Here is a 54,293-nt window from a genome sequence, read left to right on the forward strand (position 1 = left end):
TGTCCCTCAGCTGCATCACTGCAGAGCCAGCCATGAGGAATTCCTGGAGGGTCAAGCAGACTTTGCACAATTCTTTGCAGTACATTGAAAATTAGACTTTCTGTGTTAACATTTTCGAAGTAGCAGTCTTCATAACTAGCTAGATAATCTCTCAGATATATGACATTTTTTTCTGTGATGTAGGTATTTTCTCATTTTCCTTCTGTTTGTGCAGGGCTGTTTCCATTAAGGGGCAGAAGAACATTTTCTCAATAGAAGAGATGAAAGAGTCTCTCAGCTTTTAGGGAGGGAGGCCAAAAAACCGTCACAGAACCCATGTGAAAAAGATGACAAAAGCCTCCAGTAGCTCTGAAACTGTCTGATCTGCTCTGCCAGAACATTTGAAGCCAACATGAAATGGGGACATTTTTAACTAATTCCCAAAATTATGAGTACTTGAGTGTGGCTTTTCCTGGGAGTCACACAACTCTCCAGAACATTCCTACCACCTCCAAAAGTCACAGGTCACCACCAAAGGAACTCAAAAGATTGGATGGCAAATCATTACTGTCTGCCTTCAAATAACACATTTGTGGCTCTTTTTTTTGCTTGTCTCCTCTTCACTGAACCTGACTGTTCATCCATGTCAGGTACATGAGATTCCCTCTAGAACTTTGAGAGCCAGAAACACTCACTGAGGAAAATTGAACTGAGATTTTCATGCAATAAGACAATCCAATTTCCTGAGGAAACAGTAAACATCATGGATTAATGGTGTGGTCAGGACAGAGGGCAGTGCTGAAGTAATGCAGAAAATGAAAGGGAAGTAGCTTAAGGGGGGAGGGAGTGCTTCATACAGAACTTGAATTCTGTTTTATTTTTTGATTACTTTTCACTCTGCTTTCTCCAGCCCCCATTTGATTGGACACAGCCCAGATTTTCACCCCAGTGCTGGGTTTCAGCCCATGCCTCCCCTTCCCTCCTGCACTCTCCTTTTCTTAGAGGTGGCCCCAGGCAAACCTTTTAGTGAGAAGCTTCTTCCAGAGGGGCTTTGTTAGAGGCTGGACCCTCTCCAGTCACAGCACAGCTGAAGCCATGACTCCTTTCTGGTCCTTCATCCTCCTTTTTCTCCTTTTCCATCATCTTGGAATGGATTTCACTGGATTCACACAAATTCATTTCCCCCCCTAAATCCTATCCTCTCACCTTCAGCTGCTCCCACACAAGCTGGACACTGGATGTGAAGGCTTTCCTCTGCTTGGACCTTAGCCCCTGCCTAAAAGATTCCAGTAGGCAGGAAGGAGGTTTTCCCACAAGAAACTGAGATCAGGGAACTGAGATCAAGGACATACAGAAATAAACACACAGAAATAAAATGAAAACCCAGGAGCCCTCTGCTAAAAAGGGCACAACATTGTACCCAGCTCTTTTCTCCAGCCCCACATCTTTTTTCCTGCACTTTTTACTCATTTGTTTTCCCCTGCTGCTGTTCCATCATCACCATCATCTCCTCTGGCCAGTGCTCTGCTCCCACTCCCTGCCTGGCTGAAGGGGCTCTTCCCCTGCCCCACTTCAGCCCAGGGGTTCAATCTCCCTTCAATCTGCCATCCAGCCCTTCTGCCAGCAGAACCAGCAGCTCTCTGCCCCCCTCTGCCCCAGGAATTGTGCCCAGGGGCAGCAGCAAAGCCCAGAATCACTCAGCAGCCAAGCAGGATTCCTGCAGAGGAACCCAAGCCCTGCTTCCCTTGGAGCGTGGCACTGGGGAGAAAGCCAAAGGCAACACCCCACTTTGTTTCTCTTGCTGCAATGGTGCTCTTGGTCTGTTTTATTTCTCCTCACTGCTGTCCCCTCCTCCCACCCGAGCACATCACATTCCCAGGGTGAGTGGCTGAGGCTGGGGCTGTGTTTAGGGAAGAGGAGCTGCTGCTCAGTGGAGTGCCTGGGTTGTGTGCAGGTTGTTGTTGCATTCACACTTTCTGGAAAAATCCCTTCATTCAGCATTTTTCTCCTGGGAAGGTGAGAAGCCTCAGAGAAAAGGAAAACAATTCTTATCTCATTTGCTTCTCCTGTGTTTTGCTCCTTTGGAATGTGTTTGGAGCTTGTTTACCCACAGGTGATTGTTTCACTGCATTCTACTGTGAGTTGTTTTGACTCTTTGGCTAATCAGGGCCAAGCTGTGTCAGGACTCTCTCCAGAGTCACCAGTTTTCATTACTATCTTTTTAGCATTCTGTAAGTATCTTTTCTGTATTCTTTAGTATAGTTTAGTATAGTATTCTTTAATATAATATCATAAAACAATAAATTAGCCTTCTGAAAACATGGAGTCAGATTCATCATTCCTGCCTTTGTTGGGGCACCCTGCAAATACAACAATCTGTGAGCACAGCCGTGTCTGGGAGAGTCTCTGCAGAGCTTGAAGGCATAACCTGCACCATGAACAGGCTTCCTTCCCCCTCACACACACACACACACACACACACAGAGATTGCTGGTGGCTCCAAGAATTAAATATTGCCAGGGTGTTACAGCATCACATTGCAACAAACATCACCATTAGCACTGCTGAATGTTAATTTTAGGAATTCCCACCGAGTCCTCTGCAAGGATACACAAACCTCCAAACCTCCAACAAGATTAAGTATCCCAGCACTACCCAAGAGGAGCCCCACACTCTCCTCATGTTCTGGGATCCAGTTTCTCCCCAGTGCTGTCTCTGCTGCTCCCTGGATGCATCCACTCCGTGATCCCTTGGGAGCCTGTTGGCTTCAGAAACCAGCTCTGCCTCTCACTCCAAAGCTGAGGAGGTTTAAACTCGATCAAGTCCTCCTGAGCCCATCACTCAGGATCACTTTGTGAAAGCATCCTGCCCTTGGCAGCCCAGCCCAGCCTCCAGCACAAGCAGGAGCTGCTGCAAGGCAGCTCAGATACAGGCAGAGCCCAGCAAAGGCTGCTCCAAAACAGCCCAGGATTTGACTCTGGGTGAATCAAACTGTAATTCACAAAGTAATTGCTTGGGCAAACTTGCTTGAAAACAGACTCATGCCACAGAATACTAAACTTGCATGGAAGGCACACAGCACTACATCTTTTTTTTTTCCCTTTTGTTTTTTTTTCCTCAAAAATAAGACCAACAAAGCAGTTTATCATGGGGGTGTTTATTTTGCTGTTGTTCCAAGCAGAACCCATTTAAGTGGACAATTCCAATTGTGCTTGAAAAACAGAGACAGCAAAAACAATGCAGAAGGCAGCTCCTGATGTTTACAGAGATGCATAAGGTGAATGTACCAGAGCTGCTAATCATACCTTCTGACTGCTTTTATGGGTCTGGGAGGCCTGAAAAAACCCTGTGTATGGGAACCAGTCTGCATTTTGGACTAACATTTCCCCTTTGATGACACAGAAGGATGACATTTAGATGCTGCTTTGACAGATGCATTATTTCATTAGAGGATTTCAAGCAGGCAAACAGGGGAGCTTTGTTTTCCCTGTTACTGTAAGGCTTACATCATCTGCAACCCTTCCACCAGGAGGTCTCATTTCAAATGACAGTGAATATTGTTCTGAGAAGTGCATGTGCTAGCTCTGCTTTAGATGTTCATGGAATCTCATCCATTCCAGCTCCATTTCCAGGTGCTTTGCTGGTGATGGATTTCACCCTGCTCAGAAGATTATTTGCTGACACCTGGGGTAAGTTTAGAGCTTCATGATATGCCTGGCAGGGATTTGTATGGGAATTTAATCTATCTAATTTAGCTGTAACACAGGTATCTGTCCTAAACCAAACATCCTTGGGCTTCTCTGCCTGCACCCCAGATTTGTCAGTCACCCTGGCTCTGCCTTTTTGGGCTGGGGACATCTATTTTGAGAACTGCCACTGTGAAAATCAGAGCAAGGAAACCCAAAGGTTTCTATTTTTCTCTGCTTTCAGCAACTGCACAGATTTACAGGCAGACACACAAAGCAGCTGTGATAGTGGATCTGCCTTGGTGCCAAGCAAGTGACCAAAATTTGGAAGAAAGAGTATGCTTTTGAGATTTTTTTTTACCTCTTTTGTTCTTTTTTTACCATATTGTCTTCCTTTCATGTAACTGAAAAGCTGCAGCCAGAGGGAGAGGGGGAGGAAGATTTCATAAAGACTTTTAACAGCAATAGCTAAATTGAATCCCATTGTTACCTCTCAGAACAAAACTAAACCTGCAGATTCTGCCACAGAAGGACACAACATTCAGCTGCTTCCAACCAGATGATCTGAGCAATTTAAGAATAAAATTCAGAACCTGCTGTACTTACTAAGCTGAAGCCTCATGTGGCCTGTGGTGAAATTGGGTGACTCAGACTGGAATATAATACCCTGTCCTTGCAGCAGAAATAACAGCAGCGTGTTTGGTGGAAGATTCAGAGGGAACTCACCCCTTCCAAAGGTTTTTCCTGTGTCATTCAGCTGTGAGGGGCTGCCCACACCAACCACCCTTCACATCACAGGGAGGAAATCTGAGAACTCAGACATTATTGATCACTTTGTTTCAACAAACATACCAACTCGGGCTGCTGCTTCCAGCTCTGGCCCCAAGGCTGGAAGCAGCTGCTGGTTTCTGAGTAACCCATGAAATTCAGACCACCTGTTCAGGGTTTAGGTACCAGATAAGCTGACAATAACTCCAGCCTTGTAACAGCATTCCAAAGTTCATTCCTACATGGCAGCACATGTGAAGTCGGTTTAGTGTCCTCCTCTGCTGAAACAAACAACTGGACCAAAAGGAATATTGTGGAAATGTGGGAATTTGTCAGCTGCTTTGTAGGAGAAGGAGGGAGAGAAACCTTACCCCAGTATGATCATGAGGTGAAGAAAACATCCTTAAGTACAGCACCAAGAGACTTGGCACACATTTTCATAGCTGATCTCCTGATGCAGGGGTTGAGCAGGATCCTGAAATATGCTGAAGAAAGTTTGGCTCTTGTATTCCCAGTTTACAGAGCAGTCAGTGTTTCACTGCAGCCAAAGGGGAACTGGTAGACAAAGGAATTACAGAAGAAAAAACCAAACAAAAAAAAAAAAGCAAAAAACCATCCCAAGCATCAACTAATTATCTCCTTATTCCAAACAGGAAATTAACCAAAAGAAGGGAGACAAAGGAGGAAACAACTAACACTTTGCAACAGCCCAGTTTATGAAACTCTTGGGCACTGAGACATAACCCAGCACTTCAGGTCACTGGACATGAGGCTGAATTCTACCAGCAGTTCAACCCTCCCCTTCCCTCTCCCCAGCCATGAGGATGACAGTCACAATTTTAACTCAGCATGGCAGCAAATGTAGTTCAAGGTCCCCAGAGCCCCAGAGCAGCAGACACAACCCCCAGGAGTGTCTGCAGTCCCTGCAGGCTGTGACAGCAGGGCAGGGCATGTCCCCAGCATCAGGACAGCAGGGCAGGAGTGTCCCCACCATCCCCTGCAGGCTGTGACAGCAGGGCAGGACATGTCCCCAGCATCAGGACAGCAGGGCAGGACGTGTCCCCAGCATCCCCTGGCTGGTTCAGCAGAGAGCAAAACAAAGCCAAACCAGCCTTGCTCCAAGGTGAAAAGGGCATAGGTCAGCAATGAGAACATCCTGTCAGAGGTTGGGACAAACCATGAAATAATCTAATCTAACATTTACATAATACACAGGCCCTAAATTTAGTTCAGAGCAGAGATTGCCACCATTACCCATCCTGGGCCTCGTCATTTGATGGAATTGTGATCAATCTTCCCCAAATAATTTCTGTATGAAATCCAGCAGCCTCCAACAGCCCTAAACACCCTCTGGTTTAATTGACACCCTCTTACACCTGCCTAATCCTGAGCAGCACAAACAACCCCAGGCATCAGTTGCTGCAGAAACCTTCCAGCAGCAACCAAAGAACTGAGCCTAAACACGAGTTCAGCCAGAGTCTGAGGCAGCACAGCCTTGGCACAGCACACGTGGAGGAGTCCCACTGTTATTCCAAGGATGCTATGCCAGAAGCACATGCAATAATCTCCTCAAAGGAATGGCAGAATCCCTTCTGGAATTTCCCTTACTAGCAAAACACACAGGATTAAGGCTTGATGCACCGAGGGGGTTTGTAGAACTTGGAGGTTAAAGGAGTCCCAAAGCAAATGATGGACACAACACTGCTGTCCCTGCTACTTATTTACCTTCTTCCCACCCTACAAACCCTTCCTACACACAGAGACAAACCCCCTCAGCCTGTGCAGCAACAGCCAGGGCTTCACAAAGATTATCACAAGGGAGGCTCCTGCTCCCCATCAGGCAGAACAGAAACTGGGATTTGAGTCTCCTTTCTTTTATAAGGCACCCCAGCTATTATTTGCTTATTCCTAGGAGGCACCTGATCAGAATTTTGACCAGAAATTCTGTAACCAGAAGATGTTTTCCTTTCCAATCAGTTTTTCCCCAGTGCATCTGTGGTTTGGACGTTGCACGTCAGGCAGAGGCACAAAAACCCCCTCAAACATTTTAACAGAATCAAGACAATAAATGTTGGAGATGATCCGTGCTAGAGAGAAAGGATGAAGCTTCTGCATGTCAATTCCATATACACTGAAGAGCAAGCAAAGCACACAACAAAAAAAGTCACCTTAAAAGTCACCATAGGAGCCACACTCAGCCCAAATTTGACTCAGGCAAATGTCAGGGATGTCTGTCCTTCCAACCAATAATGAAGCATTTCTTCATGGAGATGGTAAAAGATAAAGTACTCAACACTTCTCTGTTTAGAAGAGAATCTATTTTTATTCAGCACAGGATGGTGATTGGATAAAATTCACAATAATCAGCACCAGAAAAAAAAAAAAAAACCAACAAAACCAACCCTGCAGTCACATTAAATTTGGCTGTCCCTACTGGTCACTCACATTTTGACATACAAAATTTTGTCAGTCTTGCCCATTTTCAGATAGAAACACCTGATACTAACAAAACACACAGTTTATTCACTATTTGGGGGACCTTTAGGGTTTTTTAAATTAGAAACCCAAATCTTTTTGTCCAACAAATTTGTATCTTGGAGGAACTGAAATGTAATCTGCCACTACCCCATACCAGAGTCACTGCAGTGCAAAAACTATTCAAATAAATAAATAAATAACAGCAGCAGCCCCAAGAAATAAAACTCAAAACACACTTAAATATCTTCAGAAATAAAACCAAAAGCTTTTTAACATTGGACTTCAGCCCACAGGGAACAGTTTCTCAAAATCTGAGCACAGCAGAGCTTGAACTGTTTCAGTAAACTAGTGTAAAGCTCTACACACATATTTTTGGGGAAGGGGACTGGGATCCCCAGCTGAAGTGGTCCTCCATCCATCTCTCCCTCCTCACACAGGCACTGAAGTTGTGCAGTACAGCTGTTTTGGGGTTGCAATGTTATTTCTGCCCCATCAGAGGCTGTTTCAGCAGTGGCCCAGGTTCAGCCTGGTTGAGTGAGGAGCAGTTGGACATTCCAGGAGCAGTTTCCCATTCCAGGAGGATGGAAGCCCTTCCAAGTAACATTGCTGCACAATTCTGTCACATTTAACCACAGCCCAAGCACAGCACAGAGATTTGAGTTCAGTTGTTGAGACTCTCCCCTGGTTTACTCAAAATGTGCAAGGTCAACCTTCCATCCATTAAGTGCAGGGACAGGACCCTCCCCTAGAGCTCCCTGCAAGGACCTGGCACCTTCCCTAAGTCCCTGTGGGGTCATCCCTGCACCTCTGCTCAGCTAAACAGCTAAAAATGAGCCCATTCTGACACTGCCCAGGTCATGCATGAAGCACAAACCAGTAGAAGCAATTCAAAGACTGAGCAGGTACCAAACAGCCCTGGAAATTAAGGGTTAGCAGCAGCTGATGGGACATTCCTGAATATTTTGCAGGGCTTTTAAAGTGTTTTGCTAATCAAGTGTAAAGACTCTTGCACTGTCTCACAAAACTTAAGAGCATAGAGCAAGACAAAGGCCTAGAGCTCTAATAAATACAGTTAAGGATAACACACAGTTTAAATTACCTAATCTTTGTGATCTAAGTATAAACACCCCATACAAAAAAAAAGATTTCTTTTCACTTTGTACATCATAAAAAAAAGCAAAATAAAATCACAGAAACATTCTGTTTTCAAAGCAGACAGCTGTAGAAAGAAATGATATGTTCTGAAGACATTACACCATCTATTTTCTGGGTAGCACTAGGCACTCAAATGTTCTCTTACAAACTACCACCCACACAGGTAATTTTTCTTCTTTGATATTTTGGCTCCAAATCTAAAACCCAGAGCCACTTAATAGAGATTTCTGGATATTAGGGCCCAGATCTGATGATGACTTCCAGGTGCACACCCAGCACTGGAACCCAACAGGGGCCCCTGTGCCAGTGGGCACCAGAGCAGCTCCCCCTGCTCAGTCCAGTGCTGCTCACACAGGACAGCTCACAGCTCTCTATCACCCCAAAGAAACCCCTCTCATGTCAGCCCAGCCTGGCAGGGAAGTTAAAATGCACAACCATTTTATAATGCCCTGAAAAATCATTAGAGCCCCCACTGGAAATTCTGACTCATAAACTGCTTTTTGTTGCTCAGGACTCTTTTTCTTTTCTTTTTTTGCATAATCCTAATGGAGGACTAACATCCATCCAGAGGATCTGTGAAAACTGCTAAGTGCAGTACACAGCAAGAGTAAATTCTCTTTTATAACCTACCAAAAGGCTGGATGCTTTCCTTGGGATGTAGAACTGTAGCTAAAACCTAATAATACAGCCAGGTGATTATTGTGTGAGCAGCTTCAAACCCTAATAGCAGCACATCTTAATAACCAGCTGATATTGTCCTCTATGAAGTGATGCTCTCAGTGTACACAAGATGACATAAGAGACACACTGCTCACTGATCCTGGGACAGTCCCTCATAGACTGTTAAAATTTCAACTTCCTCCTGCTCCAGCTTTGCCTTGATTGTTGGCAATTACACAGTTCATAGTTTCAATTAAAAACATCCTAACAAAAGAAACAAAAAAGGCACTTGGTATTTCTCTTTGGCTCAGTTGAGGCGTGCTGCTGAAACCTTCCCCAAGTCCCCATCTCTTCTCTGATGGACAGTGGCCATCCTGAGGTACTTATTCATGTGCAAAAATCAGAGCTCCAGGGATTTACCATGTCTCACACTGCTCCCAGCAAACCTGCAAGGCTCCTCAGCACACAGAGACCCTTGAAATACAGAATCAGGTGTCCCATGGGGTTTGGTTTTCAAGGAGCAGCTCCATCCACGGGCACACTCCTCATCCCAGCTCTGGTAGCTCAGTGCTCTTTGAACCTGGGGAAGAAAAGCAGCCAGGAATGCTGAGGTATGAGGCAGAACAGACACCAAAAAGCAGGATCCAGCCCCTGCTGTGCATTTTTCTATTCTCTCCATTTTACTTCTCCAAAAGTTTACAATCAAGGGGCTCAATTTGTGTCTGGATTCAGTGGATTTTTTTTTTTTTCCTTAATTTGAAACACTGTAAATTCAGAGTCACCCTTTTCTTTAAGGAGAATTTTTCCAAACAGTTACATTTTAAATTATTATTAAACACAGGGCAGGCAATTCCCCACCTGCACAATGAAACCCATGGAGGATTAAATATTTGGGAGAAAAAGCCCCCATAAACAAGAGACTGTGACAGAAGTGTGTTTTCAGATATTTTTCGAGAGAAGATGTTCTAAAGGAAAATGTCCATGGCTTGAAAACATCAAACTGAGGTTACTCTTTTGAAGCAGAATTAAACCAGAAAGAAATGGATCTACACAAACCTTAACATGCCCAGTCTACATTTAGGTAATATAGGACAAAGGCTGGAATTGATCTTGGAGGTCTTTTCCACCCTTAATGATCATTTATGGCTATATATGGAAGGCTTAGAAATATATTTTCAAGACGTTATTAAAGAGCAGCAGCCATAAAAAACACTTACAGGGTGTGATCTGCATGACACTGAAGTTCCTTCTGGATAAGACGGAGTAAGAGCTGCAAAAACAATCACAAAATCATCTTTAGCATCATCCTTTAGATAAACAAGAAGCAGAATTATTCATTGCTATTTGGAGAGTTTCTCATTTGAAACATTACCCTGTAAATGCTGAAGTGGGTTTAAAAAAAAATGAAGATTTACAGATGCTCAGTAATGTTTGGCAAAGGAGCTTTCACAATAAGCAGGCAAGAGGAAAATAATTTCCTTTTTGCATCTGAGAGATCAATTTCTTTATAAAAGCCACAATGGTTTTCTGGTTTTCCTTTACCAGCAAATGTGTAAAGAAACCAGCAGAGGGACCCCGAGGCTTCAAGAAAACGTGTCTGAAAGAAATTGTAGCTGCTATTTGCAAAAACAGCAGTGTGTGAAAAGCTTTATTCCCACAATTAGTCAAGGTGAGTGCAGACAGTCACGTCTGCTTGTCTGTGCAGCATCAGGGATTTCAAGTGCACTTGAAAAGGATTATTCAGATAATAGCAGGAAAAGGATTTTACAAATACAACTTGATAGTTCTCATGTACATTAGAGACAGAATTGGAGCTTTCAGGGTTCCTCACTATTTCAGGTTATGTTATCATCAGAATTTCACTATTGTAAATGTAAGTTTGCTCACTGCTGTAAGTATGAATGTTTCAAGAAGTTAAATATTTTCAGAGGCACAGAAGTGGCCAGGAATGACAGAACTGAATGCCACCTAAGAGGATAAAGCCCCCTCCAGGTATCCTTGCAGAAATAACATTTGAACACAGGTATCCAAATGCTGCACTGCAAAAACCAGGAAAACAGAACAGTTATGCAGAAAACGATTTACTGCAACTGCAGAGTCAAACCTCTCAAAACCAGAGATTTGCAAAGATGTTTTAATTGATTCCTCAAAGAAATGTGACTTTTTTTTCATTTTAATCAATAACTGTAAAACAGTGAGAACTTTATCTAGGAAAAATATGACAGCCTCCCAAGCCTCACTCTGCAGCATGAAATACCAAATATTGAAACAAGCTGCTGACCACCAGTGGCAACACACTTCAGCTATTAACTTATCCAACTTATCTATTTAATTTCCACAGAATTACTCATAAACATGGAAAAATTACTTTGAAGTTGGGGTTTAATTTGAATTTAGAAAAAAAAAAGCCTCAGTTGTTACTCAAAAGGCTTCCTGATTTTCTAGGGTCAGGAAGGGAATGGTCTGACACTCTCAGCTCCTCTGCAGGAGCCCAGAGCTCAGTGCTTTGGACCAAGCCAGCACCTGTGTGCTCTTCTCTTCTTTCCCCAAACATCTGCTCCTGGTTACTGTCAAAAGCCAGGATTGCCAGTTCTTCATCTAATTTAGTACAGCTGTCTCAGGGCCCATCTGGAAAATGTGATGTATTAACTTTCAACAGCTTCATTATCAGGGTGATTTTGGTGATGGAGCAATGTAGGAAATGCTTTTTATGGCTTTGAAAAACTGGCTTTAAAGACAACAGAAGTGATTCTTCCGTGAGTGGAATCTGAAGCAACTTCTAGGTCTAAATGTGAAGGCTTACTTGCAATTATGCCTGCTCTAAGCTGCTCAGGCAGCAATTAACAGCTGCCTATTTGCTCAGGAATTGAAGTTCATCAGAACTGATCTGCACTTCTGATTAAAATTAGATGAGAATTTCAAAACAAGCAAATTTGCTGTTAGACTGAAAAATCTCCTAGACCACTGGAAGTCTAATACAGCACAGGATATTGAAATGGCAAAAGGACAATTTGTATTTTGGGATAGTTTAACACAGAGGAAATACACATCATCTGAAGTTTTATACTTACTAGCAAGGCACATGCATCTGCCACCATGAGCATGTAAAACACGTTGTTCCAGCCAGAAGGGGAAATAAGGCCAGCCAGGAGAGGCCCCAAAGCTGCACCTGAAATACAATACTGGCATTATATTTTGGGATTTTGTATTACATACTGTAGGGACTGTGCAATGTAAGATTCACTGTACTGAAATGTAGTTATCCTGAATTAGAGCATCCATTTTTCCACCTAATTAACTCAGTATTACCTAATGGATTAAAAAGTCCCAGGAGGTGCAAGAACATTACTGGTACAAATGAGAAGCTGGAAGACTTAGATGTGTGATAAACATCTGCCTTTGGTCAACAAAATGCTCATGCAGTCTGAGCTGAATTTTACTCAGTTTTCCCTTCTATATGGAGGGCATAAATAAAATATCCCTGATCCCAGGACAGCCCAGTGCCATCTCCTTTTGCTGTCTGTGCCCAGTATCAGCTGATGCCTTGAGAGGCTCCCTGGAACAGAGGCTGGACAGTGTGAAAGGAATAAAGTAGGGATTTGTTAAAAAGGCCTTCAAAGGATGCACCTTGGGCAGTACAAGAGCCTGGCCAAGGTTACACCCAAGATGGCCACGAGTTTTCACACTTTTATAAGTTTTGGTCCATTTCCATTTGGGGTTAATTGTCCAGTTACAGCTCCAGGTTGTGCAGTCCCATCCTCCCAGATTGCTCTCCTCAGTTTGCTGCTGTTTGCACTTTTTGGGCCTTTTTGTTGTTTGCACTTCTTGGGGCTGAAGCTGCAGTGGTGTCCCTGGTTCTGGGGCTGGAAAAGGATTGTTTTGTCTGACTGAACTGTGAGGAGAACTTGCTGACACTTTAGATGAAGTTCAGAGTTCTGTACTAATGCAGTACAGGATCTGGAAAATATGAAAGCTAAAACTTAAGGCATCACAGTGATCCCCCCCTGTGGTGGTGTCTGAGGGTCCCCAGGACAAGGGAAGAGATGAGAATCTTGACACCATGTTTCAGAAGGCTGATTTATTATTTTATGATATTGTACTATATGAAAAGAAAATGATATACTAAAACTACAGTAAAGAAAGAGAAAGGAGACATCAGAAGGCTAGCAAGGAATGATAATAAAATCTTGTGACTGATCAGAGAGTCTGACACAGCTGGACCATGATCGGTCATCAAATAAAAACAATCCACATGGGACCAATCAAAGATGCACCTGTTGGTAAGCAACCTCCAAACCACATTCCAAGCCATCAGATAATCATTGTTTACATTTCTTTTCTGAGGCCTCTCAGCTTCTCAGGAGAAAATTCCTGGCAAAGATATTTTTCAGAAAATATGTCAGTGACACCCCCCTTCCTCCCACCCTCAGCTGTGGGACCGCTGGAGGTTTCAGGGGAAGTTTGTGCTATTCCCCATTTCCAAAACTGTTCTGAATCCTGGCCAAATATGCCCTGAAGAGCCCAGATTTTGCAGATGCTTTGTTGTAACCTGTCAGAGCTGGGGCAGGTGGCCCTGGCTTACCCACAGATCCTGTCCCGTCGATGATCGCCGTCACCGTGGACAAGGCTCTTGCGTTCCCCTTCAGGCTTTTGTGGGTGCCCTGGAGGGACAGAGATGGCTCAGACCCACCCTGAGATGAGCTCTGGTAACAGCACCCATCTCCCACCCCTCCACATGGGCTCTGTGCTGGGGAGATGCCTCAAGGCCAAGGATGAAGTGGGCATTGCCTGGGGGTCACCTCGGTCTTGCCAACACCTCCAAGCCAAGGACAGGGCTCCAGAGGATGCCTGGAGACTTCTGCCCTGCTCCTTGTCCTGTATTTGAAACATTCCTGCATTTAAGACAATAAGAGGACTTTTGCCTCTTGCTTGGTGCCCTGAAGAACCAACACATTACAAAACAAACTTTCAAAGTCTCCCTGCTGAGCAATGTTGGTGTTTTCACATGGCATCTGTGACTTAGCTGACCTGATCCTGCTGGAAGTGCTGGCAACTTAAGTACCTGGACTTTTTATTTTCACACACCTTTACTTGTGTTAAGGTCTGTGCCTGATATAACTTTCTGATGGGAATTACATCAGCAGCTCATGTCTCACACAGCTACAGCTCCTTCAATCATTTAAAAATGCAAAATACAAAAGGGGACAAGGCACCTGCACAGAGGCCAGGCTTTGCATGCAGCCTTCAGATTCAATCTGGGCTGTCACCCACAGTCTTGTGATGGTCAGGAATGATTTAGAAGCCTCTCACAAGCACGGCACTCACTCATACTAAAACACAAACTCTGAAACCAATCTCAGTGGCTGAGTTCAGCACTGCCTTTTTCCAGCTCCTTACTCCTTTGCTTTGGGACAATGCAGCCCCTTCCCTGGTGACCCTGCAGAAGTCAAAGGGCTCTCTCTGGAGGACAAATGTCACAGGGAAAGCCAAACTCACCAAGTCAGCAGACACAGCAGTGGTGATCAGGGCATAAGGGCCATTCACCAGGGCACCACTGATAAGCAGCATCACTGTTCCAATTAAAAAAAAAAAAAAAAAAGAAGTGAGTTTTGTTTGCGGGGTGCCCTGACAAAGGGAGGAAATGATGAATCTGACTCCATGTTCCCAGAAGGCTAATTTATTATTTTATGGTACTATATTATATTAAAGACTACTATACTATACTGAAGAATACAGAAAGGACACTTACAGAATGCTAAAAAGACAATAATGAAAACTGGTGACTCTTTCCAGAGTCCTGACACAGCCTGGCCCTGATTGGCCAAAGAGTGAAAACAACTCCCAGCAGAATGCAATGGAACAATCACCTGTGGGTGAACAATCTCCAAATACATTCCACATGAGCACAGCACAGGAGAAACAAATGAGATAAGAATTGTTTTCCTTTTCTCTGAGGCTTCTCAGCTTCCCAGGAGAAAAATCCTGGGCAAAGGGATTTTTCAGAGAATGGGAATGCCACAGAGTTGTATGAGAAACTGTTCACCATAACAACAGGAGACATCACAGCCCATGGCTCCCAAATGGTTTCATCCTTCCCTGGCTCCCCTGACCCAATACAGAACTGGGAAAGGAAGAAAAGCAACCATCCCTCTCCCTTTTCAGTGCTCACTCCATGATGTGAATTCTCAAATGCACCAGAAGATGGGGCTGAGACAAAAGCACTTCCAGGGTCTTTACTGATCCTGAGAGGTCACAGAAAAGGGAATATTTGACCAAACTGGCCATGAGGCCAGGGGTTGCTCACAAGATACACCCACAAGTCCCTTCTCTCCTTGTAGAGCAGCAGAGGACCCTAAAAGGGAAGGAGGCCTGCAGGCAGGTGAGACAGCACTGCCTCACTCCTGTTTCTGGTTTGAGGTAACACAGAAAGCCACAGGTGAATTCTGCCTATTCAAGTTAATGCTGCTGTCAAAAGTACTACAGGCAATATTTAAACACCTCTGACATCTGGCACAAGGGATGTAAAAAAGCCTGTGCTGACACAACAAGCTCCAAGAAAACTAATGATATTAATTAGATGGGTTCTCTTGCCACTCCTTACTCATCTTCTACCTTCCTACTTCAACCTGTAAAAAGCCTTCAAGACCAAATTTAAAAAACTGATTCCATACTTCCTCCCCCAAGGAAAAGATAAAATAGAAAACACAAAGGAAAAAGCATCAAAGCTCATAAATGCAAAGTTCATAGAAAGTTAGGCAGAATAATTTACAAACTTACCTACAGTAGCCTCAAGGCCCATTTTACTGACTGCAGAGAACATGTATAGCTGGAAAGAGAATAAATAAGCACTCAGAATACCAACATATGTATTAATCCTGGGTTCCCCATTCGCCCCATGTTAACCACAAGATATCTCAACTGGTATTACACGAAAGTTCCAGGTTTTACTAAACCCTACAGGACACAGTAGAATGACTGTTTGATTGGACACAGCTGGGAGATAAGGGGTAGGATCCCATTCCTCTATGTCCTTTAAAAAGGAAGGGCTGTGTTATGAGACCACTCAATTTTAAACACTCCAACTGCAGCTTCAACACTGCACAGAATACAACTCATGAAAAAAATCAAATAAAAATGTCTCTCTCATGTCCATCTTCTGGTTTTTAAACAGTTACAGCTCAGAAATTTTAGCCTTTGAGCAGCTAAAATTCTGGCTAGCAACTGAACATCAAATTTTAAAAGAGTGAAACTTTCCATATATTCTGTAACAAAAAAATTACGTTAGACTTGTTTAGTAAACAAGCTTGTTAGCTTGTTTAGCCCCAATATCTACACTTGCTCAACTTTTCATGCCAGTTTTTAACCTGGCCTGGACTCTTTACATCCAGGCTGGGAGATGCTGCCTGCAGAACTGTCCAGGGAATGGTGTCACAGCTGTGGGACAGGGGCAGGCTCTTACTGTGGGTGCTGCAAGCAGCAACATCATTCCACAGGTTGATGCTCTCTTCTCCAGCCTGTCTGAAATCAGACCTGCCAAGATCCCACCTGAAAGAACACACAGGTGTGAGGAAAACATTCAGGGTGTGTTTTGCACAAAAGACATCAGTTTAATTTCATGAAATAGAAGCCAGTGGTTTTTGCTGCATAGTTACACAATTCACACAGCAACATCCTCATGAACCCAACCAGTTTTGACCTGAAGACAACAGAACCAGAACTTGTTCCTCCTCATTATTTATTCCAAATATCCAAGGCAAAAAGCCTTTTACCAGGTGCCATACAGCCCTTGTGCTGGAGTTCTGGTATCCACTCACTGGTCTCACACTCAATAGAAAACTTGGTTCTCTGCAACCTGGGAAACAAACTAAATTGTCTGCATTGGCATAAAAATTTATTCAGTGGTCACCTTGAAAATGATACAGGAATAGCCTAGTCCTTATTATTATTATGATCTCCCAATTTTATCACATACAGTTATATAAGGCATCAAGGAAAAAACAAACCAAAACACCTGTGGCCATTAACCACTAATCTTAAGTTAGATTGACAAAAAGAAGTATTTTGATGGGTGGTGACCAAGACTCATAGGCCAGAGCTCATGGAGATAAAAGATTCCATAATTTGTCTGTTCTGATCTGTACTGGACAGTAGCACTGGCTGTGAAGGGATTTTACTGGATTTTCACTTTTCAACACAACTCTCAGCTCAGTACCTTTACTGCTACTCTTCTTCAGTAGAAATAATGAATATGCACTATAAAATATGTAAGCTGTGTACACCAGAGCCTTTCCTGAACTAGTGTGATCAGGAGTGAATAAAATTAAAACTTACCAAAGATCCCACCCACATCAAACAGTGTGGAAAGGTCCCCAGCTCTTTTGGCATCAAGATGCTCTGGTGAGAGAAGCAAAAGATTTGTCTCATTTCTGGATTATAAAACATGGAAATCTCAGCAGTCTTGTAATGCCAGAATTCTTCATTCAGATAATCCTCAGTAAGGTAACATTGTGTAAATTAAATAAAACCAAAAGTAGGTATTCAGCAATACAGACTTTTGAATGCAATTATTCTCACTGGAAGAGACATTTTACCACTTTTATAACCAGAGAATTACAGAATGGTCTGGGTTGGAAGGGACCTTCAAAGGTCATTCAGTCCAACCCCTCTGCTTCAAGCAGGGACATCTTCAGTGAGATCAGAGCTCAGAGCTCCACCCAGCCTGAGCTGGAATGTTCCAGGGATGGGGCATCCACGGGTTCTATGGGCAGCCTGTTGCAGCATTTCACCACCCTCACTGCAAAAGATTTCATCTTTATATCTAGTCTAAATCTACCCTCTTTTAGTCTAAAATCATTAGCCCTTCTTCTATCAAACAGACCTTGCTAAATAGTTGGTCCATCTTGCACTCTTAAAAGTATATTTAAAAAAAAAAAATCAAAACAGCCGTACTGAACAGAAAAAGAAATTCATTTACATTTTTTTGTGTCTGTTTTAACAGGACACTTCAATCTTGAAAAATACTGTTAGAAAGTAAACCTTTTGATTTGTTTGCAAGAGCCAAAGAGACAGCATTTATGCTTGGAATTATTGAAGATAAGCCAGACACTTCTGTTGGTTTTGAAAATGCCCTCTCACAGCACTGAATTCATAAACCTGCTCGGTGACTTACAACTCCCCTGCTACTGCAGCACAGAAAGCCTCTTTCAGAAGCAGTAATGTTTATTTTCTTATTTATTCCAAGCTCCTATTTGCAGAGACTCTGCAGCCATAATTCAGTACCCCTTTCCTGTAATACTCACCCACATTTGTGATGTAGAGGGGAAGCCAGAAGAGGAAAGTGTAGCTCACCAGCTTTGCAAACAGGAGACAAAGGGAGAACTCCACAACTCCCTGAGAGAACAATGAAAACAGGGAGTTAGTATCCTAGAGCTATTTGCTTTCACAGACCATTATGAAAATGGTTTCTAGGAAGCATTTAGGCTTTTCTTTTTCTCTCATGAATTCCCAAGAAGCATTTTCCCCCTGAGAGCACAAAGCTTGCTCTCTGAGCAGACTGTGGTATTTTACTTGCATGTTTCCTTTCAATTGTACTGAACTGCCTGAAGAGAGAACACTAAAATGGTACTGAATAACCTGAGCAGAGAACACAGAAATGAATGGGAAGGGTTTTACACGGTTTGGGAACACCTGCATCACTCATTTCCCTTAAGTAAAGTTGTTACAGCATTACAGCAGGTTTGGAGCATGTTCCAGAGAAACTGGCATCTTTTTGTGCTCTTTATCTTCTTCCTTCAGATGGGTTCAAGATTCCTCCCTTATTGCTCAGCTCTGTAAAAAAGCCAGTAAACCAGTGTGACACAGCTCAGATCAGAATGTGGTAAGAGCACATCACAGACTGAGCACTGACCCATTAAAGCTTTAACTTGCTCCATCCTCTTTCCTGCTGAACACATAAAAGTGCATTTACTGCAAATTACCCCATCTTCATTCCCTTCACCATCTGATAACTTCTTGTTGGAAAGCAGGTTTCTTAAATCCCTGGTATGCAGGGCTGCAGTTACCCTGAGGAACGGCACACACACTCCACCTGCAGCTGTGACCCTTCCCAACACCAGGCAGGACAAAACCCACAGGGTTTCAGAGATCCCAGGTGGCAGCAGCAGCAATTTGTCACCCACTACTTCCACTCTGCTACAGGAAAAACAGTAGAGGACCAGACTGAACATGAGAAGATGCAGGAATACAGTGTTTGGGTGCAGGATCTTTTTTTTACTCTACATGTGGTCCAAATCAATCTGCAAATTATCCTAATTCTGCATTCAGGTTGACAGGAAAATCAAAAATGACATGTTCTGACCTTGAGGAAACTTCCTTTCCTTTACCAGCAGTCCAAATGTTTGGGCTGCCTGAAACTTCTCAGACAAGACATTTTAAGATTAAAGCTTTTTAAAGCAATGCTGAGGAATGTAAAAAGGAAGCCACAGAAGGAAGTTCTGACACACAGAAGTGCTTATGGACTCAGTTTGTTATTCCACCTTAACAACTATATGTCATTAGGTTCAGTCAACTTTTAGAACAGAATAAACTATTTCAGCCAGAAGGGACCTACAGCAACCACCCTGTCCCACTGCTGGACTCCTTCAGGGCTAGCACAAGTAGAAGCATGCTGATAAAGTCATTATCCAAATGGCCCTTGAACATTATCAGAGAGAGATCAGCAGCTCTCCCTCCACCTCCCCTCCTCAGGAAGCTGCAGGGAGCAGTGAAGTCCCCTCTCAGCCTCCCTGCCTCCAAATTAATCAAGCCCAAAGTCCTCTGCATTTCAAGACTGTGATATGAAGTTAATACCCACTACTGTCCTGTCACTGACATATTTTCTGAAGAATTCCTTTGCCAGGATCTTTTCTCCTGAGAAGCTGGGAAGCTGCAGCTTCTCCACATTTTGCTACTTTGGAATGTGATTTGGAGAATTGTTTACCCAGCATGTGAATTGGTTTTAATTAATGACCAATCACAGCCAGCTGTGTCGAGGCTGTGAGCAGTCACAGGTTTTTATTATTCATTCCTTTCCAACTCTCTGATATCTCCTTTCTCTTTATTTAGTGTAGTTTTAGTATATAATTTTCTTTTAAAATAATATATATCATGAAATAATAAATCAGCCTTCTGAAACATGGAGTCAAGATTCTCATCTCTTCCCCTCAAACACCACCACACTGTCCCACCTAGAGCTTCATGGAAACATGAGTTCTGAGGCAAAACTCCATTCTGAAGAGGAGCAGCACAGGCACTCACAGGTATCCTCAGGGCCCCAAGGAAGCTGATGGCTGATGTCCCATGCCTTCCTTCCCCAGTGGCCAGGGTGCAGTTCTCACTGTCAGTGAGTAAATGCTGCATCTCTGCATCCTGCAACGTCCCCCAGCACCAGGTAAGAGAGAGAAGAGAACAAAAAACAAAGTACACATCAAGAAATCAAAGAGCTCCACAATAATTTTTAAAAACAAGTACCTAATTTGTCAGAGAAAGTGACAGCTTTTAAAAATGTCTTGGTGTGGATAGCCAGAGTATACAGAGAGAGCAGAGACTATATTCAGAATATCAGGTGGTATCTGTCAGGGTGCATACAGTCCATAACAGAAATCAAGAGCACTTGAAGTCAGAACACTTTCTGTTCTGTTGAAGAACAATTTCAAGTTGCAAAGCCCCCACATATGAAGAATACATTCCATGGAATAAAACAATTTCCAATCTTCCCTCACCCCACCACATAAAAGTGGTCTAATTAAAGCTGACAAGCTACTTGTCCTACAACATTGTGTACAAGAAATTTCTGAAAGGACACATTTCTGTATAAAATCATGTAGTATCTTCTTTCTGTACAAATACTTAGCCAGTTTTTCAGGCTCTGTAACATCATCTTACTGACTGATCTAAGCACAGGCCATCTTTTCATATGAATTATGGACAGGAAGTGCTTTATGTTAAACAACCACTTATTTTTTTTTCAAATCTGTTTTATTTGAGCATTGCAATCCCAAAATATAAAAGCCTGGAGTTCACCAGCATTGCCCAAGTTGTGAATTCTGAGTTCTTTTCTAGTACTAGGAAGGATTTTATTCCAAGAATTCCACTGGCTGCTAAGAATACTTGTGGAGCAAGTTACCACTGCACAAGAACAAGCCATCCCAGTGTAGCCAGGAGGGTTTATGTTATTCTTAATCCTCTACCAGACTGAAGTGAACTCAGAATAGAACTGAAAATTTACATCTTACAGCTGTACACAGAAAAAAAAAAAAACAGGTATAAATAGACCTCAGTAGTTCTTTTCCAACTTGGAAAAAGGATGGGATGCAGCTATCCTCCCTTTCACCTGCTTGCTGAGAGGCTTTACCAAGCTGTGCACTTCTCCTATTTATGTATTCCACACACTGTCTTCCTTCTCCTAATTCTTCAGCATCTGAGCAAAGCCTCAGTGAAGAATTAAGCCTCAAATATATATTTGACTGTAGGCTAGAAAGGATATAACAGCAGGCTGTTCCATTTCCAGTGCTTATTGCAGAGATGAAAACTTGGATTAATATTTACTAAGTTTGATGGGGGAATAAAAAAACCATAAGTGCTGGAAAAATTCAATTCTGCTATTTTACATTCAGTGATTCTAAATAAATTCTGTTTTTAAATAACATCATTTAGGAGAGGGCACCAGGGAACCATCTGGACACCTGAGCCCAGACACTCAGCACAGTTTTAGAAGCTGCCATGCAGCATCCAAATTTTAGACTTGATTGTTAGATGGGATTCAGGACTTACAGGAGTCCAGTGTCTGGGCTCAGGAGATAAAGCATTAACCAGAAGACAAAAAACCATCTAGAGACCTTTGACATGGCCCTGCAGACCTATGCCATGGCCCAGGAGTCACTCCATCATTATAAAAATACTTCTTTCCTGAATTACTGGAGCAACTTCAAAACTTGAACTATTTTAACAGCACCAATTCAAACCATAAGTTATTAAATTTTTTTAAAATATGAGAGAGAGAGGAGAAAAAGAAAGGAAAAAAGAAGGGTTTAAGCAGTGAAGCTCCCCACTGGATTCTAGATGGTGTCTGAGCATCTCCTGCACAATCAGCACAGCAAACCCAGCCAGGACTGTCTGAGGCAATGCTGCTCATTTCTCAGACAAGCAGCTCTCAATCTGCTTTAGAAGAGTGGGTAAATATTGCAGCAGAGGTGACCAAAGTCCAAATAACTTATTTAAACTCATGCTGGAAACTTTTGTTGGTAATTTGGGGGGTTTTATGTTGCACAGAGCTGAAGGATAAATAAACCCAGCAGTTTGTGCTTGGCAGAGATGACTTGTACAGCCTTGCCAGCTTGTCTAGAGCATGATTAGGCATATGGCACGCTCTTGATCTCTGGGGAAGGATTCATTATCCCGCAATTTTGTGTCATTTTTAAGAGGCCAACCTAACACAAGCAGCAATGAAGGCACAGAGGTATTCAGGTCACGCAGCCAAAACATTCTGCTTTCAGTCACTGCAGACCCTGAGTATTTGCTTCCTTTTTACAGTAATTGCAGAGGTCAATGAAAACCCAGTAAAAGCTGCCATTCCAGTGTGCTTGGAGACCAAGCCATAAATGCAAAACATCTGCTGTTTGTAGAGGCTCAAAAGCTGCCTGTGAAAATCAGCTCCAAATAACTGCACCACAACCTCTGTGAAAAGGGGAAGATGTTCAGCTTGGCTCTGACAGGAACAACTTGTTCTTCTGTCACTGGCAGAAAATCAGGAAGCCCCAAAGAGCAACAAAGAAGGGGATTTAATGATTTTATTATTTTTAAACCTTGTTGAGACTCTGTATTACAAACATACCTCAGCTGGCAGGGAGGAGAGAGAAGGGGGGATATTCCCAGGACTGCCAGCAGTTCCCCCAGTTCATTGTCTGTGCTGTCCCTCTGTCCTGCTCCCAGGGGACACCAGTCAGGGGGACAGGGGTACAGTTTCCTCACCCTTGGCTAGGCAGACCCTTCACAGGGTGGCAGTAGCAGAGTTAAAAAGGAAATCTCTGCCTACTATTTGCTGATTTCCATGGGTTTTTAGCTCTGTCATCATGATTTAGAATCATAGATTGGCTGGGGTTGGAAAGGACTTGAAGATCATCCAATTCCAACCCTCTTCCACAATCCCAAGTTGCTCCAAGCCCCATCCAGCCTGGCTTTGGACACTTCCAGGGATGGGACAGTCACAGCTTCTCTGGGCCACTTGTCCCAGTGCCTCACCACCCTTTCTTCCATACATTTAAAGAATTTCTTCAGTAAATTCCATCCTGTCTAAAGACACCTGCTGATATTCTTGCACCTCCCCTTGCCTTCCACGTTGTGAAAGAGCACTGACAAATGGTTTCTGGGCTGGATTCTGCTGTTGGGCAGCTCAAAACTAAAATAATAAACTTCGTACAGAGGGAGTTAAAGCTGTATTGAAGTGTTTCCTCAGTAAATATTTCAAAACTTTTTTTACCAACATTGATTATTCCACCCTGTGAATGCTCATTATTATTCTATGGGCAAAGGATAAAGAGAACAGGAAGTTTCTATTTTCCTGGAAAAGTGTGAAAGAAGTTTAAAAAAAGTTATCCTCTCAGGATACAATGTGCCAAGTGTACTGAATACAGACACAAAATTTCAAATGGAAATTTTCAGTTCATGTCCATCACAAGATAAAATGGTATTTTGCCCACAAAATGGGCAAGTCCAGAATTCATTTTCTAGTGAGAAATAGCAGTCCTTATGGTTATGAGTTTTAAGCAAGACTTTTGTGAATAATTGTGTATATTTAGAACTCTCCATTTCCACATATAATCTTGTTAAGTACAGACAGCTTTTGAAAGAAAAAGGGAGAGAAGTGAGACTGCAAGGATGGGACACAATATACATCATTTAAATATTTCAAGTGGGCTGCCTTTAAAGCATTTTGCAGTGCATTATTTTTGATGGAATTGTGTCAAGATCACAAAATAAAAAAAGACCAATTGAGCAAGCAGTGCCATCTCAAACAGCTCAGTCTGCATTATTTATGGCAGCTAATGCTAAGTTCCCTCCTCTGAAGTTACATTTGTGTGTGAAGATGGAAGCAGATTTCAGCATCATAAAAAGAGGAATAATCTTTACAAACAGTAAATATTTCATGTGAGCCTTAAGAAGTCTTCTATGCTATTTTACAGCAATATTTTGTTTTTTACCTGAGGTTTGCCATTTTCCTTAGCATTTAAGGTTGGCATCTGGATTCTGCACCGAGAGGCACCGTTCAGGAAGGTTTTAGAACTCTGAAAAAAGAAAACAAAAAACCTCTTTATTTTTTCTGCTTTTTTTTCCTTTTTTTTTTTTTTTTTTAGGATTACATTAGTGTCAACCATCTCTCTAGAAAAAGTTTTTGTGCATTGTAACAAACATAACCTGGATTATCTTTAATGTGATGACTGTGTGTTTTGAGATTTTCAAGTTCTTATACAGACCTATGGCAATGGACATAAAATGCACTCACAAATGGATCTGAAGGCTGATTTCACACTGGTTTTACACAGAGGAAGCTGAATTCAGAGCACAGTCATGCCCCTCTCAACATCTTTAGCTGCTTTTTCCTCTACTGAACTTACTGACATTGCAAACTCAGTTTTTGCTTTAAGCAGATAATTCCAACAGCAACTACAGAAGTTGATTTCCTTAATGAAAACCTTGATTTTTTAACTTTCCTAATCCCCTTAAGAGAAAAGTTCATCCCTTTAGCTTATATTCAGTAAAAAAACCAGTAAGACTAAATACTTTTAGCCCATAAATTCTTGTTTTCTTGTGGACAGGAGTATTGATGAGGAGTCTGAGCACCTCCAGCAAGTTCCAGAAGAAAAAAGGAGACAAAAATCTACATTTTAGGCACCAGATGGACTTGCTTTTTATCCTCACTTATTAACAAGTACATTCCTGTGTCAGTTCACACCAAAATTCACTGAATTCCAGTGAATTCCATTGGAATGCACTGGAAAACACCATTCTGAGATCTTCAGTCTAAGAAGATTTACCAGGGACATTCAGATTTGCCTGCTGAATTAAATACACAGCTCTAAAGCAGGTCTGCAGTCAGGTATGGACAACCTATTGCTAAGTCCAAAAGAAGCACTGTGTATTCCTCAGGGATGAGATGCTGAAGTGTCTAATCACACACTGGATGCCACAGTGAAAAAAAAAAAATAAAGCTAGAAAAATAAAAAGCCCTAAAAACTTTGTCCCAAATAACCCCCTCCTCAAGCTCACCACCACAAATAAAAAAAGAATGCAAATCCTCACTGAGCAATCCAGCTCAAAATCAATCACTGGGTAATTCTTCCCCCTTGCCAAAAAAAAAAAAAAAAAAAAAAGAAAGAAAAAAAAAAATCAAGAGTATGTATTTCAGTGGTTTTTACACAAATTGCCCTTCATCAATCAAATCCTTCTAAAAGGAAAAAATACTTTTGAGGATAAACTATGGTAGTTCTGCAGCTCAGTTCAGAGCTGAGGCACAAGCAGTTTTGGACATGCATTCCTCAAAATAAACCAACTACACTTGAGCCCCCAGGGTCTGATAAAACAGATTTTTAATCTTACAGAAAATCTGGCTCTTGTCAAAAATGTGATTTACAAGAATCCACAGGGAAGAAAATCCATCACCTAGAGACAAGTCATCTACATTTATAATCAGCAGCTCAGCAGAAGAAAAATGAATGACTTTTTCATTTGACTGTCAAAAAATAAGATTTACTACAGTGAGGAGAAAATGTCTGGGGAAAAGGACTAGACTGAGAGGCTGCACATTTAATACTTAGGCTTCTTCCTCCCTTTCAGAAGATAAAAATTGCAGCCTGGTAATTTTTAAATGCACAAGCACTTTGCAGCAGGAGTTTAAGGGAGGGAAGTTTTCTGGGAATGCAAAGTTGATACAAAGGAAGTTCTCAGAGTACAAAGACGAGTTTGTATGAACGTGATGTAACTATGGGGGGAAAAAAAGACACAGGGAGAAAAGATGAGAAGCAATAAAACCAGTTCTAAATCACATTTCCCAAAGGGGGGGAAAAAATTAAATCTCCTCTTTAACTCTCATAAAGGAAGTGCAGCAATTCTGAGTAACACCCACTGACTTCTCTCTGGCATTAGTCATAGGTACAGCCCTTCAGAAAGTCAAGATTAAGCCTCCAATGCCAGGATTTAGAAGCACTTTATTGTCCTCAAGTATTTATCTGGAAACAAATTTCAGATGGGTAAATCAGAGCCAAGATGAATTCAGGCAAATGCAGCACAGCCCAGGAAACCAGAGAATAAAGAGAAAGAACCACATGCTCAAGGCTCTGTGCCTGACTCTCCATCTGTGGCTTTGGACAGCTCAATGAAATCAGATTACTCACCACTACAAACTCTGTGGAAATATTGGGCTCAGGACCATGCTGAAAATAAATATTAGATCAAATTCATCCAAGACTGGCATCACACAGAGAGGACTGTGATCTCTCAATCTTAATATAAACCCTAAGGCCTTCCCTCGTGCCGAGCATTTATTTTAGTGCTGCTTAAATTTAACTGGCCTCATTCTTCCACAAGGAGATTTAGTTTTTAGTGCAGAGCTGCCTGCACCTACCCAGGACATCTGGCCAAAATTAGCTGCCACAGCCTTAGGAGAAAAGCAAGTGTGTATATTTAATATCTCAAAAAAAAAAAAAAAAGATTTCTAACTATTTGCAAAAGTACATAAAGTTGTTCAGGTTGAACAGAATGACTAATCAAAAAAAAAACCAAAAAAAAAAGGACAGAAAGTATTTTACACCTGCTAAATTACAGAGCCCTTGTACAAAACAGATAAAATATTTTCCCCCTATTTTACTACATCAACCTCCCTTCAATCAGCACTCACTTTGCTTTACAGTCAGAAGCTGTCATCACCACATCTACATCTGGACATCTTGAACTCCTGCCTAATTAATTTCTTTAATTTCTAAGGCCACCTGTCTGTGGTGAACAGAAGCTGTGAGCCCCTTGGACAGGGGCTTAGAACCCTTGCAGACCACTCAGGAGTGAAGTATTTGGGCAGTTCCAATGATATAAAGCTCCCCAGGACAAGGCAAACCTCAACCTGAGAAGGGTCCAAGGCAAGTGGGGAAGCCCTGTGATAAACTCCTCCCAGATTTCCAGATGTGAAATGAGAATAGGGGAGGAAGAAGTGATTCCTTCTGCTCTGCAGAGTGAGGTTTCCAGGGAAACAGGAGGTCAAATGCATCCCACACAGTGAGAGTGAGCCTGGGGCAGTGACCCTGCTGCTGCTCTAGTGAAGACTGAGTCAAATCCTCCTCCTTTTCTGCAACTGGGAGAAATTGCTCCTAAATACTAAATGTTTTGTTAAAAGTATCATGATAAGTAGATGTTCCATGTCAGAATTTTCCACACTAGCTCACTGAGCCATATGAGCAACATATTGTGCAGAGCTCTTTAGTTATGCTTTCCAGTTGAAGTGTATTTGAAACAAATAAATATTTATTTCCATAAAGCTTAACAGGATATTCTGTAAAAACAATGCTCTGAACTATATAAAATCTAAGGAAAATGGGACTCTTAACAGTAGGCAATGAGAGCCACTTCAAATACTCTCAAGATTTACTGAAGTTACTTCTAAGAAATTAAAGAGGAAAAAAAAGAAAAATACAGAGCATAGTGTGAGCCCACCTTGTCTCATAGGAATAAAATAGGAAGTTCCACAGACCATCAGAAGCATTCAGAAGCTTTATCAGAAGTGCTTCATTAAAGATTTAAAAAAAAAATTAACTGGAAGAGAGAACACAGAGTAGAAAAGTTGCCTTCAGTTCCTATTCAAGAGCATTTCAAACTCCATTGACCTGAAAGCATTAGGGGTAAAAAATGTACAATTTGTACAATCTACCTGTGAGCCTGGCAAAGAAAATGCATGGCTCACATGATTCACATGTACAGACAATTCCCACGTGGGATTCCTGTGAGACATTCACCAACAGCCCTGATTTGCCCTCAGAGATGGGAAACCTCATGGTCTGCTCTGACAATCCCCTCTACTATTCCAAAACAATACCTGGAAATGTGGCAGACCTGACTGCCCAAGGTTCCTGGGAGCCTGGAGCAAGAACTGCTCCAGATTTTGGCTGCAGTAGAGACAAACACAGAGCAGAGTCTCAGGGAACACAAAACAAGATCGACCTGTGAGCACAGTCCTGAGCAAAACTGGGCCAGGAATGACATTTCTGTCATGAGAAGTTAAACACAGCTGGTTTTCCTAATGCTCTTTCTTGCCTTTCCTTGCTTTTTACTTTTCTCCAATTCCATTTGGATTGCCTTCTTCCTCTTGGGTTCATGAGGCAGAAAAGGAATCATCTCACACAGTAACTTGGGACTTCCTAGGGAAATCTTTTCACCTCTGACACAACATTCTAAAATACTTAATAAATAAATAATATTTATTACTTATTTACCTACCTTAATACTAAATACTTAAACAAAACACCCTACAAAGATGCTCAGGAAGACTGAAGAAAATTAAGAAAACTCAAGAAAAAGAAAAAAAAAAAAAAAGAGAGATGAACAGTTTTTACTTGGTTTACTGTAAGATCATCTGTTCCAAAACAAATCAATTCACCTCTTGATTCATTTACTTTGAGAGAAAATAAGCTCCTGGTTTACCAGTGAAGCACAGAGGAGTAATCATTGCCTCAAGCACAGCATCAGTTAGAACAGCCTGGCACAAAGAGCCACACACACAATCTGATTCACAGAGCCATCTTATTAAATGTGTCTATTAGGAGGCAAAAAATCAAACAAGAAAATGCAATTACTTACACTGGATGGTGTGCAGGAGCAACTGACATCTTTAGGATCTGAAATAAAATACCACACAGAGCTAATAGTGAAAACAAGCCTAAATCTCTTAAAGCAGTTTTTAATAGTGTAACTTACAGACAATAAACTGACAGTAGAGATAAAAAGTGCTACTCTGGCAGTCCAGCTAGTTACAGAATCCTTGTTATATCTGCCAAAATTGACCTCCTGAGACAGGACAATTCCAGTAAAACAAAAATTCCCATGTCTGCATAGGGACGGGATGGGGCATTCCTCTTTCATTTCTAATTTAAAGTGCCAAAAGCTGCTCCCTCAGCTGCCTCCTGTCATTGATGGCACAGAGGGTGATGATGGTGGGGGCTGAATGGCAGCACAGAACATTCACTGCAGCCAGGTGGGACCTGGGGGCTGGTGGCAGGACAGTGGGCTGAACTCTGAAGTGTCACTGTCAGGGGAGCTGGGGAGGGGTCTGGGGCACAAACCAGATGAGGAACAGCTGAGGGGGCTCACCTGGAGAAAAGGGGGCTCAGGGGTGTTTTATTGCTGTATTTATTATTGTCTGTAATCCCCTGCCAGGAGGGGCTGGGCTCTGCTCCCAGGGAACAGGGACAGGAGCAGAGGGAACGGCCTCAGGCTGGGCCAGGGCAGGCTCAGCTTGGCCAGCAGCAGGAATTTCCTCACTGAAAGGGCTGTTAAATACTGGAAGGGGCTGCCCAGAGAGGTTTGGAGTCCCCATCCCTGGAGGTGCCCTGGACACTCAGAGCTCTGGGCAGCACCAGTCAAAGCTGGACTTGATGACCTTGGAGGGCTTTTCCAACCTCAGTGATTCTGCTGGAAAAGCTCTTTGAAGGCACACAGGCTCTTCCCCACCAAGTGTTCTGGGAAGGAGCTCTCTAAGCAGGGGCACAGCTGAGCCCTCCATGGCTGTGTCCCAGTGAACACTCACGTTCAATGAGGAACAGGAAACAAACAACCCCCATGAGAGCCACGATGACCCCAGGCACCACAAAGGAGAGACCCCAGCACGTGGACACCCAGTAAGCAGCAATCAAGGATCCCAAGATATTCCCCACTGAAGTGTGTGAATTCCAGACTCCCATGATCAAACCTCTCCTGCATTAAAAAAAGAAAAAAAAACAAAACAAAACACACAAACATTCGCTAATAGCATTAATCTCTTGAGAAAAGCGTATCAAAATGGCTGTGCAGCTGTGGTGTCAGTGAAATATGTCTTATGGTTCTTTATCTGATCATTTATTTATGCTACAACCTCCACCTGGCAATTTCAAGGCACCTACATAGTAATAAAACTGTTGTAAATCCTCCGTGCATGACAGAATTTATCCTGCCCTTCCTGGCATTTAAAACCAGAACTAGGGCTTGCATATTTCTGGACAGTTTCTCTGATTAAAACAAATATGCTGATGTTGTGTAGCATGTGGATACCGAGCCTGATGCTGTTGGGAATAAAAATCCTCCTGCAAACACACTGCACTGATAACCTGATGCTTGCAGGACATGTCAGACTTGTCGTGGAGAAGAAAACAAACTGTAGAGGATAGGGGGAGCAAATTCAATATTTTCTGATCCCATTCTGGACTTGCTGGGCTCTGTAGAAGGTGACACCTGCACCAGCTTGGATAAGCACACACCAGGTTCCTGCCTGCCTGGAAATCCCAGATTAGAGCTGCTGCACATCAGCTCCATCTGAGCTAAGATAAAGCACAAAAATCCCACTGAAGTCATGAAAACAGGGATTTTTTTCCCTTTTAAGTCATGGGAAAATTGCCTTGTCCTCAGCAGGATTTTACCTGGAGCAGCCTAACTTAAACAGAATCTTTTTCATGGTCTGAAGACAAAAGTTAAGAGTTCTGCTCATGCTTCATGGAATTAGAGCAGAATGAAAACAAGGACCAGGTCACTGACACTTAAACCAGAGCCCTACTCACCAGCCCACTGTGTGGCATCCTAAAAGTAAAGGATGCTGCTATTGCACAAAGCAAAGCCTAAATAAATGTATTTATTTTGCACAGACTCCCCAGTCTTGTTCAATATTATATGACAGTTACCATCCTCTGCATTTCCTAAAGGAAAATTAGTTTGAGGCTACATCTTTTTAACTAACATCTTTTTAACTATCCTGTGGTGTACATAAAAATCAAATACTGAATGTCAGTACATCCTTCTCCGGAACTGATTAACAATAATGCCCTACATGTACAAAGGATGGTACCACAGTAGCATTATTATTTGCTACATGCATCAACCATTATCAGAGCCAGTGGGTTTGGCATGCAGCTCTTGCAAAATTTATGGAAAATTGCTGTATGGTGTGACAAAATAAACATCATGAGTGATCACTGTGCAGGATTAAGATTAAAAAAAAAAAAGCTGATGATTTAAAGAAGGTGATAAAAGAAAGATTAAATCAGCTGCCGTCTGTATTTTGTCTTCTAAATTAAATTTTCAAGTTTATGTAAGTGTGTTAGAAAAAAAGACATTACACAAAGGTATTTTTTACAGTTATGCCCTGACAACTGTTTGGAAACACAAATGAAAACACAGGAAATTTCACATTAAAATGGCATAATAACAGCCTTTACTAAGAGTAGTTTTAGACTGTTTATATTTACAAGAATTATTCTAATACAATTCTGAAATAATTCATCTGAAGAAGAGCTACCACAGAACACTGTTTTGACATGAGGGAGACAGTTCCAAACCAATATATAAATTAGGCAGCATAACAAAGGAAGCTCCTCTCAAGAGTCTAACTGCTTTGTTTCATTCAAAAAAAAAAATCCTAAAAAACCCACAGAAGCCTAAGAAAGATATTTAAATAGATATTACAGAATCACAGCCAGAATGTATTGATCTGTACCTCCAAAGCTTTGGATTTTGTATCATTTACCTTCCTTTTCCAAACCAGTTGCCAATACATGTAACGACACTTGGCCAGCCAGTGGTTTGCACCAGCCCATTGGCTATCTGAAAGTATATAAAAAATAATAAATAAACATTTCCTGCCATAAAACAGGTTCCTACACAATTCCTGCCAAGTTCTGCTTTGGGAAAAGGAAGTCTACAGAAATGCATTGAATTTAGAAATTTAGTGGGAGGTTTTGAAAGCATTTCTTTCCCCCCTGCCCCAAGAATAAACAAGTTACCAAGTTTTGCAGAATCTTCCCTCTACCTCCATCTCTATAATAAGTTTATGATTTAAATCACAGAATATTGTAATTCAGTCACATATTTACCAAAAATCACACTGCTCTGAGCTGAAAAGAGAAGTGAATTCCCCACAGTCAAGTAGCAGCATAACACTTATCTCAACTTGAGCATATGGCAAAGCATGTTTGCAATCAAATAAAGCAGAAAAACAGCAAACTTTAGGGGAGACTGGGTAACTTAAAAATGCTTAACAGACATCTGTAAATAAACTGAGAGGAGGAATTTAATTTAATATATTCAGGGTGAAGTAAGAACTATTTCAGTCTCCACATTGCACAGAACATTAACTCAACTCCTAAAAAGCTCCCTGTCTACAACTGCACCATAACACAAATACCCAATACAAAACCTCACATGCACAATGAGCATTTGAACAAAATGCATCAAAAACCAATGGGGCTGGTGGTGTGAGACCCCCCCCTGGAGTTATAGGGCTCACTGACCACATCCCACAGGGCAGACACAGTCAGCTCAACCCTAGAGGAGGTTTTTCCTGTCCTGGAAAACCGCTGATGCCAGAGGGCTGGGGTTATTAATTAATCACAGATTAATTGATGACAAGCTTACAGAAGTGCTGTGCCAGGTTAGTATCTCTGCATGCCACCTTGCTGACTGCCATGCAGATGTGCCAGAGGTGAGAGTGTTACTGCAACAACACAGGAAGCAGCAGTGCAAAGTGCAGACCTGCTCAAAATGACCCCGTTGCCAACCCTAGCCCGGTCCTGACCTAAATTCCACCTTGGCCAATGGTAAAAATTCTTGTGACACCGGACCAGAGCTCTGAAAAATCTCCCACAGTGAACCTGGTTACATAAGCTGCCTGCTCCCAGCCACACCAGGGTGGGAGACTGCTCATCATTAGCAGTGTAAATGGAATTTTCCTGCAGAGAAAGCCAGGATGTGTCACTCAGGTCTTGGCAGACTGACAGAAGTAAACACGCTTGTTTCAAAACTCACACGCATTTGAGCTTGCAAAGATCTGATTGCTGATTTGACACAGAGTGAAACACATTAATTTGCTTTCAACTAAATTAAAAACCCCACCACTTTTCAAAAATAAAGCCTAGGGGTACCCACTCTATCACTTCTGCCTGTCATCAACAAGCTATTCCAGAATTTACATCCTCCCACCCAACCATCACTGTGTGCAGGTGAAAAAACCCCAGTATCACCCTAAACAGCACCATGGGAGGAACTCTGAGTGTCTAAATTCACACTGTGCCTACCTGGGCCATGATGTAAAACCAGAGATTATGCACATTATAGAAATAACCCAATCCAAACATTGCAGTGAAGAGTCCACTGGCCAGCATCCCCCCTGTCAGGTAGTAGCGGATGGGCAGCCGCTCTCCGATGAGTCCACTTGGAATTGAGGAGGAAATAAAGAGAAAAGTCATCATTAAAAATGAGATCACACCCCAAAAGCCTTCACAAATGAAGGATATTTTGTGTTGTTTAAAATTCTGGTGAAAGAGAAACTCTACTGCTAAGTGCTGCTTGCCTTTGCAGCAGCAAAAGAGCAATTTTTAGCACTTGACAAGGGAAAAAAAGCCCTGACAAAAGTTCATTAATTGCTGAGTTCTGACATCTGCACAAGCATCTTTCAGGGAGATACTCATCTGGAGCATATTCAAAGTCATTTACTTACAGAGTCATTTCCCAATTCTGTGGCTCCAGCCATTGAAAGGGAGACTTGTCTCCCTTGCTAATGATTTAAGTCATGAAGGTTCTGGCTTTAGTCAATAAAAAGAAGCATCTCCACACAGCAGCTAAGACTGCACACTTTATGATGGGCTTGGTATTATTTTAGGAGGTGTCTGCTCCCATTCTTTGACCAAAGAAAGCCAGGACAATAATTTAAATGCAATCAGTGCAATTTGGAGACTGGCTGGAGATTGACTGACTGATTGATTTACATTCTACATGAAAAAAAGACAGGCTAGACTTCAATCTGGAAAATATTCCTGCACAAGGCAGGCAAGATTGGTGCAGCTAAAAAGCTTTCTGTGTATCAGAGATTGATACCACTAGTGCTCAGAATCATGTTGGCTTTTTTCCCCTCAGCAATCAATTTCTCACTCTCCATCAGAACCTCTGCAGTAGGAAAACACAATATCACAGAAGTCAAATAACCTCATAAATAAACAGTAAAGAGAGTGGGGTTTTACCTTAAATACATCCCAACTGCATATGCACACAAAAATGAGTAATCCAGAGCTCCCAGCAGCTGTTTGTAGTTGCTCTTATCTAAGAATAATTTTCAAAACAAATTGTCACTTTAAATGTGCTAGTTACTTCCCAACCATTTTTACATATAACAACAAAAATGCCAGTGAATGTGCACTGACATTCAATTTCCATTAGGCACATTTAGACTTCAACAAATGTTTTGCCAATATTCTATTTAACAAAAAAATACCCTTCTGCCTCTAAGATATTAGGAAAATATTGGCAGGCCTATCCTAAACTCTACCTTATTTAAAACAGCATTTTGGAAGAGAAGAAACATCAGTTATTAGCAAGGTGCCCTTTTCTTAAAAGGCCTTAGGCAAAAGAAAATCCAAAATCCAATTTAACAGACTTGATTAAAAGTGGTAAGATGAGTTGCAAAAGCATGACGTCTTAACAGTCAAAATGTCTAAAAAAACAAAAAATCCATCATCATAGAGGCTTTTAAACAATCAGCTTAATATTTTTAAAATAAAAAGTTATTTGATAATATTTAAAATATTAAAGTTATTTTTAAAAAATGGGTAAAGCCTTTTGTTTTTAATTTTCCAGCTATTCACAAAGAACAGAGAAGTTCTGCTCAAAAAAACCCCAGAGTTCTACCCTGTAAAGCAAACAACCACAATCACACTTAAATGGGAACTGCAGACAGCACAGAGGGAGCAAAGGGACTCCACCCCCATGGAAACACCAAGTCAACTCCCAAGGGAGCTGAGCTCATATCCAGACATTTTGTGCATTTATTTTCAATAAATTGCCACAATTGCTATTGGCTCTGAGCACAAAGTCACAGATATTAAAGCAAATTCCTTCCTCAGTGTTTTTCTGGCAGAACTCCCAGCTTTGCCAGAAAAACACCTGAAAGAACAAATCTAGAGTGCCAATCCAAGGGGGCAGCTTGGCAATAATGTCCATGGAAAAAGGAGAACATTTGGGCTGAGAAGACTCCATTAAAAAAAGTCAATCAATATTTCAGACAAACAAACTCAATCCCCCCTTGGACAAGGGACAAGAAACACTGCCCAGCTTTAAGTGCATCCTTATTCAAACCTGGGGGGATTGAATTTTTCCAGTAGACTCTGAAACAGGAGTTAATACACTGGATTTTGTCCCCAGAAACCCCAGAGCTCAGATCTTTAATTATCTTTGAAGAGAGCAGGACTTTTTTTTTAATTACTAATTAAAGACTAATTAGAATGTATGGCTACACAGACTGGGGTGGACTGGCACATTGACAGAATGGACTAATCTGTTTCACTGAGGTTTCTGGGAGCAGTAAAAGTGTCAAGGAATGATTCAAAGTCTCATTTAAAGTCAAATACAATAAAATTAAAATTTAATCGTCCACTAGGCAAATATTTTTTTTCTATTCAAGTGAAAGGCCAGGTTCATAAACTATCCAGTAAGTTGTCAAGTCTCTCCTGCAATGAAGTCTCCCCCTTTTTCTTCATTAAAATGGAGAGAAATATATTCCTTCAGGCAGATAAGGACTCTGCAAAGTTCCAATTTAGATAAGAACCAAGTAATTTCACTTAAAAGATTACTGGAATTAAACAAGCAGAAAATAATAATGATTGATTTTATTCTTCACCCTTTTTTCTAAGCAGACATGCTAAAGACAAAACCCATTCTATGAGTGAAAACTGATCTATTGAAATCATCTCTAAGATATAACAAGTAAAATAGTATCACTTATTTAAGTGACTAAGTAAAATAATATCACTTATTTAAGTGGCAAAAAATCCTAAGGTAAGCCACAACTTCACTTTCTGTGGAGAAATCAGTGAGGACATGGAAAACAAAACACCCCTTCCATGCACATCTCTCATATCTAAATAAATAGCTAAACAAGAATATATAATAATTAATGATCTAATTAAGAATATCAGCTCATTATTAGGAAATAAAGATACAAAACCAAAAAAGGCAAGCCCTACCAAATGGCTCCCATCCACACTGAGAGGCATTAAATGGCTTTTTGACAGGCTGGATCTGGGCAGCATATTCTTTGTAGGAGTCAAGTTCAACTTGGCTTGCACAATGCTTATGCAGCTCTCCCTGAAACAGAAAGGACATTTGAAAATGGAAAATTCAAATTGGGGACTGATAACTCTCTTACAGCAAGGAATTTAACAATTCTAGATTTATGTGTACCTGTGTCAAATCTACCAAAATCAGTGAAATTGTTGGCCCTTATTAATTGCTTGGTATTTTGCTGGGGGAAGCCACCATTACATGGTTAGAAAAAAAAACATTCTACAGTAAACTGGTGGTTCTGACAGTGAAAATCTCTGAAATTCTGCAGTAACATCAAGTACTTTGCCCACTGTTACTCCTCAGTGTTATGCAATGCAGTACTGGGGAATCTGGCTTGTGTCTGACAAGTTATAAACACTGAAGATTAAAATAACAAACCCAGAATTAGAGAACTTGTGTCATCAGCTTCACTGGGAACAACTACAGGGGTACAGAAAATGATGACCATGATGCTCAACAGTACTGGGAACACTCTTGTAAATGCCAGTGGAATGTTCAACTCATCAGTTATGAGCAACTTTCCTCAACCATAAGAATGCAAATCTCTCAAATATCTCTAATTAGATTCATTCACATGAACTGAGTGCAGGCACAGCTGCTTCCAGCCCAAACCCCAGACTTACATGCAGTATTCTAGGTGTGGTCTCACTAAAGTTTATCAAGCAAATATCACTGTGTGCCAGCTTTATCAGTCTCTCATCTTGAAGGCATTTCAAGTTAAAGGTTAACCCTGCCTTCCACAACAGGAAATACTGAAAAAGACAACAACATCCTTGTCTGGCAGGAGCAGGAGGATGTTTAAACAAGGGCAACACCTCTCTTACCTTCACTATACTGATAGGTTTCCTTGAGAGATGGAAGCTGGCATATAGCAGGAAGGTGAGAGAGAAAATGAAAGCTCTATACCTACAATAGAAAAGAAAAAAAATTGAAAATTATTTTATTGAGATTTTCTTTTAGCACCAAGTCACACTGAATCATTACACAAGTCATTGATAATGTTGGAACAGTGGAAGATAATTATTTTGAGCTCTCCAGCAGCCTGAAGAACCACCCTCCCAGTTATGCTGCTTCCCATCTGCTCTGATGTGGCCATGGGAGGGAGCCTGGTGGCACATGGGGACAGTCAGGACAACATGGCAGTGCCCTGAGCCCACAGAGCTGACCTGCCTGGTGTGCAACCCTCCTTTGGGGGCTGTTAGATATCAGCTCAAAATTATTAAACATCAGCTCAATACACAGAGGCAGATTCCACACCTCCCTGTCTCATTGGGTTTGGTTGCTAGGACATAAGTGATGGCTCTCTTAATTGTCAGTTTGGAGAACTCCTTCTGTTCTTGCTGCTTTTAGGATTTACTTTTGCCTTCCTCTAACAACAGAAATCAGTCATTTCCAGAGATGGACAGTGGGACTGACACTGGAGCACATGAACAGAATTGAGAAGCTTTGGGCTTGGGAAAGAATTCTCCTTTGTGCCTCACTGGGATCCTTGGGTCTTTCTCTACAGTTCAGCTGAATTAAAAGGGCATCTTAATTTCATTGTCACTGCAAGCATTAAACAAAGACAATAATCTGGTCTATTCTATTCCCTATCTGTGGTTTCAGTTGTTTAAGGAAAGCATTTTGTGGATTTGTGCTTTTAAAAACACCCAAAATGTGTCTCCTGGCTCCTTCTAGCCTTGATCTTAAAATTAACATCTGTAAATGAAAGTACATATATACATACAAATATCTGATTATCACACTGCCTACTACACTCCCTGATGTTTAATTAACCCTTTTCAATAATTTTTTGCCTTATGAACTTTTACATAACCAGGGTCTTGTTTTATAATTCTGGCATATTCACAGGAAAAAGAGTCATCCCACAAGCAGAGTTATTCACCCTCATGACTGAAAACATCCTCACAAGGGATAAAACTGCAATTACTTAGTTCCTGCTGCTCAACTACTGAAAATGTCATAAAATGGCTCAGATGGAAAGTGCTTTTTCTTTCTTTTTTTTTTTTTTTTTTGTTGTTGTTGTTGTTATTCACACACAATTGACTCAGTATTCTATCTCAGGAACCACATGAACTGATGCCATAAAACTTCCAGGATTTGTTTTCCTAATGCAAGGAGGATTTGATTTTTGTTTGGTTTTGCTGGCGGGCCTTGGTAGTTTTCACTTTTTTCAATATTGCATTAGCAAGAACTAAAACCATAACTGTACAAGTCTGTATCACACACCAAATTAATGGGGAGAAAAGACACTTCTGGCTAAGAAAAGAAAGCCAATCTTGAGCACTCCTCCCACCTAGGATCTTGAAAATGCAATTTATTCTTTCAAATCCATACCTTGCACAGAAAAGGACAAAAGGCTTTATTCTCTAGAACACTTTGCTAGTAAGGGTTGGTCTGGGTTTCCCAGCAAAGTATCTCACTTTTTCTAGGTCAACAATATTTATTTATCATACAACTGACTGTATGTTCTTCCTGGATGTATTAAACAATGAGAAAGCAAAAATTCTGAGCAAGGCAACAGATACAAACTCACACTGTGCACAGCAAGGATCACCACCACCACTTCTAGACTTACCACTGATCTCGTGAGAATGAAGTGATGAAACGGATCCCAGGAGGAAGCTGAGCCATCTACACTACAGCTGCTACCAGATTTCAGGTGACACAATTATGGATGTGTGGCAGTGTTATTTGTTCTTCTGCAAGTGTAACAAAGATCCCACAAAGCCTGTGGATTCCACTAAAGTGGAATGTCTGCTGCTGGGCTGATCTCCTTGCAGGTTTTTTTTTTTCCTTCTACCTTCAGTCACAACGTAGCAAAGTCTTCACTCTGCCTTTGTTTACTGCTGATCTTCAAATAAGAGAAGCTGGTAAGTAAACAGTCTGGTTGAGTTATTGGGATGTCTTCTAATCATAATATTGAATCAGCAATTATCCATTTCAGAGGTAAGTAATTCACATCACTGAACTTCACATTAAACATGTAGTGGAGAATTTTAAGCCTATATAAATTGCAGCCTTCTCTGATTTTATAATTTATAATTTATTTTGAGAGCTTGGCATGACACAAAGCAGTGGAGACACAAAGGAAAGATGCACTCAGAACTTGATCCAAAGCCAGCTTATATCAGAACACTCAGCTTTTGTCCCAGAATGACTATGAACAGGCAACTCCCCAGCTCACAAAGATCTGTTTGAGCACATCAGGAACATTTACAAGCTTGCAATTTGCTCAAAAACGGCTGTAGTGTTTCCAGCCTGGAATGAGAGACTCCTCCAGCTTGAGAGTGGGTGCTGCTAAACAATGCTGCCAGCAAGGCTTGACCAGCACTCCCTCTTCCATTTCCCTGACCCAGTATCAGCACTGCACAAAGCTCCACATCATCAGAAAGCCTCAGAAAAAGAAAAACCAAGTTTTTTCACCACTTGAGCTCCCTACAGCAGCAAAAGGCAGGACCACGTGTGTCCTGAATACCCAGAGAACAGCGAGACTGCAGTGGTTTGGTTCAAACTGGCACAAAGTTCCTCCTGTTTGTTCCAACATGGGCTGAAGCCCCTTGACAATAAAACCCCCAGATTTTATTCCAGGTGCTGCAACAGGAACTGGCTGTACTGTTACCTGGCAGCTGCTGAGCCAGGTGGCCAAAGGAGCTGTAGGCAAAAGGCGTGACTGCACAAACCCAGCAGGATCCAGGGACACTCCAGGACCCCACAACCCTCCTGGCACTCCTCCAGGACCCCACAACCCTCCTGGCAGCCCTCTTTAATGCCAGCACAAGCCACTGCCATGCTCCTGATGGGAAGCTGGTAGCATTCAGGATGAGCTCTCCTCGTAAACAATGGGAGGTGAGTGGAAGCTTGAAAGTACAACTGCCAAACCCATGGCTGGTGTTCACCTTGTTCTGAAATCAAAGCTGCTGGTCCTCAGCCAGTTAAGTGACAACAAACAGGATCTGCCATGTCCAAGCTGGCAACTTGAAAGCTTCACCACCTACCCAGGCTTTCTCCCCAGGAATAAAGGACACTACCCCCTCTTTACATAACTGAGTATCCCTCCAAAAGATCAAGGCTCTGCTCCTTGATGCTAACACATTCTTGTCATACCTCTATTTTTTCTACAGTGTCCTGGTTCAGCTTGCCACCTTCCTACCCTAAAAGTGAATTGACTTGCTAATCTTGTTTGGCATGTTCCACCCCCTCTCTGGCCCTGAATCAGACTGTGCAATTAATCAAACCCCATAATCATTCCCGCCCAACACAAGGTTCCTATCTCCTCTCTGAGGTTGCTGAGGTTAGAGAAAGTGCAAGCCTACCCCCTCCTCCCCTCTCCCAACTCCAGATAAAGATCCCTGTCTCCCTTGTGTCAGACCTTGTAGCCCTACAGCCATGGCTCAGGTGCCTGATCCATCAGAAATCCTGCCCTGAAATACAGCTGATCCAATAGAGAATATTAACTCAATCCATGGCCATAAAACTGCCACACAGAATAAATCCAAGGCAGCAGGGGCATAAAGACAAGGACTAAAATCTGGGATTGCTCCTTACAGCCACAGCTGGCTAGTTAGGTCAGATTTCAAAATTCCAATTTCAAAACAGCTATTTCTCATCAGTTATCTGTGTTTGGTTGAAATGAGCTGCAGATAGCTCCAAGTACGAGAAAAAAGGTAAGGAGAAAAAGATGTTGGCACAAGTAGCTCACAGGAGGAGTGAATTTTTCCTCCAGCAGTAACAGATTCATTTCAGGGTGATCCCAAACCCCATTTCTCCTCTCTCACAGTTCTCTCCAAACACCAATATGATTGCATCAACCACACCAAGTGAGATGACAGAAATACCTAGTGGGAAAAAAACCCAAGAAGCGAGCAAAGACAAACACCTGAGGTCAAACACTTCCTTAAACAGTTCTCTTAAAATATAATAGGACAGGGCAATCATCATTATAGCAAAGCAATTGTTTAGCAGGTTACTATTTAACAGCTCTAGTGCAAGCAGGAAAAGACTTCACACATCTTACAGAAGGTTTCAGTGCTCAGTGGTCACACCAGGCTGCACATCTGTGCACCTGCTGCACAGACTGTACTCACACCACCTTCCAGCAGTGTATCCTCAGGATAAATCCCATCACAAGAATCCCTATCAGCAGCACAGAGAGAACAGCAGCCTAACTCTGTTTGACAGGGTTGATTTCATTTTATGTACTGCAGGCAGGAACATCTGAGTTCTCATTTACATATCAATAACTTGTTTCTGTCTTTGCATATTTCTAAGTTCCTCTGACATTCATGTGCATTTTAATAAACATAAAAAATATCCTCCACATGTTGCCTTAAGTTTTAACTTTCATATTTTCCAGATTCTATACTGCATTAGTATAGAACTCTGAACTTCATATAAACTGTTAGAAAGTGCTTTGAGACAAAAAAAATCCTTTTCCAGCCCAAGAACCATTGCAGCTTCAGGTCCAAAAAGTATAAACAATAGCAAATTAAGAAGAGCAATCTGGGAGGATGGGACTGCATAACCTGAAGCTATAATTGGACAATTAAAACCAACATGGAAATGGACCAAAACTTACAAAAGTGTGAAAAGTTGTGATCACCTTGGGTGTAGCCTTGGCCAGGCTCTTGTACTGCCCAAGGTGCATCCTTTGAAGGCCTTTTTAATAAATCCCTACTTTATTCCTTTAACACTGTCCAGCCTCTGTTCTAGGGAGCCTCTCAATGCATCACACATAAGCAAAGAAATTTATGGCAATAAAACTTGTGATAGCAGGTTGTAAATTTCACCTTTTACTGGAGATTAAAGCACGTTTTAAAAACCAAGCTATACTTCAGTAATCACACTAATAGGCAACGACACATAACCAGTAGTTCATGAATACAATTTTTTAAATTTCAGTGTTACTGATGAAGCCCCATGTCCCATTCAATCACTCAAATTAGTGTTTTACATTCTTTCACTTTCAGCAACTATTTCTGCCGACAGCGAAACCAACCCTCCGCTTCCTCCTTGCTGTACCACAACGCACAAAGCCATATTCCCGTATTTACTTTGAAACCATATTTACCTTTCAAACTTGGTACTGCTCCTTCGCTGCAGTGGCTGAAGCATTCCTTCCTCCCTATTTCAGGAAAGCAGACAGCGGGGAGCGGCTCTTTCCCCCTGCAAACACGGCACAGCCGGGCTCAGCTGTGCTGGGGAGGCAGAGGGAAGGTCCTGCCCGGGCACAGCGCAGCTCCCCCGGGGCTGAGATGAATTCTGTGAATGTCTGTGCAGACACCGGCTAACCAAACCCTCCCCGGCTGTCCTTAAGGGCTCACAACGCCTTCGCACACACGCGGATCAAATGCAAATTGTGCTTAATACCCGGCAGCTCTGCACCTGAGCCAGAACCTGCCAAATCCATCACTCCGGCGCCTTAAATAGCCGCGTTCCTTCTATTTAATGCAGGGGGTGGAAAGGGCTCACCGTGCTTAGCCACAGAGCAGCACAGCTGTGAGCACTCGGTGCCCCGGGACCCGCAGAGCGACCAGGGCGGCTCCGGCCAACCCAAAGGTCAAGGGCAGCGGAGCCGAGCCGGGGAAGGGACAGGCACCGCCTTCCCCGGGACCACGGGCAGGGCAGGTGTCAGGCAGGGCAGGGCAGGTGTCAGGCAGGGCAGGGCCGGGCTCAGTCTCAGGTCCCACCGCAGCCCCGAAACCGAGCAGCGCCTCCCAAACGACCCTCCCCGTCCAGCAGGATAGGGACTCCGGGGAAAAATAAACGGGAGAAAAGGAGACAAAAGGCGGCGGAGCGCCGGTGGCCGGCGGAGTGACAGAACGCCCGAGCCCGCGGCCGCCGCTCCCCGGCCCGGCCCGGCCCGGCCGCCGCTCCCGAGCGGCCCCGCGGCCGAGGAGCCGCCCCCGCTCCGCCCCCGCCGCGGGCTCGGCAGGTGCGCGGCCGCTCCCGCCCGCACTGCCTACCCCGGGCTGCTGCTCCCGGCACCGCCGCTGCCTCCTTCTTCTTCCTTCTCCTCTCGCTGCCAGCCTGCCGAGCCGAGCGGGCCGGGCGCGGCTGCGGATCGCCGCCCGCCGCCGGAGCTGCGCGGCGGGACCCGGCGGCCTCGGCCCCTCCCGCCGCGGAGGAGGAGCCTGCGGAGCGAACGCTTGGCTTTGGGAAGAGCGGTGCCCGCAGGTCAGCGAGGTGATCCTGCTCCTGTGTTTAGACCAGGTGAGGCGCCTCTGGGGTGCTGAGTCCAGGTCTGGGCTCTTAAAGACAAGAGAGGTGTGGAGCTCAAGTAGCGGCTCTAGCGGAGGCGACGGAGATGAAGGGACTGGAGCATCTCTGTGATGAGGAAGGGCTGTGGGAGCTGGGGCTGTTCAGCCTCTAAGGAGATAACTCTAAGGGGATCCCATTGATGTGTATAAATATCTAAAGAAGTGTGTCAAGAGGATGGATCCAGGCTCTGTTGATGCTGAGCAAAAGGACAAGAGGAATGGGCAGGAACGGATGCCCAGGAAGTTCCACCTGAACAGTGACTGAGCACTGAGACGGACTGTCCAGAGAGGTTGTGGACTCTCCCCTACTGGAGATATTCCAGAACCATCTGGACACATTCCTGTGCCATGTCCACCAGGCAGGTTGGACCTGTGACTCACTGTGGTCCCTTCCAGTGTGACCATTTTTGATTGTGAGCTTTTGCCCCTGGCCTCTGGCAGGGCCCCAGCTCACCCCTGTCCTGCCAGAGAGGGAAAAGATGCTCCCTTGTATCTGCTGTCCCCATCTGTCACCCCAGCAGCCTCTTCCACTCTAGGTGCTCCAGAGTGGTGGCTGGACCTCTCTGCACTGCCCAGCATTGCCAGTGAGGTCCCCAGCCTGGGCAGGTGTGCACAGGTGCTTCCCTGCAGCACTGTCAGACACATGAAGGTATTTCTGGTGCCAAACATCATCTGAAAGGCAAGGGAAACATGCAGCAGGACTTCATTAAAGAGGAAAGAATACATTTACTTTACTTGTCTCCTGGTTTCCTGATCCTGCTGTGTTTCAGAAACCCTATAGCAAAGGTCATTTTATTTGTATAAATGTACACTTCCTGCTACAGGTGTATTTCTTCATCATGACCACCTCACCAGAGCAAAAAACCCTGTGCTATTTCCCTCATCCAAGACTGAATAGCTGCTGAAGTTACCTCATGCAGGTTTAAATTCATCTGTGTCTGTCCCTTGTAGAGCACCACGTCCCTGGCAAATGACCCCCTTAAGGCCCTCACTGAAGTGTCCAGTGTTGTTCTCTTTTCCCTCTCATCTTGCACTGCCTGTGCTGGGAATACCAAGAAAGCAAACTCTGACTCCCAGTGTGATGTTCCTTAGGCTCCACATAGCAAACACTTGGACACGTGCTCAGCTTTGCTCCATGATCCCAGAGCACCTTTCCTTCACCTCCCAGGCAGTAAAGGAACCCTTCACCCTTATTTTCACATTTGCAGAATCAGGGTCTCAGAGTTGTACCTGAACCATTGCAAATGCAGGTGGGTGCTGTAAAATCTGCTGCTTTAAAGCTTGTTGGTGGCAAATATTGATTTCATCTTTCTTGCTGAGATTTTTAACATGTGAATCAGAGATTTAAAAAAAAATGGTTTCTCCAAATGCTGCAAATGTCTTACTTGGAAAGTTAATGCACTGCTCTTGATAATCACCAATCTTACCTTCTGAGGAGATGATTTGCATGAATCATGTGGCTGCACTTCTGCACCAGCACCAGAAGGAACCCAGGCACTGTCTATTCTGACTGGTGCACAGATCCAAAAAAAAAAAAAAAAAGAAGAAGACACAAGAAAAAAGATTTGTCTTCTTACAGCAGAAAAGGTCAGACCCATCACAGTGCATCTCTATTCATGGTTAGCCCTCACAAATTATCACAACAACTATTCATCATCATGTGAAATAATAATTTTTTAAAAAATTGCTGTTGCCTTGTCCCTTTTTTAATTCCTTAAAGAATTTAACCTTGCTTGAGTACCTTACTATTTTGTTACAAGTAGCTTGCAAAAAGCATGAGCCAAACAGCCCCAGAAAACCCTGATATATTTCATACTTAAAGTAGAAACTGTATCTCCCATTCAAATAAATGTTTCCTGTAATCCATTCCCCTGGCATCACTGAAACCTGCTGGCTGCCACACTTGGCACAGCTGCTGTCTCTGCTATGCCAGCGTGGGTCACCAGCAGCTACAATTGCCAGAAGCCATGAAACAAGTAGGAATACAGGGAGAGGCAGCAGCAGGAACTGGTGCTGCTGGTTGCACAACAACCTCACAGAGGGGCTAGAGGTCGGGCAGAGATAAAAGGAAATCTACATGGTTAAAAAAACAGAACACGCACACCCACAAGGTTTAAAATAACATGTGTAACCTAGAGCCTCGCAGAAAAAACAAACAGAAATCACGCTTTGCTAGTTGCTTTCCAGAAGGAAACACAAATGAAGGGTTTGGGCCAGGAAGTTGTTGTGTTGGGTAGAAAGTGTGGCAGTGGTTTGGCTTGTTAAGCCGTGGGAAGTGTTCGTGCCAGAGGAAATAGAAAAAGATGAGTTCTTGTCTGCAGAAGCAAACAGAAGTCAAGGTGTGTGAGTTGGCAGATGCTTTCATGTGCTTGTGATGGTGCTTCTCTCAGAAGAGATAATCTAATTTCCCAGTTGACAGTTAAATTTTACTTTCACAAGCAGTGCTCTTAACTCCTCAAGTCCAGACAAAGCAAAACTCTTTGAAGTCAGTGGATGTCAGTGTTAACTTTCCTTCTCTGAATAGGTGATGCTGGCTGAGCAGAGGTCTGGATGCCAACAATTGCATCCCTTAACTGATTAAAATACTTATTTTCTTTCCAGTATATTGCATAAAAATATCTTTTATGATTCATAATTGCACAGTTGGAAAAGACTAATCTGTTTGGCCAAAGAGTGATTGCTTTGTCTTAGGGGAATAAAAAAATTCATAACTTATTTACATAATGATGGGTTGTTAAATGGTATTTGACTATCTAAAAATTGGTATTTACTTAGACTTTATTCTTGACAAGTAGCAGGATTCTGAGGACTGATATAATCATGATTTTTGGTTGCCTTTATTAGTTTTGCATGCTTTGTTTCCCCAACAGAGCAGCTGGAATATTGTATAAGCAATTGACATCAGCACTGGGTGCAATCCAGATACAACCTGCCATCGAGCTTTGGCAGACAAAAAAAAAAAAAAAAAATCCAAAGGAGCCAAAAAAAGAGAGGCTTTGAAGACTTTGTCTGTGTTTGGGAGTAGATGGGCATTTGGAGGGGGTGGAAGCTGTCAAGCTGAGTTAGCACATTATGTCCTGTCTGTTGAGAAATTCTAGTGCTGGCTCAGTGCCACACTAACATGGCCACAGAATTTCCACACTGGTACGTTCATTGCTTGTATCTTGCCAGAAATCCAGTGGGAATCACCAACTAGTAGCTTTAGGAAAAGACACCAGCAAACAAGACCACAGGGCCAGCAGAGGCTTTTCCCCAGCAGAACAGGGCAGTACCTGAGTACTAAAGATGACTTATGAAGAAAACACCCTGTAACATGTGGAACACAGGCAGGGAGGGGCAGTAAAACTGTGTACAGATGCCTACATAAAGATAGATACTGGTCAGCCTGGAGGAGACAGAAACAACAGCATTTATTTGAAACCTGTGAGTTGTCTATTGGACTCTGTCTGCTCTGACTCTTCCCAAGGCTTTCCAGAGGGCTGGAGAGTGGGATGGTTAAACCACCTCATGCTGTTGAAGGAAGGATCTGTTTAAAAAGTGGCTGTAGCAGCAGTGGGGTTTTTTGGGGATCTGCTGAAGGGAGCCCTGGGCAGAGCTGCTGCATGTGGCCTGGGATCAGTGGCTCCTGGAGCAGGGATGGAGGCTCCCTGGGGCTCACGTTCAACCACCTGCTCACAAAAAAATGAACAAAAATGTTCTGAGAATGCAGAATTTAAAACAAAAACACAACCAAAGCCAAAACACAACCAAGCTGTATTATTATAGATGGAATCTGTGAAACATCATGTAGACCATGGTCCGTGAAAAATGCAAATCTATTTTGAGGAACTTATCTTGAAGAATTTAATTCTGCTTCCTGCAGGAAATGGAATCGTTTTTCTTGTTATTTTGCCCTTATTTCTACTCTTAGATTTCCTGGAGAACTGGGTGGAAGTGCAAGATATGGCTGCAGAAACAATTGCTGAGGAGCCAACAGAGTGAATTAGGCAGGTAGGCTGCTGGCAGATTTCCTTTCTCCTTGCTTGCAGACTTGGTCACTGAAGGGTAGTTAGATGAGGAGGGAGCACTGAGGCATCTTGTAGCAGAAACCAAATACCAGAACCATGGTAAAATAGAAAGCAGACCAGAGCAGAGCTTGCACTCAAGCAATTGTCTTGCAAGTCATGAATAAGAAGATGTTTGAAGGTATTTGAGCTGACAGGAGAAAGCAAATTAGTCCCATCTACCTCAATCATTTCATTATTGTCTATTGAATTAATTCAGAATTATCAGATTAGGACTTCAGGGGGTATAGACAAAAGGATTGGGCTGCTTGAGCTTTATGTCATTACAAGCTCTGCCTGAACAAAGAAGCTTAGGCTTGGGGTTTTATTTAATTAAAAAAAAAAAAAAAAGCCAAAAAAAAACCAACCCAAAAACACATCCACAGAAAAATAGAGAAAATTGTAATATTGGTGCTGCTTTATTCTTATACTGACCAAAAGATTTTTTTTTTTTTTTTGATCTCATGAATGCCAACTGCTTTCTTGGTATCACTAGTAATATTGACTCTTGTCAAAGTCTTGAGAAAAGACATCAGCAACAATTTCCTAAATGGAACCACAGGGACCTCTGTATGTCCCCACTGCACTTTAGTGGAAAGGGAGACCCCTTAGGTAAAAGGAAAAACCTGTCAATTTTCCCAGATGTCTGAAGAATGGAATGCAGACTGTACTTCAAATTGAGCAGTGAGGTCAAAGAAATGGGAGGCAGGATGTAAATACAACAGAACTTTCCCTTTGATAATCTGCAGGAGGGAAATAAAAGGTCATATTTAGCCAAGAGACAAAAAAAGCATTATTTGTATTTCAGGAATGGCTTTCACACAAATCGTTCTGCCTCAGGATATGCAATGTTAATTGTACTTGGAGGAGGCATTTGTAAACTGAGTGGCTAGAAAGGTCATTTGCTTGTTCTTCTGACTTAGTTATGAGCACAAAAAAAAGCTATCTTTACTTGGCATACCCACAGAGTAAACAGATTTCATTTTGCCTATAAAGAGCTTAAAAAGAGCTGTGTGGAGAGAAGTTCCCATTTTGCAAAGGATTTTGTCATTTCAGAATCTTGCTTAATTCTCAATCGGAGGAAAAAAACCCCAGTATATGGAACTCGGTGACAGTAAATTCCACTTTGTCCACTGTTTGTTTCCATCATCTCAGAAAATATTGAAAGTGTGCCTGATGATATTGCAGAATATTAAAAAGACCTGAAATGTATATTTCCAAACAAGAACTCCCCTTAGGATATTATTTCAATTCCCTAATCCCACATTTTTCCTCCAAAAAAGGCTGTTGAAAACTATCTGGTTATATTTAAGTGTCAGGAGGAACAGATCTCATTTCATTAAGTTTTTCCTGACAGCTCCTGTTGACACTTTGCTAATATCTGTTACCAGCCATAAACACTTTTATAAGGAGAAAGATGGAAATTACTGTCTTCTAAGAGGGGAAAAAAATATTTCCTTGCAGATTTCTATTCTTTAAAGTCTGGTTAAAAGACATAATCCTGCCCAGGTCTGCCCTACCAAAAGCAATGAAGGATCAGCTGCATCTCTAATTGAGCCCAGAGCAAAACTCAGACTGAGTTCAGCGCCAAGGACTGGCCCTCCCAGAGTCACCAACTCCATCAGAAATGGCTGAGTAATGTGAGAAGTGAGGACACCAACCTATTAGTCAGGCAAATTGTCTCCACTTGTCCTGGTAATTTGATGGAAGCAGATGAAAAGGCAGCTCCCTAGAGCCCCACTGCTGGCAGGGTGGAGAAGAGCTGGCTCAAGAGGCACTGCCCCTGGAAGAAGGATGCATGGTGGGACAGGGGCAGAGATCAGTGAGCTCCTGAGGGCAGGAATTCCCAAGTGCACTGAGTGGGAATTAAGCTGCATCCTGCCTTTAGCACATGAGAGGCTGTGTGTGCACCCTGCTGTATTTTTATCACCCCTGTGAAGCAGGACACTGATTGAAACACAAAGGTCAACAAATAGTCCTGTAGTTTTGAATGTTCATTGTGTGCTTTCAGAGCTTGGTCAGTGCTGGAAGGAAGTGTTCATGATGTTTCACAGGCCTGGCACAGCAGCATTTTCCCTGCAAAATCCCTGAATTGCAAAAGTGTCCCCCTCCTAAGAGAGAGTAAACTCCAAGGTGAAACAGGAGCATAACTGGCCTCAAAAGTGCTTTTTGGGCATTTCTTTCTGCAGAAAAGCTGAAAACGAAAAGTGGAGCTTAAAATCAAAGTGAGGACTTGCAAGGCAGGATAAAAGGAAATCCAGGGCTGTCTTCTCCCACAGGAGGTACCTTCTGACATCTTCATTCCAGCAGCCTTTTCCTTTCCTCTGTTGTTGTTTTTCTCTGTTTTTAAGCACCTCTGGCAGCTTCGGTTTTAGTGGAGCTCTAGCTCCCTGTGGGGCTTCTGTCAAACTCAAACCAGGAGCATCCTCAGGGTCACTCAAAGCTGTGGCAGTTTCTGCTGTCCCTGCCAGGGTGACTGGCAGTGCTGGCAGGTGCCAGCTCAGCCAGCAGCAAGGGCAGAGCAGGTAATCAGCACAAATTACCCTCTCGGGACTTTGGACAAATGAAATTTGTAGACAAGATCAGCAGGACCTTAGGAATATTGGTCCTTTGACAGAAAAGGGAAAAGAGCAGGAAAATAAGGATGATAGCAGACCTCCTTTCAACAGTGACATACCTGAAGCTTAACTTTAATCTGACATTGAAATGCATCCAAATTCAACTAGAAGACGAGAAACTACAAAATAAATTCTTCTTGACATTAATTATATATAAGCTGTAGCTGTCCTCACAAGACCGTTTCTAGGTATAGAAAACCTTAAGTTATGCCTCCCTCATTTAAGTAAAATGATCCTGTTGTAAAGGCATTTATTCTGTCTGTCACTTCTGGGTGCTGAGCAGCTTAACTTCTATTAAGAAAAAGGTTTTAGCTGCTTCTCAAGAAAACTGAGCTGCTTCAGACCCTTTTCCTTCTTCAGAGCTCTGAAATAATAAGCAAGAGCAGTTAATGATCATTATTAGTGGTCATCCAGGGGAGTGGCTTTGATGTCTTGTCACTGATGTCTTGTCGCTGCTTCCTGTTTGTGTCACAGCTGTTCCCTGAGCCACGTCACCTTCCAGGGCAAAAGACACGTCTGGTTATTTTTGTCCTCGAGTTTAACAGGCAGCACCTCCCTATGCATTCCAAACATTAATTCCCTTGTCACTCTGAGCCCCGGTGTCTGCTTAGAATTAATTTGCCATGACAGACCAAGTGAGCACTTTTATAATTAGAGACATTACCTTATCATAGCTAAAATAATTTAAGCCAATCTTAGGTGCAAGGGAGAAACAGAGGCATCACCAAGATGTGCACTCATGTCAGCTCTGCAGGAGACCAGCAAAGCAGTAGTTTGCATATTCTGCAATTGCTTATTAACAGTACATTATGCAAATTAGGCTTCCCTAGTCAAATGCTGGAAGTGTGCAGGAAAGAGAAATAAGCATAGAGTTTGGAGTCAATAAATGTATGATGCTCTGCCAGCTAACAAAATTTAATTCCAGCATTCTTAACTGCTTCAAAGGCAAAGTGCTCTCAAATGAGTAACTGGATGTTAACTCAGAAGCTGGAAGGGTTCCTGTGAACACAGAGGTATTTAGCAATAGTCTCTTCCTTTTTAATCTTTACCCAGCTGAAGTCAAAAAGAGACTTGCTACAGAAGGGACACCTTATTACTATTCATACATTATTTAAATACTGGCTATTTCAGTTCCTGCCTCTGAAAAGGAAGAAACCCACCTGAATATGGTGTATCTTTGTAGAGTGATGACCCTGTTTTTCTTCTGGTTTGGGTGGTGGAGCTTTGATTTAGGGCATAGGGTGACCTCCACCCATTTCCCAGCCACTTGCCAATCCTGTCTACCTCAGAAGCATCACCTGCTCTGCCCAGTACCTGTCTAGCTCACTGCTTTTCACCAAGCATGTCCTTGCCTGGCTCCTCTTGTGAATCCTTGGCCATTAAATTACTGTGCAAAGTGATGGTGAGGTGATTTGCCTGACTCCTGTGTGAGAGAAAACAAAAAGTGGACTGGTATTTCTGAACATCAATAAACCCGCCCAAAAATGAAAGAATCTAGGTGGAGGAATGGGTTTAAAATCTAAAATGTTGTTTTCAGGCCAGACCAGCTGAACTGCTGGGAGCTCTCAGAAGGCTGAGGGGGTCTCAGGTCACATCCCAGATGTCATCAGTCTCAACACACAAAAGGCACTGGCTGGGAAAAGCTGAAGGGGAGAGGCAGAGGGTTGGAGTGACCTTAGATCACCCAGTCCATCTTCCTGCCAAGGCAGGGTCACCCAGAGCAGTGACACAGAGCACATCCAGTTGGGTCTGCAGTGTCTCCAGAGAGAGAACTCTATGTTCTCCCTGGGCAGCTGTTCCAGAGCTCTGCCACCCTCCACATAAAGAAATTCTTCCCCATGTTGAGGTGGAACTTCTTGTGTTCTATTTCATGGCCATTGTTCCTCATCCTGATGCTGGGCACCACTGAACAGAGTCTGGCACTGTTTTAAAAGGAGCCTGGGCAGCAGTGGGGGGAAATGTTGAGAAGAGCTTTAACCTGTGAAACAATTAACAGTTGATGGGCAAACTCTGGGTGATGTCCCTGTGTTAGAAAACCAATTAAGGGTTTAGTGCTTGACATAGTTTAGTGCTCTCAGTCCTGGAGAAGGAAGTTAGCAGAGCCTGGGAGGGAAATTTATTGTTGAGAACTGAACAGTTTATAAACCGCATTACATAAAGCAGAGATGCCCTATTTGGGAAAAAGATAATAAAAAGACTGAAAAACATCGACTAATTAGCATGAGAAGCGAGAAATCAATAACAAATAGAAGACAGAATACTAATTAATGAAGAGAACTAGAACTCTGTGAATTGCCAGCTAATTAACATTCATCTCTTCACTGAAATGTATAAATAGATTAGCGTTTTGATGACAGACATGCATTTTGCGGGGAGCCATCCCCGTGTTCCTTCAATACCGAATCACGAATGCCTCCTTTCTAACAAGCAGCTTGGAGAGTTAATTTTTATTTCCCGGTGCTCGGGTTGCGGTGTCCGGGCAGGCCCCGCTGAGGGGCCGCGCTCGCTCGGTTGTCACAGCGACGGCGACGCCGCAGCCATGTCGGATGCGGGCTCCGAGGACGCCGAGTCCGGCGAGGCCGGGAAAGACATCGGGGTCCGCGGGGCCCGGGGGCAGCGGGGAAGAGAAAGGGAAAAAGAAAGGGAAAGGGAAAAAGAAAGGGAAAGGAACAGCCCCACTCAGTGCCCGCCGGGCCGGGCAGGATGGCCGAGGGCAGCCCCGGGCACAGCTGTGCCACCTGCCCGGCTTCTAACGCGGGTTTGGAACAACGCGTCCGCGCTTTGCAGCTGTGTGCCAAGAAGGCTGGGGGTGCCGGGGTCTGGAGCCGAGCTGGAGCAGCTTTCCTCAAACATCTGTGTCCCTCTGATGAGTTGGATGGTGGTGGGCCCAGCCCTTTAACCCTTTTCCCTCCGCGTTTGGCAGGAGTACGAAGGAGATCGCGATGGCGAGGGGCAGCGGCACGGCTTCGGGAAGGCGCGGCTGCCCAATGGTGACACCTACGAAGGCGAATACGAGCATGGTTTGAGGAGTGGACATGTAAGACACCGAGCCTGGTTGTGGTTCTGCTTCTGCAGCTGGGCTGTTCGGGCTCTGTATTGAAATAAGGGTGAGAACTGATGGGTGTTTCATCTGTGCCAAATGTGTTTCAGGGGACCTACAGGTTTAAAAACGGTGCTCTCTACACCGGGAACTACCTTCAAAACAAAAAGCATGGCAAAGGTGTCTTTTTTTATCCAGATGGATCAAAATATGCAGGTAAAGCAATTGGAATTGAACACAATTGCAGGGATTTCTGTAGCCAAAAGGACACATTCCCCCCTCACTCCTCCTCCCTCCACAAATGAAAAGAGAGAGTGGAGAATGTCTTATTTTAAGAAGCTAGAAGATATTTTCCTCTTATTACCTGTATAGTAACAGTTCTGAGAAGCTTGGGATTTATTTATGGTGATTTATGTTAAGACATATATTAGGTCTATCATTAAAAAAATAGGCTTCTTAATAGAGCCCTTATTTAGGGATTGGGACACCTGAAGTTTGAAGAATTAATGAAAGTTAGAGTTCCCCTGCTTACTGGAGAGTACCTGAAACAATCAGAATCTATCAGTTAAGTTTCAAAGGACAATATTTCCCTCCTTATTTCTAAGCTAGGAAAGAAAATACATTCACATTGTGAAGGCTAAAAGCTGAGAGCAAAATGAGCAGCCCAATCTTGCCTTGCAGGAACATATGCACTGAGTTGTTTATTTTTATTTTTTTAATATTTATTTCAAGTTTGATTAGAAGAATAATTAAGATAGAAATCATCTAGCATCCTTCTGAATAGATGTGCCCCAATACTCACAGGACAACTTCAGCAAATGAGTCAAATTAAAGTAGCTCCTCTTTAAATTAATATGGAAATGTCACATTATCTAATGCAACTGTAATACATTTCCCAATTCAAAGATAGGACTGGGTTGTTTTGTGTTCATAATGGTAATAGAGAGTAATAATGAAGGCAGGTAATTATAGAAAAATGGAAAGGGAGGTCAGGCAGCAGCATTAATGCTTGTGGAGAGGAACAGACTGATGGAAAAAGAGCAGGGGGCTCTACTTTAGAGTAAGGAGTGGTGTAAGGAATAGTGAGGAATCCCAGCAGTGCCATAGCTTTCCTTTCCTTCTTTAATACTTGTATGATAATGTTACAAACTGGACACAGTGAAATAAACCAGGTCTCACACTGCTTTTATCCTTTTGTCCTTGAAGGAGACTGGGTGTATGACCAGAGACAGGGC

At 42.8% G+C, this 54,293-nt stretch overlaps 2 protein-coding genes across 8 annotated transcripts in view; one reads left to right on the forward strand and one right to left on the reverse strand.

Moving 5' to 3' along the window:
- Positions 1–6,729: 6,729 nt before the first annotated feature.
- Positions 6,730–43,217, reverse strand: SLC37A1 (solute carrier family 37 member 1). Of its 7 annotated transcripts, none has more exons than XM_059840072.1 (21): positions 43,064–43,217; positions 42,169–42,263; positions 38,677–38,947; positions 36,923–37,004; positions 35,999–36,119; positions 34,001–34,079; positions 33,059–33,194; positions 31,513–31,589; positions 29,548–29,714; positions 28,602–28,639; positions 23,963–24,046; positions 20,022–20,132; positions 18,026–18,116; positions 17,058–17,120; positions 16,186–16,271; positions 15,504–15,552; positions 14,223–14,296; positions 13,309–13,387; positions 11,798–11,895; positions 9,944–9,996; positions 6,730–9,306 (listed from the first exon to the last, which is right to left on the reverse strand). In XM_059840072.1, exons 3-21 carry the CDS (start codon positions 38,730–38,732, stop codon positions 9,291–9,293), a joined length of 1,560 nt encoding a protein of 519 aa, XP_059696055.1. In that variant the 5' UTR covers positions 38,733–38,947; positions 42,169–42,263; positions 43,064–43,217; the 3' UTR covers positions 6,730–9,290. The 7 variants fall into 7 exon arrangements, with proteins under 7 accessions (XP_059696055.1, XP_059696052.1, XP_059696056.1 ...); XM_059840069.1 differs by having other exon boundaries at positions 38,677–38,952; XM_059840073.1 differs by having other exon boundaries at positions 38,677–38,968.
- An 8,451-nt stretch (positions 43,218–51,668) lies between these two features.
- The window catches only part of RSPH1 (radial spoke head component 1), a 7,506-nt gene continuing 4,881 nt past the window's right edge, over positions 51,669–54,293 (forward strand). The window contains exons 1-4 of the mRNA XM_059840076.1: positions 51,669–52,614; positions 52,942–53,055; positions 53,169–53,274; positions 54,265–54,293. The exon at positions 54,265–54,293 is cut by the window's right edge and continues 62 nt beyond it. Coding sequence (XP_059696059.1) covers positions 52,369–52,614; positions 52,942–53,055; positions 53,169–53,274; positions 54,265–54,293 — 495 coding nt within the window. The 5' untranslated portion in view covers positions 51,669–52,368. The remainder of the gene's footprint in view (positions 52,615–52,941; positions 53,056–53,168; positions 53,275–54,264) is intronic.

The sequence above is a fragment of the Haemorhous mexicanus genome, chromosome 2 (assembly GCF_027477595.1).
Source record: "Haemorhous mexicanus isolate bHaeMex1 chromosome 2, bHaeMex1.pri, whole genome shotgun sequence".
In the NCBI taxonomy this organism is placed as follows: domain Eukaryota; kingdom Metazoa; phylum Chordata; class Aves; order Passeriformes; family Fringillidae; genus Haemorhous; species Haemorhous mexicanus.

Bases quoted from the DNA above. Each gene is read 5' to 3' on its own strand.
- SLC37A1 (XM_059840072.1), bottom strand. From the start codon at position 38,732: ATGGCTCAGCTTCCTCCTGGGATCCGTTTCATCACTTCATTCTCACGA. The intron at 18,117-20,021 runs GTGAGTGCCTGT...TTGTTCTCTCAG, and splicing joins TTGGGGCCCTGAGGATACCT to GGAGTTGTGGAGTTCTCCCT. The intron at 15,553-16,185 runs GTAAGAGCCTGC...TTCTCTTTCCAG, and splicing joins TGCTGCTTGCAGCACCCACA to CTATACATGTTCTCTGCAGT.